The following is a 71,622-nucleotide window of genomic DNA, read 5'->3' on the forward strand; positions in this document are numbered from 1 at the left end:
GAAACCGTAGGCAGACAGGTGGTATACTGGAAACCAAAGGCATTCAGACGTCAGGAAACCACAGGCAGGCAAGTGGACAACAGGAAACCGCAGGCAGGCGCAAGACGTCAGGAAACCGCAGGCAGGCAGAGGACTTCAGGAAATTGCAGGTAGTCGCAGGACGTCAGGAAACCGCAGGCAGACTTTATTCCAAAGGGTGTTCAACCAAATATTAAGTTGAGGTTGCCAACAATTTTGTCTGGACCATTTTTGGGTTGTGTGTGAAATTATGTTCAATTTGCCTTTTTTTCTGTGTTTTTTTTGTGTTGTTCCAATACACACAAAAGGAAATAAACATGTGTATAACTACAATAATTTTCTGGGAGAAATGCTTTATTTTCTGGAAAAATTTCAAGGGTGCCAACACTTTCGGCCATGACTGTAGATCCATTAACGCTCACTCTGACTCTTGGAAGCTTATATACCAATTTGGTTAATTGAATAAAATAACTACCAAGATCAAATCTTTCCAGAACTTTACAAAGGAATCTCCACCTCCACCTCGTCAAATACCTTAGGGGCATCCAAATGAATGCAGCGGAGAACCCGTGAGCCAGACGGCAAACCAGCTCTTATTTGCTTGCTGAGAAAACATCTTTGGTGGTCCAGGGTAGATATGATGTTTCGATTGCTTCTTATTGCAATTTTTTTGGCAGAGTCGCAGTTGCGGGAAAATCATTCTGGCATTTAAGTTTTTTTCCTCATTTACCGATTTAGTTAATTTTATAGTTTGACATATCGGACTTTTACGGATGTAACGACACCACATCTGTGTATTTTTTTTTTTTTATTTCTTTATTTTTAATGGAGTAGAAAGAGGACGATTTGAACTTTTACATTTTTTATTTTAAACTTTTTTTTCCCTCTTTACTTTATTTGTTAGCCCTGCTTAAGGAACCTGAACCTGCGATCGTCTAGCATTCACAAGAGTACGAATATAACACGAAAGGTGGTCTTTAGCGGACCCCTGGCAGTCATAGCAATTCATCGACGCTCCAGATGGAATGATGCGCCGACCTGCAAGTGCTGCTGTAGAGATTGACAGCAGCATTTAACAGGTTAACAGCCACAGTCGTAGCTAAGCTCCACTCCGGGTGTTAGAGGCAGATCCTGCCTGTGTATCACAGCCATTATCTGCTGGGTACAGGCCTGGTTGAGTTTCAGCTCCACTCCACCCAAGGCCTGGTGTTAACTCATGCTGTAGGGCCGGGTCTGTACATCACAAGTGGAGGTCGTGATGCCGGCAGGTAGGAGGAGGTTTGCAGGGCTTCCTTTTGGTGACCACTGACTATTGGGACCTCCGCCGATCCAGAGATTAAAGAAACCACAGCTCTGCTTCTGCTTTGCACGTTTTCAGCTGTCCAGCTTTGCTTCAGGAGACTGGTTGGGGGCTCTGTTATCTCAGGATCAGTGGAGGATACTAGATTCCTACACTTTATAATTCAGAGACATTTACTTTGCCAGGTATTGGGGCTGACTTGGCCATGCTCTGTAATCGTGCAGGTGTCCCTTCCCACCTGATGGACAGTCATCTATTTTCAACCATATTAACTAAGTACATATATCCGCACAGGGAGGGAAGTATCCACAAATGTTTCCTATGCGCCCTATCTCCCTGTGCTGGATGCAGATATGATACAGTGATTTTCATGCCCGGTGATACATAGCCGCTAAGCACCTCTGAACCCTTCTAGCAAAATCTGGATAATCCTGAGGCTCGGGACCGTTGAGTCCTCAGGTTACAGTTGAATCCTCAGGTTACGACCTTGGCTGTAGAGTTCTGCCGCTGGGGAAATTCTTGTTTGGACTGAAAGTTATCCCAGTAATCCGGATCCTCTGGTGTAATTGGAAGTGCAGATGCCATGAGATCTTCATAGGTGAGAACTGTGAATAATGTTCCCTCCTGCAGATTAAACAGATGCATTCAAACAGCAGTCTGGAGGTGTTATCTGGAATGCAGAAAAAATATCTGCTGCGCTCCCAGGCAACATGTTTCAGACCTGAATGGTCAAGCCTGAAAAAGGACCATGCAGGTCTGACACATGTTGCCTGGGAGCACTGCAGATATTTCTTTTCTGCTGTTGTGTTCAAACCATTTTTGTGCATTTTATATTACTGGATCAATAAAACAATTCCTTTAAGAAGATGTGAGCGTCGGCTATCGTTTGGACCATTGGTAATAGATGAAAAATACTAAACATATACTCACCCTTTTCCTCCAGTTCCTAATGCTCCTCGCCTTCTAGTTGCATTAGCTGCAGACGTCACAGCCCATATACCGCACATGATGTCTGTAGCCAAACTCTGGTATCGCTGGTCCATGGCCCGAGACCGACTGCAGATAACACGTGGGGCATACGGTCTAAGACTTCTGCAGGCAAAGTAAAGTTCACTGATGAGCTTAGAAGCTGAGGAGCAAAACTAAAAGTCCATATTATGTCAGTATTTGCCACGTATCGCTGTCTGTCTTCAGCTTTGTGTTATCTGAAGTAACTTCTAACTATGAAAATTTAAAAAAAAAAAGAGGGGAGATAAGAGAAAAGTCCCTAAACAAGACATACCACATAGGTTCTCACTCTAATGGGTGTTTTGTTTTTTTGACTCTTGGGATATTGAAATATATGCACAGATGAAAGTTTCTAATATAATTCATGTTTAATCAACCACTATAAAAGGTGGTGGAGGGTGTTTTCTTGCCTCTTACATCAGTGATTCTGGGTCCGATCATGGGTCATGATTGCCATCTACATTATCTAATGTCTGTTTTTCAGTCTGACCTTTCCCCATTATTAAATATTTATTTCTATATATTTATGAATAAAAACTTTATCTATTCCATTGTTATACATTTGTTTACCCCAACTTTTCCCCCTTTTCCTTTATTGGATACATTACATATATTTTTGTCCCATTGGAGAATTCTTTTCGTTCTCTAGACGGCTTCATTTACCTACAATTTTGGAAAATCACCTCCTGATATTATGTGATATCTCAGGACAATACAATATATTATACTGTATGAGAGTGATGTTCTTACTGCACCTGTGATGGGGGGCCTTTATTTGTGTCTTTGCCTCCTAAAGCTACAGCCACGTGATGTTTTTCATCCAGGAGCGTTTCCTGCAAAACAAGAACAAAACGAACCCTAAATACAATTATATAGGACATCATATAAAAGGACAGGTACAAAATTGTCATTTAGAGGTCTGGACTTGTGGAAGCTCCAGGAATTTAACAGCGATGAACCCATTGCAGCTTTTGCCAAGTCCCAGTTCTGTTGAAGACAGAAGATTTTCTTATATAAGCCCTCGTCCCATCAAAATTGTTATGCTCTTAATATATTGCAATCATATTATATAGCACTGTGCACTTACAATTGGTCATTTTGCCTTTCTACCCAGCTAATTCTTCTCTTTTCCATTAGGTCTATGACATCATGTGATTAAAAACTGACTAGCTGAATCCTTCTAAGCTCTATGCAGAAACAGGAGGTCAATTTACCCTGTATGAGTCATGAGTCACTGAAAATTCCCTGGCAGGGGAAGGAGGGAGCAGCTGGGACAGGAGTTGAAGAGATGAATGATAATGTAGGAACAAGAGACTTCCTGTGCAGAGAAAAAAAGAAGAATTATCTGGGTAGAAAGGCAAAATGAGCAATTGTAAGGCTTGGTCACAATACCTCAAGATAACAAATATATTTCTTTGTGGTTTAAAATATATGACCACATACATATGAAGGCTCAGAGAGAGATAGATAGATATCTATCTATTTTTTTTTTTTTTTTAATCTAAGACTTCGACACATCTATTGAAAAGGCTGCAACCAAAAAACAAGTGGTCCCAAATCTTCAAAGATTTTAGCCAGATATTCATCTCTTTGTAGACTAGTTGCACGAAGTGAGAACTATCCTGCATCAGGAGCTGCCAATTCAGAGCTCACTTGATGGTTTCTCCTGTGGCTTCAGGAGCTGCCAGTTCAGAGCTCGCTTGATGGTTTCTCCTGTGGCTTCAGGAGCTGCCAGTTCAGAGCTCGCTTGATGGTTTCTCCTGTGGCTTCAGGAGCTGCCAGTTCAGAGCTCGCTTGATGGTTTCTCCTGTGGCTTCAGGAGCTGCCAGTTCAGAGATCGCTTGATGGTTTCTCCTGTGGCTTCAGGAGCTGCCAGTTCAGAGCTCCCTTGATGGTTTCTCCTGTGGCTTCAGGAGCTGCCAGTTCAGAGCTCACTTGATGGTTTCTCCTGTGGCTTCAGGAGCTGCCAGTTCAGAGCTCACTTGATGGTTTCTCCTGTGGCTTCAGGAGCTGCCAGTTCAGAGCTCACTTGATGGTTTCTCCTGTGGCTTCAGGAGCTGCCAGTTCAGAGCTCACTTGATGGTTTCTCCTGTGGCTTCAGGAGCTGCCAGTTCAGAGCTCACTAGGTGGTTTCTCCTGTGGCTTGATCTCTCCGCCCTCTGTCTTGTATCAATGACGTGGTCTGTGAAATTGTGATTATTTTTTTGGTGATAAAATAAAGTTTAGGTCTTCTTAGGAATTTGTAAATGGCTGCTTGTGAGTAATTACAAGCACTGGCCTCTCATGCAGTTAAATAACATGACCAGTCCAAGGCAGGTCCTCTGCAGCATCTCCCTGCTCCCCTTGACTGACAGGTCTCTCCCTATATGCACACATAGGACAAGACTTGTCAGTTTAGTGAGGAAGCCGCCAAAGCACTGGTCTTCGACTAGTCATCCGAGACATATGACTCTGGCCAGCTTCTCAGAGTATGCTTTTTTTCTGAAATGCTGCAGTGTTTGAGTGCTATATACATGAGTGCAATAACGAAGCCGGTGTCTGATTCATGCTGCCCGTGATCTGGATACCAGGAATCAAATGACCGGTTCCCTTTAACAATATTTTTTTAAGAAAATGGATATAAAAGGGGCAGATACTCTTTATTTGTAGATATGTTACAATCAGCTAATTATTTCACCAACTTTATTCACAAGCACACTCCTGACAAAAAACAATGCAATAAATCGGATTTTTTTTTATAACAGCAATTTGGACATCCATCATGGAGGTGTACTCTTACCTCAAAGGACCAATTTTTATCTTCATCATCATCAAGCCACATCTTGGTCTGTGTGTAAACCTTTCCCGGTTCCATGTGTATGGGCGACACCTCAAATTCAATTCTTTGCAGGTTAAAGCCCAGGCCGACCCCTATGGCTTTTATAAAGCTTTCCTTCAATGCCTGAAATCACAAACGCCCACAATGATCCAAGTCTGAATATAGAATAACTACAGAAAGCTATGTATTTTTTTTTTGTGTTTCTTAATTTTCTTTACTTTCGATAGGGGATCTAAAGCTCTGATTGGTTGATCCCCCTCTAACTCTACAGATTCCAGAGTTGTAATTTACCGAGGCATCTAAGGGGGTTAGACTTGTGTGACTAGATAACACAGTAATTGGAATTTAAAGGGAAAGTCCATGTATGTGACCTGTAACTTCAGTCTCATCAATCACATGTAAAAACACACCAAAAAAACCCTCTACGGTCTGCACAGTGAGCTTCTATCCTGTAGCCATGATTTACCCAGTGTCTGTAGAAGGTGTCGAGCTGCGCCCCATCACTCCCCGCACTCCTGATAGACAGCCACTCTCTGTCTGTGAATTGGCGGTGCATGATACGGAAGAACTCTTCTGTGGAGCCGCTGCCTGGAAAATGGCAAAAGTAAATGTCAATAGTCTGACAGATATAAATAATCGCTAACAGTGTTAGAGGGTTAAACCAACAAGTATAATAGTTTCAAGATGATGGTGGTAATAGTGGACTAGTAAACCTGCTGCCACGTAGTCCTACATATTCAGGAGCTGTGTAACCCCGTCCCCACCACTGATTGGCAACATTCTGTGCACTGTGCTGTGCATAGGCAAAAAATGCCAATCAGGGGTGTGGGCAGGGTTATACAGAGCGCAGCATTTTGAGATCTGCAGCAGAGAAAACAGTTTTTAATGCAAACTGCTGCAGGCAGCTCAGTAAGTGACACATCGCTGGAATCAGAGTCTCTGCCCTTACATCATGCTACATTAAAAATCTGGTGACAGGAAAGCACATACATGTCATCTGAGAGCAGGATTCTAAAGATTGATCAGAGACTCAAAATCAGACATATCTCCGTTATTTAGTACAAATCAAACAGTACAGAAAAAAAAAAAAAATTATATATATATATGACGTGTGACCAGCCCCACATAGTAAGTACGAGATCTATCAGTGAAAAACGCAAATAGAACTTCCATGCAAGAAACTTGTCTGAATGAGGCTTTAAACATAAAGAAAAGGCAATAACACATCCAGAGTTTGATTTAGGCGGCCCCATCCTCCCCTCGGGTAGCAGCATCCTCCCCTCGGGGTCCCTTTAATGTAGTTTTCTTCTGCACCACTTATAAACTTCCCCCAGAATAGTAAACTGCTGCCTCAAGGACTGATCACATTGCACAGCACAGAGCCGCCAACTGCTCATCACTATTTGTTAAAATCTCATTCGCAGCACAAAATAGATCAAACTGCTCCAGATCTGGAGCAACAGCGCCCCCCATTGCCCTTCTGAAGGGATCACATACATAAATCTCAACATCTTATAATTAAGAGGACACATCTCGCTCGCTGTGATGCAGAAGCCTCCCATTGGCACAATCCGTTATTCAGACCACAGAGTTCACCTGCAGCCTTTTATTCCGATAGAATCAGGACTATTTCACATCTGACAATGAGAACAGCAAATAATAATAATAATCCACATGCGAAAGAGCCGAGCTTACAGGTACAGCTAGAAAACAGCATCACTCCAGACTCGCGCGTTACAGTGCTCAGCCATACCTATAGAAAACGCAGGTCAGCTGCGGCCGCTCATGTCTGTATGGAGCTTATGCGCTGGGCACAGTCATGGGGAACAGAAGAGGGCGAACCCCAAACTGTTCCCACAAAGCTGGAAGCTACAATTGTCCACAATACCTTGTGCTGAAGATTAAGGTTTCCCTTCTCTGGAACTTAAGGGCCCAATGCCGACCCCTGATAACAGTCCATAGCATTATCCTCCTCTACCATCTGTATAGCGGGCACAATGCCGTCCTGGAATCACTAACACCCAGATAAAGAAGTGTGATCCGTCACTGCCCAGAACATGTCTCCTGCAGAGTCCAGTGGGGGAGAACGAGGGGTTGGATGTTATAAGCCGGAGGAGGCAAGAGGGGCCGGATGTTATGCAGCAGGTGGAGAAAAGAGGGGTCGGATGTTATACAGCAGGGGGAGAAAAGAGGCATCGGATGTTATACACCTGGGAGAGGGTGGGGGGGGTCATGCACAAGTCACTCAGCATCTCCTTCTGCCAATGTGTATTATGACTTCAGGCTCTCTATGTGGCTACTCGGGGATGCGCAGTAAGAGATGACGCCGATACTTGTGACTTCCTTCTAATACATGTCCGCCGTAGTTGTTGTGCATTAACTTCTCTGTGTCAAACACTTGACTGTCGTCAGTGTGGTGCGTCGCTTCTTTTTACTATGCCCTTGATTGAGCATGTGCATAACATCATGAAGGACACTAGCACCTCACTTCTGCCAGACACAGCTGGTAATTGATTATTATTTGTTACTATTTATACGTTTTGACACGCTATTGTGATTGCACATTTGTCCCTGAGGAAGCCACAAAGTGTGGCGATACGCCAAATTGGGGCATTTTTATCCCCATTAGGATGGAGGGCAGACCACAAGCTCAACTGCCGCTCCGTTCATTCCCTATGGCAGCTCCTGAGCGCTGCGCTCAGCTTCTTCCAGGCAGCTTCATAGACCAGGAACATGGCAGCGGTTGGACATGCTCAGCTCTCCACCCTAATGGGGATACAAGGGCCCCATTCTGGTAATCGGTGGGGCTCCCAAAGGTCAGAGCCCACAATCTGTACGTTACCACATAGCCAGAGGAAACCAAAGCCTTTACCAGCCAAATAGCAAAATCCCTACCTGGTCGATCAGTTTTCATGATGTCAACTCCCACCTGGAGCTCAGACTCAGCGGCCAGAACGGCATAATCGCCCTGATGGGAGACATTGAAGCTGAAGTTCGGGAAGTGCGGAGGAATCCCACTAACCAGGAATGGCTTCCCTTTAGCTGTCCTGTCCAATACTATCTTATCCCAGGGGATGTGAAGCTTCTCCGCAATCAACTTTCTGATCAGAAGTCGTCCGGCCTGAAGGATAAAAAGGAGAAGGTGATCTGTAACGAGGACGGGAGAACTTACAAAGCCGAATATAGACTGAGGCGCTAATAAATCCAGAGCTCGGCCCTGAGGATACAAAATAGAGGAAAACATCACTAATCCAGCCAGAACCTTCAGGTCTTGACAAGCCACAATACTACTATAGTGCCCACAGAGGGGACAAGGATGAGGGGACATATATAAGTCAGGATGGGGCCCAGGATGAGGGAGATATATACGCCAGGATGGGGGACATATATACGTCAGGATGGGGCCCAGGATGAGGGAGATATATAAGCCAGGATGGGGCCCAGGATGAGGGAGATATATACGCCAGGATGGGGCCCAGGATGAGGGAGATATATAAGCCAGGATGGGGCTCAGGATGAGGGAGATAGGATGGGGCCCAGGATGAGGGACATACACACGTGGTCAAAATTGTTGGTACCCCTCGTTTAATGAAAGAAAAACCCACAATGGTCACAGAAATAACTTGAATCTGACAAAAGTAATAATAAATTAAAAATCTATGAAAATTAAGACAAATGATGGCACCTCTGAAAATAATGTCACAAAAGGGACATGTTAAATCAAGTTGTGTCCACTAATTAGCATCACAGGTGTCTACAATCTTGTAATCAGTCAGTGGGCCTGTATATAGGGCTACAGATAGTCACTGTGCTGTTTAGTGACATGGTGCGTACCACACTCAACATGGACCAGAGGAAGCAAAGGAAAGAGTTGTCTCAGATTAGAAAGAAAATTATAGACAAGCATGTTAAAGGTAAAGGCTATAAGACCATCTCCAAGCAGCTTGATGTTCCTGTGACTACAGATGCACATATTATTCAGAAATGTAAGATCCATGGAACTGTAGCCAACCTCCCTGGACGTGGCCGCAGGAGGAAAATTGATGACAAATCAAAGAGACGGATAATACGAATGGTAACAAAAGAGCCCAGGAAAACTTCTAAAGAGACTAAAGGTGAACTTCAAGCTCAAGGAACATCAGTGTCAGATCGCACCATCTGTCGTTGTTTGATCCAAAGTGGACTTCATAGAAGACAACCAAAACTACATGTTGACAAGCCACAAAGCTTCTGGGAGAATGTCCTATGGACAGATGAGACAAAAATGGAAGATTTTGGCAAGGCACATCACCTCTATGTTCACAGACGGAAAAATGAAGTATATCAAGAAAAGAACACTGTCCCTACTGTGAAACATGGAGGAGGATCTGTTATGTTCTGGGGCAGCTTTGCTGCATCTGGCACAGGGTGTCTTGAATCTGTGCAGGGTACAATGAAATCTCAAGACTATCAAGGGATTCTAGAGAGAAATGTGCTGCCCAGTGTCAGAAAGCTTGGTCTCAGTCGCAGGTCATGGGTCTTGCAACAGGATAATGACCCAAAATACACAGCTAAAAACACCCAAGAATGGCTAAGAGGAAACCATTGGAATATTCTGAAGTGGCTTCTATGAGCCCTGACCTAAATCCTATTGAGCATCTTTGGAAAGAGATGAAACATGTCATCTGGAAAAGGCAACCTTCAAACACGAGACAACTGGAGCAGTTTGCTCATTAGGAGTGGCCAAAATACTCATTGACAGTTACAGGAATCGTCCGATTGCAGTGATTGCCTCAAAAGGTTCAACAAAATATTAAGTTAAGAAGAACCATCATTTCTGTCCAGGACTATTTCATCAATTCCGTGGAAGCAGAAAAGCAATGTCTGACTTTCATTTGTTCATTTTCATAGATTTTAAATTTATTAGTACTTTTGTCAGATTCAAGTTATTTCTGTGACCATTGTATTTCTTTCATTAACCCCTTAATAACATCTGACGTACTAATACGCGTCTGTGCCCTGGGACTTAAGAGCCAGACTCGTATTAGTACGTCATCGCGATCGCGAGCGCACACAGGCTGTGCGGGCGCGATCGCCGCCGGGTGTCAGCTGATTGTCACAGCTGACACCCGGTACTATGTGCAGGGAGCGGTCCTGCACCGCTCCCAGTACATTAACCCCTGCGATGCTGCGATCGAAGTCTATCGCAGCATTGCGGGGGCAAGGGGAGGTGATCGCAGATACTCACCTCCTCTTCCGGCTTCCAGCGCTGTCTGCAAAGGCTTCCCGGGTGTTGCCATGACGACCCGATGTCGTCATGACAACATCCGGGTCACCAGACAGCAGGAAGATTGTTTGGACATGCGCAGTGCATCTCCAAACAATCTTCTCACTGTGCAGCGCTGATAGCCTGTATGACACAGGGATGGTGCTGCATTCCTGTGCCATGCAGGCGATCAGAGAAAAAAAAGTGAAAGTCCCATAGTGGGACAAAGTAATAAAGTATAAAAACTGTCAGTAAGTGAAAAAAAAATTGCAAAAATATAAAAAATAAATAAATAAAATAGTCTACCAAAAATAAAAATATAATGTACCCATCAATAAATATTATTATAAAAAAAAACAATAAAAGTACACATATTTGGTATCGCCGCGTCCGGAACAACCTGACCTATAAAACTGTCCCACTAGTTAACCCCTTCAGTGAACACGGTAAAAAAGAAAAAAAAAACGAAGCAAAAAACAATGCTTTATCACCATACCGCCAAATAAAAAATGGAATAACACGCGATCAAAAAGACGAATATAAATAAAAATGTTACCGCTGAAAAAGTCATCTCGTCCCGCAAAAAACAAGCCACCATACAGCTCCATCAGCTGAAAAATAAAAAAGTTATAGCTCTTAGAATAAAGCTATGCTAAAAAATATTTTTTTCTATAAAATTGCTTTTATTATGTAAAAGTGCAAAACATAGAAAAACGATATAAATGTGGTAACGCTGTAAACGTACTGACCCGAATAATAAAGCTACCTTATCAATTTTACCACACGCGGAACAGAATAAAAAAAAAAAAAAAAAAAAAACAATTCCTGAATTGTTGGTTTTTGTTTATTCTGCCTCCCAAAAATCGGAATAGAAAGCGATCAAAAAACGTCACGTGCCTGAAAATGGCAACAATAACAACGTCAACTCATCCCGCAAAAAACGAGCTGTCACATGACTGTCTGCCGAAATCTGGAAAAATTATAGCTCTCAAAATATGGCGATGCAAAAACTAGATTTTACAAAAAATGCGTCTTTTTGTGTGTGACAGCGGTCAGTCATAAAAACCCGATATGATTCTGGCATTGCTGTAATCACACCGACCCGAAGAATAAAGTCGTCTAATCACTTATACCGCACGAGGAACGGCGTCAAAAATAAACTCTTGGGTTAGGATTGGGCTAGGGTTAGGGCTGGGTTTGGGGTTAGGGTTGTGCTACGGTTAGGGTTGTGCTACGGTTAGGGCTGTGCTACGGTTAGGGCTGTGCTACGGTTAGGGCTGTGGTTGGGGTTGTGCTAGGGTTAGAGTTGTGCTACGGTTAGGGTTGTGTTAGGGTTAGGGCTGGGGTTGGGGTTAGGGTTGTGATGGGGTTGGGATTTTTTTCAAAAGTAAGAAAAAAGATGACGATATGGTGACTAGTGTTGAGCGCAAGTGCTCGCTACTTCAGTTTGCATCGGGTGCTCTGGTATGCATTGAGTATCGTGGGTATTTGAGTAACATGCTCGAGTCTCTGCCCCATATGCTTCGCGGCCAAAAAAACTTTACGGGGATTGCCTGCCATGCACGAGCGATCCCCGCATGTTTTTTTTGGGTGTCTAATAACCGTGAAACATGCGGAGCAGGGACTCGAGCATGTCACTCGAGCACACGCTGTTCATGGTGCATACCTGAGTACCCGATGCAAACTCAAGTAGCGAGCACTTGCGCTCAAGACTAATGACAACTTATTCAATATGATGACCTAATGTAAACAAATTCTGTGTCGTACCTCTGGGTTCAAAATGTTCACTATACATCTTAATAAAATCCTTGAGGGGTATAGTTTCCAAAATGGGGTCACTTGTGGGGGAGCTCCAATGTTTGGGCACACAGGGGCTCTCCAAACGCAACATGATGTCCGCTAACAATTTGAGCCAATTTGTTAGTGGACATCATGTTGCGTTTGGAGAGTCCCTGTGTGCCCAAACATTGGAGCTCCCCCACAAGTGACCCCATTTTGGAAACTAGACCCCCCAAGGCACCTATCTAGATGCATAGTGAGCACCTGGAACCCCCAGGTGCTTCACAAATTGATTCGTAAAAATGAAAAGGTGAAAAAAAAAACACTTTTTCATATTTATGAATCAATTTGTGAAACACCTGGGGGTTCCAAGTGCTCACTATGCATCTAGATAGGTGCCTTTGGGGGTCTAGTTTCCAAAATGGGGTCACTTGTGGGGGATCTTCAAAGTTTGGGAACACAGGGGCTCTCCAAACGCAACTTGGTGTCCGCTAACAATTTGAGCCGATTTTCCATTCAATTTGTTAGCGGATACCATGTTGCATTTGGAGAGTCCCTGTGTGCCCAAACATTGGAGCTCTCCCACAAGTGACCCCATTTTGGAAACTAGACCCCCCAAGGCATCTATCTAGATGCATAGTGAGCACTTGGAACCCCCAGGTGCTTCACAAATTGATTCATAAAAATGAAAAAGTGTTTTTTTTTTCATTTTTACGAATCAATTTGTGAAGCACCTGGGGGTTCCAAGTGCTTACTATGCATCTAGATAGGTGCCTTGGGGGGTCTAGTTTCCAAAATGGGGTCACTTGTGGGGGAGCTCCAATGTTTGGGCACACAGGGGCTCTCCAAACACAACATGGCGTCCGCTAATTATTCAAGCAAATTTTACAATCAAAAAGTCAAATGGTGCTCCTTCCCTTCCGAGTCCTGCCGTGCGCCCAAACAGTGTTTTTTCCCCACATATTGGGTATCTGCGTGCCCAGGGGAAAATGCACAACAAATTTTGGGGTCCATTTTTTCTTGTTACCTCTGTGAAAATAAAAAAAATTGGGTCTAAAGTAACATTTTTGTGAAAAAAGTTAAATGTTCATTTTTTTCTTCCACATTCAAAAAATTCCTGTGAAGCACCTGAAGGGTTAATAAACTTCTTGAATGTGGTTTTGAGCACCTTGAGGGGTGAAGTTTTTAGAATGGTGTCACTTTTGGGTATTTTCTGTCATAAAGACCTCTCAAAGTGACTTCAAATGTGATGTGGTCCCTAAAAAAATGGTTTTGTAAATTTTGTTGGAAAAATGAGAAATCGCTGGTCAACTTTTAACCCTTATAGCTCCCTAACAAAAAAAAATTTGGGTTCCAAAATTGTGCTGATGTAAAGTAAACATGTGGGAAATGTTATTCATTAACTCTTTTGTGTGACATATCTCTCTAATTTAAGGGCATACAAATTAAAGTTTTGAAAATTGCAAAATTTTCAAAATTTTCGCCAAATTTCCATTTTTTTCACAAATAAACGCAAGTGATATCGAAGAAATTTTACCAAAATCATGAAGTACAATATGTCACGAAAAAACAGTCTCAGAATCAGGGGGATCCATTGAAGCGTTCCAGAGTAATTACCTCATAAAGTGACAGTGGTCAGAATTGTAAAAATTGGCCCGGTCATTAACGTGCAAACCACCTTCGGGGGTTAAGGGGTTAAACGAGGGGTACCAACAATTTTGACCAGGTGTGTAATTAGATTAGAAATTTTTACAAACATGAAAAAAAATATATATAAAAGTTACTTTCCCCTTCAAAAAAAAAAAAAATTAAAGACAAATAAACAAAATCACGTCTGGAATTGTCATGTCCAATCCCAAGATATAAAACTATTTAAACGTTACATTTAACGGCCCCCCCAAAAAAACAGCGCATACCCCAGAATCACTATTTTGCAGTCGCTGCACACAAAAAAAAACAATCAAAGTGTGGTGTCCTCACTCTAAGAAGGTGGGGAGGAAAAACGAAAATGTCCTGTGCAGGAAGGGGTTAATAGCGGCCGTTATCTGTTACACCCGTATTCACACTACACGGTATACCATGGCAGCTTTGGCATCGCGGCTGAACATGAACTGAGCGATGCGCTGCTTCTCCTCAGGCTGCACACAGCGGGCACACAGGGACCAGTCTGCCCGGCCCGGAGCCCAGCGAGCACAGGGGAAGGCCCACCTCACCGCCTCCATGATGAGGGGCCCCCGCATAGGTCCGGAGCCCAGAGCGCCGCCCTCCGGCCTGCCCGGTCACAGCAGCTCCGCGAATGCGAAAGCGAAAGAAACGTCTCTCCTGTAACCAGGACTACAGCCAAAGACCGCGGCTGACGTCATGCCCATGTGACCGTGTGAGGGAAGATGTCACATTAAGGGGCGGAGCCTCCTCCTCCATTGAGTGCAGACAGGAAACTGCGGACAGATGACAGAGAGAGGACTGAGGAGCTACACAATGGAGCGACCGACGGTTTCTCTATACACAGGACTCAGTGTGAGGGGTTTGGGGGGCACAGATAAGTGGATGTTCCTACATAGGGATTGTAATATATGTAGGGCTGCACAGGGAAAGGGTGATTTTGTATGTAGGGGGGTCTGCGTGGGGCAGGAGGGGGTGCTGTCAGTCGTGAGGGGCTGCGTGCAGAAGGAGGGGGTGCTGTCACTCGTGGGGCTGCGTGCAGAAGGAGTGGGTGCTGTCACTCATGAGGGGCTGCGTGCAGAAGGAGGAGGTGCTGTCACTAATGGGGCTGCGTGCAGAAGGAGGTGGTCCTGTCACTCGTGAGGGGGCTGCGTGAAGAAGGAGGGGGTGCTGTCACTGATGAGGGGCTGCGTGCAGAAGGAGGAGGTGCTGTCACTCATGAGGGGGCTGCGTGCAGAAGGAGGGGGTGCTGTCAGTCGTGAGGGGCTGCGTGCAGAAGGAGGAGGTGCTGTCAGTAATGGGGCTGCGTGCAGAAGGAGGTGGTCCTGTCACTCATGAGGGGCTGCCTGCAGAAGGAGGAGGTGCTGTCACTAATGGGGCTGCGTGCAGAAGGAGGTGGTCCTGTCACTCATGAGGGGCTGCCTGCAGAAGGAGGAGGTGCTGTCACTAATGGGGCTGCGTGCAGAAGGAGGTGGTCCTGTCACTCGTGAGGGGGCTGCGTGAAGAAGGAGGGGGTGCTGTCACTCATGAGGGGCTGCGTGCAGAAGGAGGAGGTGCTGTCACTCATGAGGGGGCTGCGTGCAGAAGGAGGGGGTGCTGTCAGTCGTGAGGGGCTGCGTGCAGAAGGAGGAGGTGCTGTCAGTAATGGGGCTGCGTGCAGAAGGAGGTGGTCCTGTCACTCATGAGGGGCTGCGTGCAGAAGGAGGGGGTGCTGTCACTCATGAGGGGCTGCGTGCAGAAGGAGGGGGTGCTGTCACTCATGAGGGGCTGCGTGCAGAAGGAGGGGGTGCTGTCACTTGTGAGGGGGTGCTGTCATTCGTGAGGGGCTGCGTGCAGAAGGAGGGGGTGCTGTCACTTGTGAGGATCTGCGTGCAGAAAAGGGGGTGCTGTCATTTGTGAGGGGCTGCGTGCGGAAGGAGGGGGTGCTGTCACTCGTGAGGGGCTGCGTGCAGAAGGAGGGGGTGCGGTCACTCGTGAGGGGCTGCGTGCAGAAGGAGGGGGTGCTGTTACTCGTTAGGGGCTGCGTGCGGAAGGAGGGGGTGCTGTCACTTGTGAGGGGGTGCTGTCATTCGTGAGGAGCTGCGTGCAGAAGGAGGGGGTGCTGTCACTTGTGAGGGGCTGCGTGCAGAAAAGGGGGTGCTGTCATTCATGAGGGGCTGCGTGCAGAAGGAGGGGGTGCTGTCACTCGTGAGGGGCTGCGTGCAGAAGGAGGGGGTGCTGTCACTCGTGAGGGGCTGCGTGCAGAAGGAGGGGGTGCGGTCACTCGTGAGGGGCTGCGTGCAGAAGGAGGGGGTGCTGTTACTCGTTAGGGGCTGCGTGCGGAAGGAGGGGGTGCTGTCACTTGTGAGGGGGTGCTGTCATTCGTGAGGGGCTGCGTGCAGAAGGAGGGGGTGCTGTCACTTGTGAGGGGCTGCGTGCAGAAAAGGGGGTGCTGTCATTCGTGAGGGGCTGCGTGCAGAAGGAGGGGGTGCTGTCACTCGTGAGGGGCTGCGTGCAGAAGGAGGGGGTGCTGTCTCTCGTGAGGGGCTGCGTGCAGAAGGAGGGGGTGCTGTCACTCGTGAGGGGCTGCGTGCAGAAGGAGGGGGTGCTGTCACTCGTGGGGCTGCGTGCAGAAGGAGGTGGTCCTGTCACTCGTGGGGCTGCGTGCAGAAGGAGGTGGTCCTGTCACTCGTGGGGCTGCGTGCAGAAGGAGGTGGTCCTGTCACTCATGTGGGGCTGCGTGCTGGGGGTTTGCATGTGGAAGATGGGGGTGCTGTCACTCGTGTGGGGCTGCATGCTGGGGGTCTGCATGGGGAAGGAGGGGGTGCTTTCATTGGTGTGGGGCTACATGTTAGGGGTCTGCGTGAGGAAAAATATGTTCCTAAACACTAACAGGCAGGTAGTTGCTACCTGCCTGTTGTGCCCGGCACAGTCACAAACCGCTCCTGCTGGCGATTCAGCCACTCCTGCTGACATCACATCGACAGAGTGGCGGCTTCTTTTCTGTTTCGCTCTGTTGATGAGACTTCGGATGTTATTCTGATTGGCAGCCGGATCATCGCTGCCGAATATATGATATATATATAAATTTCTCATTTTCCGATCAGTGCGGGTCATACACTGTGATCAGCAACCTACCTGTCCCATGGATAGGTGATAACTTGTTTTTACTACACAAACCCTTTAAAGGGACTCTGTCAGCGCAGGATGACTGTTCAAACTAAATGCCGCCACTCTGCTTCATGGTGGCCAATCATTTATATACACCTTCCCATCTGCTTGTTTTTCCTCAATCTCCACCCCGCTCTGCTTTGATTGACAGCTCTGGCTTTATAGAGGTGGAGATAAATGGAAGCCAAGCAGGTGGGAAGGTGTATATAAATGATTGGCCGCCGTGATGCTCCGAGTGCCTGTACTTGGTTTGAACAGTCATTCTGTGTTAACAGAGTCCCTTTAAGGCCCATAAACACCCAGTCCCTAAATACAGGAGTGCTTAGCCTAATGTTCTTGTGTTCTCTATTAGAGAGCAGGAGTCGGGCTCCTTTGATGGTGACTTATCTTCAGAGAGAACAAATGGATCAACTACTGGAATTCCAACACACCGGATCCTTCTGTCTCTTGGCATTATCGAAGGAGAGGCGTGAAGCCCCATTACACATCAGATTGTTGGCTGATCCTGTCGACTGTAGCTTAATGTGTATGGGAGCCTTAGTGAAATCTGTATAGGGGCTCATTCAGACGTCCATGCACATCGGTCTGATCTCAGAACGCAATGCATTGACTAGCCGAGGCTCTCCCAACCAGAGCATGACAGTCTCCTAGAAATTTATGAAGCCGTCATGCTTCAGTCGGGAGACCCGTATCCAGTCCATGATTTGTGGTTCAACATTGGACTGATATGCATGGACATCTGAATGAGCCCTAGTAGTCAGGACTGGCTGTGCAGAAATCATGAGCCTCCGTACAGCAACTCCCATCTAGTCATTTTTGTATTGAGACAGCTAGAATGGAGTTGCTGTACAGAGGACGTTCTAATAGACTGTACAGTGTGCACAGAAATCATGAACCGCCATACAGCAATTCTGATATAGTAATCTCTGTAGTGTGACAACAAGAATGGAGTTGCTGTATAGATGTCATCCTTATAGACAGTAGTGTGTACACAGAAATTATGATCCTCTTCAGCAACGCTGATCTAGTCATCTTTGCAGTGAGAATGCTAGAATTTAGTTGCTGCATGGAGGGCGTCCTTATAGACACTACTGTGTGCACAGAAATCATGAACCTCCATACAGCAACTCTGATCTAGTCATCACTGTACTGTGACAGAATGGAGTTGCTGTATTGAGGACATCCTTATAGACGGTACTGTACACAGAAATCGTGAACCTCCGTACAGCAACTCTGATCTAGTCATTTCTGTACTGAGAGAATGGAGTTGCTGTATGGAGAACATCTTTATAGACAGTACAGTGTGCACAGAAATCACAAACCTTAGTGCAGCAACTCTGATCTAGTCATCTCTGTACTGTAGTTGCTGCATGGAAGGCGTCCTTATAGATAGTACTGTGTGCACAGAGATTGTGAACCTCTGTACAGCAACTCTGATCTAGTCATCTCTGTACTGTGACAGAATGGAGTTGCTGTATGGAGGACGTCCTTATAGACAGTACTGTGCACAGAAATCGTGAACCTCCATACAGCAACTCTGATCTAGTCATTTCTGTACTGAGAATGGAGTTGCTGTATGGAGAACATCCTTATAGACAGTACAGTGTGCACAGAAATCATGAACCTTAGTGCAGCAACTCTGATCTAGTGATCTCTGTACTGTGACAGAATGGAGTTGCTGCATGGAGGGCATCCTTATAGACCGTACTGTGCACAGAAATCACGAACCTCCCTGCAGCAACTCTGATCTAGTATTTTTTGTAGTGAGACAGCTAGATTGGAGTTGCTGCACAGAAGACATCCTTATAGATCAGTGTTTCCCAAACTCCAGTCCTCACGGCCCCTAACAGGTTATGTTCTCAGGATTTCCTTAGTATTGTACAGGTGGCAGTTGTACATTTCTGTAATAATTTACGTTGCTTTTTTTTGTAAATTATGATGACTCTGTCGGCTGTGCACCGTTATGCCTCTCCCTGGAAATCTACGCCCACTCTTCAAAATATTGGTGCTACTGGCTGGGACTGGTGTACATAAGGGCAAAAGTTGAATTCTGGCAAAGCTGAACAATCAGGGCTATGTGTAATTATTTATATTACAAAAAAAGTGATAATAAAAAGTCAAGTTTTAATAATTGCAAAAAAACCACTAAATTTTACAAAAAGAAACTGAGGTAAAGGTGCTGGACTGGCCAAGCATGTCTCCAGACATAAACCCTATTGAGCATCTGTGGGGCTTCCTCAAACGGAAGGTGGAGGAGCACAAGGTCATCATGGAGGAGGAGTGGAAGAGGATTCCAGTGGCAACCTGTGAAGCTCTAGTGACCTCCATACCTAAGAGAGTTAAAGGAAACCTGTCATTAGGATTTTGCTACAACTACAGGCATTGTCAAGTTGGCGCTGTTACACTGATTAAAATGATACCTGGGTTGAAGAAATCCATCCTGTGGTTGTTTAATCTGTGTTTGCAGTTTGGAGCACATCGTGGAGCTATTGTGTGGCTTCACCCACGGCTGTTAACCTTTTAAATCCCATTTAAAATTTCAAAATGCCAGAAATACGTTTTTTGGGGGCGCCTCAACATTGCAATAAAAGGTGATTTAAACATCATATGTAAACCAAAATGGTATCAATAAAAATGTCAGCTCAGGGTTCTCGGAGATCACGATAATAAAGAAGCCGGCTTCGTCTTCGACAAGATAGTGTCCTACAGAACTAAAGGATTTTTTTCAACCAACTTTGCTAACCAACGTAATGAACACAAGGGATTTATATAGTGAAAATATGACCAGACTATCAGCTGGCATTGGTGTAAAAGAGATATTCATTCAGTTCAAGTTTTTGAATTAAAAATATGTCATTTAAAAGATTTCTTGTGCAAAGGCCTAAATAAAAAGTGATGTATATTGGGTATCAGTGTAATCATATTGACCCGTACTATAAAACTATATAATTACTTATTCCACATGGTGAATGACGTAAGAAAAAAAAATCGGAAAAACAATATCTAAATTGCTGTTTTCTGCTCAACAACTCTGACAAAAAATGGAACAAAAAGTGATGGAAAAATTCACATGTATTCCAAAATGACACCACTAAAAACTACCAAAAATAAGCCCCCACAAAACTTTGTCTAGATTTTTCTTTTTTGACTCGCATTTCATGAATCTGTCTAAAACATCTGGAAAACCACATTGACATAAAAATCAGAAAACGAACTAAACCAAAAAAGACACCTTGAGAAAAAAAGGCGCAAATCGTTTGATGAATTTGTCGCATATCAAAGTCACTAATTGATAATGATAATCACAATATCACAGCCCGGGAAGGTCACACAGAACTTACTAACTTCTGTATATCTCTAAGCACCCACTCTGTATACACACATATAAAGTCCTAAAGAGGATCTGTCACTTGCAAAAATAACTAGAGTTAAATACCATAATCTCTGAGCTTTCCTGATTCTGAAGTTCTTTTCCGTTTTGTGCTGTGTCGCTCCATTGCAGAGATATTCACATTTGTTGTTTTTGGAGCACAGTATGTGAAATCTCTGCTTGCAAACCAACTAGGCATTTCTTCTGTGTCTTCTCTGGGGGCGTGCGCTTTCATCACCCCCTCGCAGACGCTGCCAACCGCAGCTCAGTAGCATCTGGGACTGCGAGATCAGATGTTTCCAGAATTGCTGTTTCTTTTGTACACTCCACCCTGAGAAGGGTAATAAAAAGTTGTATGCGTGAGAAAATGGTTCTACTAAAAACTACATTACATTTTAAGCCCTCATACAGCTGGATTGACAGAAATTGTAAAACGTATCCCTCTCAGAGTATGAGAACACAAAAGCAAATGTGTTTTCTTCTAACAGTGTACAGGGGTTGGACAAAATAATGGAGACACCTAACGTTTTGGCATCATAGTCTTCGAACATGTTATAAACATGCAAACCGTGACATATGATAATGTTTTGTAGTTGATTATTTGTGTTATGTGATATGTGTATGTAAATTAACTGTTTGTTTTGCCGAATTGTAAGAACATTGATGAGAACCTGATACCAATGGCAGACCTCTCGGATTTTCAAAGAGGACAAATTGTTGGTGCTCGTATGGCAGGCGCTAGTGTAACAGAAAGTGCCCGAATGCTTGGCGTGTCAAGAGGTACTGTCTCCAAAGTAATAACTGCGCTTGAAAGAGAAGGAAAAACGTCCGCAGCAAAGCACAGGTCCGGCCGAAAGTCGAAGTTGACTGAGAGAGACCGTCGGACTCTAAAGCAAATTGTGAGAGAGGATCACAAGACCACGGCTCCGAAAATCACTGCTGAGCTCAATGAACACCTACAGAACCCAGTTTCCACGAAAACTGTTCGTCAGGAGCTGCACAAATCTGGATTCCATGGAAGAGCTGCAATTAGAAAACCGCTGCTCTCAATGACAAATGTTTCCAAGCGTTTAGAGTGGTGTAGAAACCTCCAGAATTGGTCCCTCAAGCAGTGGAAACATGTGATATTCTCCGACGACTCATCGTTTACCATTTTTTCGACCTCCGGCCGAGTGTACGCTTGGAGACAGCCGAAAGAAGCATTCCATCCAGACTGCCTTCTCCCAACTGTAAAACATGGCGGAGGTTCTGTGATGATCTGGGGTGCTATTTCGTGAAGATCCGCCAGGCCAATGATATCCCTTCATGGAAGAATTAACAGCCGAGATTATTTAGGCATTTTGGGCGACCAAGTGCATCCTATGGTTCAAGCACTGTTCCCAGAAGGGAACGCCATCTTTCAGGATGATAATGCACCAATTCATACAGCTAGAATCATTAAAGCATGGCACGAGGAACATTCTAATGAAGTTGAGCATCTCATCTGGCCCCCACAATCTCCAGACCTCAACATTATTGAGCATTTATGGTCGATTTTAGAGATTCAAGTTAGACGTCGATTTCCGCCGCCATCGTCACTCAAAGAACTGGAGGGTGTATTAACTGAAGAATGGGCTACAATTCCTTTGGAAACAATTCACACCTTGTATGAATCCATACCTCGGAGAATTGAGGCTGTAGTCGCCGCAAAAGGTTGACCTACACCATATTAAACTAACTTTTGTTGATGTTTCAAGGTGTTTCCATTATTTTGTCCAACCCCTGTATATATTTGTGCAAAAGTAGTAAAACATAGGTAAAAGTATATACATTTCATATCACACTTTATTTGTGCAGCATGTGTAAAATGTAAAAGGCAAAAAACAAAAGCAGAACTGCTGTTTTTGTTCTATTTTTTCCCCTTTAAAGAGTTAATAAAAGTTAGGGCCACTTCAAGTGTCAATTTTTCATGTATGAGTGCTATCCATTTTTTTCTTCACAGATACCATTCCTACCTATGACAGTCGAGTGACACTGAGTCACTTCTCACAGACAAGCCGTGAGCCAGAGTAGTCAAGGAGTCCGAGGTCAAGAGCCAGGAGGGTACGTCATAAACGGAGGGAAGACAGAAAGGCATAGTCTGGTAACAGTCCGGGGTCAGAATTCCAAGGTCTGAATGCAACAAGGCAAAAGGGGTAATACAAATGGGTAGTCAATAGGCAAATCCAAGGTCCAGCAACAGAAGATCAGAATGTCTGAATTCAGAGAACACACAACACTGAGCTGAAGGCTACGACTATCTGGGACTGACAGCTCAGCTAAGTAGCTGGGTAATCACTTGGAACAGGGAACACCTGAAGGAAGCTCAGCACCTCCCAGTCTCAGATTGGATGGCTGAGCTGTCAATCAAAATACCGACAGCTCATCACTCCCCTGTACTAGATTGGATGACTGAGCTGTCAGTCATTGTGTCCAAGACACACTGAGCAGTGAAATCGTGACACTATGGGGCTTTTCACATATCCATGATTTTTTGCGGACCGAGTGGTCAGTGCAAAATTGCGGGGACAAGTCAGATCAAACTCTGCAATGAAAGTGTGTGGGTCCGTGAAAAAAACTTGACAGCACTCAGATGCCATCCATTTTCAGTGACTGATAGATGAGAGTAGGTGGAGAATTTTTTTTTTCTTGTACATATAAAAAAAAAAAAAAAACAGTCTGAATGATGTCTCAGATGATAAGTTATTTAGCTCCGATATGGTGCTTCTGACAAATGCAACTGCAAATTGTGGTTTTCCAAGCTATTGATTCATAGGGTGTACTTCATTTTTCACACGCTGCTCCTGCATTTTGGTCTAGTTTTTGGTAAATAAATAATGACACGGAGTAATTCATAAATTCTTGATCATCTGAGGTTGTAATCACCTAATTTTAACCCCTTTCTGACAATGTACATAATAATACATACCTGTTCCCTGGTGCTTATGGACCGGGTACGTATTATTATGACATGGCGATCGGGCCCGCATACAGGCTGTGCGTGCGGGTAAGATCGCCACCAGGTGTCAGCTGATTCTGACACCTGGCAATCAGTGCCAAGAGCGGTGCCTGTCACTTTAACCCCCTAAATGCTGCAATTACAGCATTTAGCGAGTGAGCAGAGGGACAAAAGCCCCTCTGCTCTTGGATCGGAGATCGTTGCCATGGTGACCCAATGTCGTCATGACGACATCCGGATCACCAGGCACCAGCAAGTTAGTTTGATCATGCACAGTGCATGATCAAAGTAACTTGTGTCTGCAGGGCTGACAGTTTGCAAGGTATAGCAGTGATCCTGCACTGCTATACATCATAACTGCAATCAGACTGCAGAAAGTGAAAGTCCCATAGTGGGACTAAGTAAAAAAGTTAAAAAAAAGTTGTAAAAATATTATATATATATATATATATATTGTACCCATAAATATTATGAAAAAAAAACAAATCAATAAGGCTATGTTCACACAAGTTGGGTTTTTCAGCGTCACAAATCTGCATCTAAACCCAATCTCTGGCAGGAAATCAGCTGCGTCAAAAATGCAGGTTTTGCTGCGCTTTTTTAGCGTTTTTTTCTCTATCCTTCTGTTTCTGTTTATGCATGTACATAAAGTTCTGTGAAAGAAAGAACCCCATTCTATTTTGCCATCAAAAACGCTGATGCATCTTGTCCCCTAAAAAACAAGACATTACATGACTGTCAGCCGAAATATAGAAAAGTTATAGCTCTGAAAATATGGCGATGAAAAAACTAGTCTTTGCAGCAAAAAAAAAGTCTTTTAGTGTGTGACAGCTGTCAAACATAAATACCCACTATAAATCTGGTATCACTGTAATCACACCGACTCGAAGAATAAAGTCGTGTAATCACTTATACCGCTTGAAGAACAGTGTAAAAAATAAATAAAAGCAATTCTTCACCTGCTGCTGATTTGGTCATTCTGCCTCCCAAAAATCGCAGGATGGCTCAGCTCACATTTTTCTTGCGCTGGGCGCTTACACCGGGGTTTCCGTGTAAATCTCTGAAATACATGATTCAGACTGAACCCCCAGTGGAAGATTCCCTATAATGAGGCAGATGGAGGCACCGTGGACGCTGTCTGGCCTGTGATCCCACAGTGTCCGTCTTTTTATTAGGCGTGCATAAAAGTGCCGTCGGCCACAGTTTTGTGAACCTCTGAAAAAAAGGACACCGGTAAACAGAGGCCAGACGAAGTCCAGAGTAAGGTTGGTTTCACACGTCCTGATATTTCTGGTACCAAAGATGTCCATGTACACCTGTGTGGCAATCGTGTGCCGCATCAGAAGCACACGTACCGGTGCCTGGGAATCAGTGGTACAGTTAGCGCTGTTCCCAAGCGCCGGGTGCTGAACGCTGCCCTGTGATGACAATTTTAAGAGTAGTATTCTTCTCCTGCTGTGTCCTGGTGTAAAAATAAGAATAAAATAAAAAAAATCCTTATACTTACCTGTCCAAAGATGACCCGCGCTGTAACTCATCTGACTGCTCATGCCGGGGAGAATTACTCGCTCCAGCGAGCGGGCCCCAGAGCTGCGCTCAGCGAGCAGTGTTCTGTCACTCACTGAGCTCAGCACAGCTCCAGGGCTTGCTTGCTTGATTGAGTCATTCTCCTCAGCTCCTCTGGGTGAGCAGTCAGGTGGATTACAGTGGGGGACATCTTCTGACAGGTGAGTATAAGGATTTTTTTATACACACCTGTCTGGAGATGTCTCCCGCTGTAATTCATCTGACCACTGACGCCAGGGAGAATGAGCCGCTCCAGCAAGCGAGCTCCGGAGCTGCGCTAAAGCTCAGGAGCGGTGTCCTGTCACTCAGTGAGCTCCGCTGGAGCGGCTCATTCTCCCCGGCTCCTCAGTGATCAGAGGATTACAGCGGGGGACATCTCCGGACAGGGGAGTATAAGGATTTTTTTATTGTATTCTTATTTTTACAGCGGGTGCAGAATACTGATCGCAGCGCAAGCAGGGGACAATTATTATTATTTATTATTATAGCGCCATTTATTCCATGGCACTTTACATGTGAAAAAGGGGTATACATACAAGAACAATTACAATAATCTTGAACATAATGTGATGGCGACTGGTACAGGAGGAGCGAGGACCCTGCCCGTGAGGGCTCACAGTCTACAAGGGATGGGTGAGGATACAGTAGGTGAGGCTAGAGCTGGTCGTGCAGCGGTATTGGTGCAGTGGTGGTTACTGCAGGTTGTAGGCTTGTCGGAAGAGGTGGGTCTTCAGGCTCTTTTTGAAGGTTTCCAATGATGAGGGCAGCGTTCAGCACCCAGGCGCTTGGGAACAGCGCTAACTGAAAGAGGCCTAACTTTGCAGCCTCATTATAGTGAATGGATCCCTTGGGGGTTCATCTCAATTACGTAGGAGCTGTGTATATTGAGTCTACATACTATTCTAGGAAAATCTGCGCTCCAGGAGGCAAATACCTCCGTCCCTCCCGAGTCTCACCGTGTGGCTAAGCGGCACTGTACAGCCACATATGGGGTATTTCTACATTCAGCAAAAATTGTGACAAATTTTGGTGCCATTTTTACCCATTCCCAGTGTGAAAATTTTAAATCTGGGGCTAAAACAAAACTTTGGTGGTAAAAATGTAATTATTCTTTCTTCACCACTCAATTTTGTAAAATTATGCGAGGCACATGTGGTGTCAACATGCGTACTGCACCCCTAGATTAATTCATTGAGAGGTGTAGTTTGTAAAATGAGGTCTCTTATGGGGGATTCTGCTGTCCTGGCACCTTAGGGGCTCTGCCAATGTGACATGGTACAGTCAAACCAGCCCAGCAAAATATGAACTCCAATATGGCGCTTCTTCCCTTCTGAGCTTTGCACTGTGCCTCAAAAGTAGTTTTCGACCACATATGGGGTATCTGCTCAGGAGAAGTTGCACAACATTTGGGGTCCAATTTCTCCTGTTACCATTGTGAAAATAAAAAAATTGGGGCTAAAGATAATTTTTGTGGAAAAAAAGTTATTTTTTTATTTCCACAGCTCGACGTTATAAACTTTTCTGAAACACTTGGGGGTTCAAAGTGCTCACCACACATCTAGATAAGTTCCTTAAGGGGTATAGTTTCCAAAATGGGGTCACTTGTCGGAGGTTTCCACTGTTTAGGCACATCAGGGGCTCCTCAAACGCGACATGGCGTCCGCTAATTATTCAAGCAAATTTTACATTCAAAAAAGTCAAATGGCGCTCCTTCCCTTCCGAGTCCTGCCGTGCGCCCAAACAGTGGTTTTCCCCCACATATGGGGTATCGGCTTACTCAGGAGAAATTTCACAACAAATGGTATGGTGCAATTTCTCCTGTTACACTTATGAAAATGCAAAATTGGGGACTGAAAATGATTTTTGTGGGAAAAATGTGAAAATGTTATTTTTACGGATCAATGTTATAAACTTCTGTGAACCACCTGGGGGTTCAAGGTGCTCACCACACATCTAGATAATCATTCAAGCAAATTTTACATTCAAAAAGTCATGTCTCTTCTGAGCCATGCCGTGCACCCAAACAGTGGTTTTCCCCCACATATGGGTTATCGGCGGGCTCAGGAGAAATTGCACATCAAATTTTGGGGTCCATTTTTTCCTGTTACCCTTGCAAAAATATAAAAAAAATTGGGTCTAAAGTAACATTTTTGTGAAAAAAAGTTAAATGTTCATTGTTTTCTTCCACATTCCAAAATTCCTGTGAAGCACCTAAAGGGTTAATAAATTTCTTGAATGTGGTTTTGAGCACCTTGAGGGGTGCAGTTTTCAGAATGGTGTCACTTTTGGGTATTTTCTGTCATAAAGGCCCCTCAAAGTCACTTCAAATGTGATGTGGTCCCTAAAAAAATGGTTTTGTAAATTTTGTTGGAAAAATGAGAAATCGCTGGTCAACTTTTAACCTTCATAACTTCCTAACGAAAAAAAAAATTTGTTTTCAAAATTGTGCTGATGTAAAGTAGACATGTGGGAAATGTTATTTATTAACTATTTTGTGTGACATACAGTACAGACCAAAGGTTTGGACACACCTTCTCATTTAAAGATTTTTCTGTATTTTCATGACTATGAAAATTGTACATTCACACTGAAGGCATCAAAACTATGAATCAACACATGTGGAATTATATACTTAACAAAAGAGTGTGAAACAACTGAAAATATGTCTTATATTCTAGGTTCTTCAAAGTAGCCACCTTTTCCTTTGATGACTGCTTTGCACACTCTTGGCATTCTCTTGATGGGCTTGAAGAGGTAGTCACCGGAAATGGTTTTCACTTCACAGGTGTGCCCTGTCAGGTTTAATAAGTGGGATTTCTTGCCTTATAAATGGGGTTGGGACCATAAGTTGTGTTGTGCAGAAGTCTGGTGGATACACAGCTGATAGTCCTACAGAATAGACTGTTAGAATTTGTATTATGGCAAGAAAAAAGCAGCTAAGTAAAGAAAAACGAGTGGCCATCATTACTTTAAGAAATGAAGGTCAGTCAGTGCGAAAAATTGGGAAAACTTTGAAAGTGTCCCCAAGTGCAGTTGCAAAAACCATCAAGCGCTACAAAGAAACTGGCTCACATGAGGACCGCCCCAGGAAAGGAAGACCAAGAGTCACCTCTGCTTCTGAGGATAAGTTTATCCGAGTCACCAGCCTCAGAAATCGCAGGTTAACAGCAGCTCAGATTAGAGACCAGGTCAATGCCACACAGAGTTCTAGCAGCAGACACATCTCTTCAACAACTGTTAAGAGGAGACTTTGTGCAGCCGGCCTTCATGGTAAAATAGCTGCTAGGAAACCACTACTAAGGACAGGCAACAAGCAGAAGAGACTTGTTTGGGCTAAAGAACACAAGGAATGGACATTAGACCAGTGGAAATCTGTGCTTTGGTCTGATGAGTCCAAATTTGAGATCTTTGTTTCCAACCACCGTGTCTTTGTGCGACGCAGAAAAGGTGAACGGATGGACTCTACATGCCTGGTTCCCACCGTGAAGCATGGAGGAGGAGGCGTGATGGTGTGGGGGTGCTTTGCTGGTGACACTGTTGGGGAATTATTCAAAATTGAAGGGATACTGAACCAGCATGGCTACCACAGGATCTTGCAGCGGCAACCTAGAATATAAGACATAATTTCAGTTGTTTCACACTTTTTTGTTAACTATATAATTCCACATGTGTTAATTCATAGTTTTGATGCCTTCAGTGTGAATGTACAATTTTCATAGTCATGAAAATACAGAAAAATCTTAAAATGAGAAGGTGTGTCCAAACTTTTGGTCTGTACTGTATATTGAGTGTCCGGAGGGCTGCAGAAGTCCTCGTCCTTTCACCAGAGCCGTTTGTGACTTCCCCGACGGGAGTGTTGAAGTGAAGTCAGTGAAACAGCAGCTGTGATACCGGCCGTGCTGTGCACAAAAAAAAAGGATCTTTTGTCAGTTGGAAGGCAGTAGTGATTAATCAATGTTTCCGTGGAGCAGAAAGAAAGTGTCTATCATGGCATGGTCAGTCGAGAGGGGAAAAGATCATTTAAGAATGCACTGAAAGTGTTTAAGTTTAGAAAAGTTTAGGAAAGTTACACATGAGATTTGTGAGGAAGGAAATATGTAGAGAAAACCAAAAGAGTAATGTCATTGTGTGAGTTGTACCCGGGTGGGTGGGGGGGGGGTAGATTACAGTACGAGATGTTAAATGCAGCAAGAAAGATAATGGAATGTTGGAAAGTGAATGCATGTGGGAAAAAGTTGCCCTGAGTTTGTCGAAAGAAGGGAAAAAGTATGTGCAGAAACTTAAACAGTTAACTAAAATATGCGGGCTACCAGATAAGCGCCAGTTACAGCTGCTAGAATGGCTATAAATTATGAAAAAAGAAAAAGGGCAAGCTAAAAGATAAAGGATTGTTACAAATAGCTTTGGCTTGGTATAGAACAGCAGAGAATTTGTCAAAGAAGGGTGGAGGGAGGAAGAAAATACAGACGATAAGGGAAAGACGCCATGTTATGTGTATTACAAAGATACTGCTCTCCAGCCACCGCCCGATAATGGCGGACGGGGGGGATGGACCTGTACAAATTCCAGTCAGCAGATTATTGTGTTGCATATCACGTGCCCCGTCCAGGAGGCCCACCCCTTGCTACTACCCAAGCCACTCCTAGTGCCCCATCCTCATCTGTTATACCTATGTTCGCCCAAAGTTCCAACCCTTCCTGTAGCGGCCATATTGCTACACCCATTGCAGCACCTCCGGCCTCTGACCAGATGTCCCTTTTGTGGTGGCCATCTTGGCGCACCCTTCCTGTAGTGTGCTTCCTTCTGGTGGTGGCCATCTTAGCACACCCGGAATACAGGCAGCAATACACACAACACCCGGAATGTCTGTACTGCAGCAGCTCTGGCAGCAGAGGGACATCATCATCACTTTCGAGCTGCCTCTCCTGCTGCTTCCCCTGCCCCTGGTAGCACAGACCAAGGAGGCAGCATGTGTTTATATATTACTGATCACAGCTACGTTCTGGAATGTATGGATTTCTGTAACGGGTCCGGGAGGCGGAACCTCTGAGCTACTATACAAGGGGGCGGCCCTTGTAAGGGAGTGGGTGGCAGTCTCTGGGTGAAAGGACAGGGAGTTACGGCAAGTGATCAGGGCAGTCTCTGGGTAAGGAGTAGGTACGACCTGTGATGGCAGAGCCTCCGGGTAGGCTAGCAGGCAGATGGTAGATGTGTGCTCCCAGGTGAGCAAGCGAGAGTCTCTGGAATAGCAGGTGGTCACGGCACGTGACGGCGGAACCTCCGGGCTGGCAGGCAGGTAGGTAACGGAGAAGCGCTCCCAGGTGAGCGGGCAAGAGTCTCTGGAATAGCTGGTGGTCACCGCACGTGACAACGGGACCTCCGGGCTGGCAAGCAGGCAGGTAATGGAGATGCGCTCCCAGGTGAGCGGGCAAGAGTCTCTGAGATAGCTGGTGGTCACAGCACGTGACAACGGAGCCTCCGGGCTGGCAAGCAGGCAGATAACGGAGAAGCGCTCCCAGGTGAGCGGGCAAGCTGGTCCATAGACAGACTGACCGGAGTAGTAAGGCAGACCGTCGGACCTCAGGCAAGCAGGCAGGTAGCTGATATGCGCTCCCAGGTGAGCGGGCAGGCTGGTCCTTTAGACAGACTGACAGGAGTAGTAAGGCAGACCGTCGGACCTCAGACTGGCAGACAGGTAACAAGTATTCAGGCAGGAATCAGGCAGGTAACTGGCAGGTAACTAGCAGGAAACTGGCAGGAAACTGGCAGGTAACTGGCAGGTAACTGGCAACGGGACCTGAGGGCTGAAGCACAGGTGAGACACAGGTGCAAACAACATTGCTCGGGCACCTCCATTTTGGAGGAGGTGCCTTATATATGATGAAGTCCTCCGGCCATTGGCCGGGGACTCTTTAGGGCGGCGCGCGCGGCCCCTTTAAGAGGAGGGGAGCGCGCGCGCGCGCGCCCTAAGCACAGGGGCCGGGAAGGAGCGCGCGCTGAGAGCAGAGCAGGAGGAGGACGCCGGGACGGAGCGCGCGCTGACAGCAGAGCGGGGGGAAGATACCGGGCACGGAGCAGAGCGGTGAGGGGAGCAGCGTCCCTGCCTAGCAGAGGGCAGGGACGCCGGCACTACAGTACCCCCCCCTTTAGGCCCCCCCTTTTTTAGGCCAGACAGAAATTTAGCTAGGATGAGAGGGGCATGGATGTTCTCCCGGGGCTCCCACGTTCTCTCCTCAGGACCAAACCCCTTCCAATCTACCAGGAAAAAGGTCTTTCCTCTTACCCTTTTGGTGGCAAGAATGTTCTCTACCTCAAACTCGTCCTCAGCAGAAACCGGAGCAGGAGGCGTACCTGTAGACTTGGAAAAAGAGTTAAGCACCACAGGTTTGAGGAGAGACACATGGAAGGAGTTAGGGATCCGTAAGTTGGCCGGGAGTTTCAATTTATAGGCCACCGGGTTGATCTGACTGATGACCTCCAGTGGGCCGATGAACCGGGGCCCTAACTTATAGGAAGGGATCTTGAGCCGGACATATTTGGACGAGAGCCAGACTTTATCCCCAGGGCGGAATTGAGGAGGGTCCAGACGCTTTTTGTCAGCGTGTCTTTTCATACGCTCGGATGACAGAAGGAGTGCGGACCGGGTACTCTCCCATATGGAGGAAAATTTGTTAACAAGAGATTCCGCAGCCGGATTGTCCGCCAAGATGGAGACGGGAAACGGGATACGAGGATGCTGACCGTAGACTACAAAAAACGGGGATTTGGAGGAAGACTCGCTCTCGTGATTGTTGTACGAGAATTCGGCCCATGGCAGGAGATCCACCCAGTCAGAATGGTGGGCATTAACGAAGTGCCGAAGGTAACTGGTCAGGTTCTGATTGATCCGCTCCACTTGACCATTAGACTGTGGGTGGTAAGCGGAGGAGAAGTCCAGGGTGACGTCCAGCAATTTACAAGTGGCTCTCCAGAAACGGGAAGTGAACTGTACCCCACGATCCGACACGATGTGACGGGGCAGGCCATGAAGACGGAAGATGTGGCGGATAAAGTCTTTAGCCAGCTCGGGTGCAGACGGAAGACCTGGCAGTGGAATGAAGTGAGCCATCTTGGAGAAACGGTCAGCGACCACCCAAATGACCGTACAACCGGCAGAGACGGGCAGATCAGTAATGAAGTCCATCGCTATATGCTGCCAGGGGGCCGCAGGTACTGGCAGAGGTAGGAGGCGGCCGGCCGGCAGGTGTCTCGGAACTTTGTTGCGGGCGCAGGACACACAGGCAGAAACAAAGTCTATTACATCCTTGTGCAGGTTAGGCCACCAGTAGTGCCGGGTAATAAGCTGGAGGGTCTTTTTCTGACCGGCGTGGCCAGCTAGTTTAGACGAATGACCCCAGTGTAGGATCTTCTCCCGATCAGGTACTGGTACGAACGTCTTACCAGGAGGAAGACGATTTAGACTCACGGGAGCCACCTGCATTACTCTGGCGGGATCGATGATATGTTTCGGATCCTCCTCGAGATCAGACACCAGAAAGGACCGAGACAAGGCGTCCGCCTTGACGTTTTTGTCAGCCGGGCGAAAATGAAGGACAAAATCAAAACGAGCAAAAAACAAGGACCACCGGGCTTGGCGCGGGTTAAGTCTCTGGGCATGCTGGAGGTAAGCCAAGTTCTTGTGGTCAGTGTAAATTATTACCGGGTGAAGAGCCCCCTCGAGCAGGTAACGCCACTCCTCCAATGCCAGTTTGATGGCCAATAACTCTCGGTCTCCTATGGAATAGTTGCGCTCAGAGGAGGAGAAGAGTTTAGAGAAGAAGCCACAAGTTACCATCCTCCCGGAAGATGATTTTTGAGTAAGTACCGCTCCGGCTCCAGAGGAGGAGGCGTCAACTTCCAGGAAGAACTGCTTGTTGCCATCTGGGCGATGCAGCACCGGGGCGGAAGAGAAGGCCTGTTTAAGGGAAAGAAAGGCCTCCTCTGCTTCGGGTGGCCACTCTTTGGGATTAGTACCTTTACGGGTGAGCGCAGAAATTGGGGCCGTCCGGGAAGAGAAGTGTGGTATGAAGAGGCGGTAGTAGTTGGCGAAGCCCAGGAATCGCTGAATGGCCTTCAACCCCTCCGGTCGGGGCCATTTCTCCATGGCAGACAGTTTCTCAGGATCCATTTGTAGGCCGGTCTGAGAGATAATGTAGCCCAGAAACGGAAGCGAGGTTTGCTCAAAGAGGCACTTCTCAAATTTAGCGTAGAGATGGTTCTGCCTTAGCCTGAGCAGGACCTGACGAACGTCCCTCCGGTGAGTCTGGAGATCCGGAGAGAAGACCAAGATGTCGTCCAGGTACACCACTACGCAGGAGTAGAGAAGGTCCCGGAAGATGTCATTGACCAACTCTTGAAAGACGGCAGGAGCGTTACAGAGACCAAAGGGCATTACCAGGTATTCATAGTGGCCGTCCCGGGTGTTGAATGCCGTCTTCCATTCATCCCCCTGACGAATACGAACCAGGTTGTACGCCCCACGAAGGTCCAGTTTGGTGAAGATCCTAGCCCCCCTCAGACGATCAAATAATTCTGGAATGAGCGGAAGGGGGTACTTATTCTTCACCGTGATCAGGTTTAGGCCTCTATAGTCTATACAGGGACGGAGAGAGCCGTCCTTCTTTTTGACGAAAAAGAAGCCTGCTCCCGCCGGGGAGGTAGATTTCCGGATGAATCCTCTGGCCAGATTCTCCTCAATATATTCGGACATTGACCGGGTCTCAGCAGCGGATAAAGGATAGATACGCCCACGGGGAGGAGTGGTACCGGGTAGCAGATCGATGGGACAGTCGTATGGTCTATGTGGTGGTAATGTCTCTGCCTCCTTTTTATTAAAGACATCTGCATAAGACCAATAAGGAATCGGAAGTCCAGGTAGATTAGCTGGGGTAGGAGAGGGACGGACGGGATGGACGGGAACCAGGCAGGTTTTATGACAGTCTTGTCCCCAGCGAAGGACCTCTCCGGTTTGCCAGTCTAGCACGGGTGCATGTCTCTGGAGCCAGGGCAGACCTAGCAAGAGGGCGTGAGAGAGTCCAGGCAGAACATGAAAGGAGATACTTTCAGAATGCAGCATTCCCACCTGCAGGGTAATGGATTCGGTGATGAGTTGAATGGGGCGAGGTAAGAGGCCCCCATCCACGGCAGCGACAGACAAGGGTACAGCCAGAGGTTTGGTGGGGATGCGGTATTTCTCAACCAGGGACTGTGAAATAAGGTTCCCGGCTGCTCCAGAGTCAAGTTGGGCTAGTTCGAAATAACGGTTCTCCCCGTAGATGATCGAAACTGACAACAGCAGGGATGGAGAGGATTTATTCTTGTCTAGGTGGACCTCTCTGAGCGAACCTAGACACAGGCGTTTCCCGACCTCTCCGGGCAGGCACGGATCCGGTGCTCCTTACTGCCACAGTAGAAGCAGCTCCCCTCGGCACGGCGTGAGTCCTGACGGGTTTTGACCATCTTGGTCTGGTCGACCTGCATAGGCTCAGGAGAGTGTACCTGGGGAGAGATGGAGGGAATGACGGGTTTCTGGAAAGTAGGAGCTAAACGTGGAATCCTTCTCTCACGGGTGACCTCTTTGGCACGCTCCTGGAACCGTAGGTCAATCCGGGTGGCAAGGGTTATTAGATCATCGAGAGAGGTAGGAATGTCCCGACCAGCAAGTTCATCTTTAATACGACCGGACAGACCCTCCCAGAAGACGGATACCAGTGCGTCGTTATCCCAGGCCAGCTCCGAGGCAAGGGTGCGGAACCGTATGGCATATTGGCCCACGGTGAGACCCTCCTGACGGAGGCGTAGCAGAGAGGATGCGGATGAGGTCTTCCGTCCGGGTTCGTCGAAGACTTTCCGGAAAGCCGAGAGAAAAGCAGGCAAGTTGGACACCAGGGGGTCTCCTCTCTCCCATAGAGGATTTAGCCAGGCCAGGGCCTCCCCGGTGAGATGGGACATGATAAAGGCAATTTTGGCCCGGTCGGAATTAAACTGATGGGACAAAAGTTCAAAGTGCAGGGTGCACTGATTTATGAAGCCCCGAGCCTGGACGGAGTCGCCTCCGAAGCGAGGAGGTGCAGACAGCCGGGGACCGGGATAGGTTACCATGGTATTAGTGGGTAGCGGAGCTGCCGGGTTGCGAGTCATGGTACTGGCAGTGGCTGCAGGTGGTGCAGTCAGAGTGTCCAGGCGAGTATTGACATTCCGCAGGTGACCCAGGATGGACTCCTGTTGGGACCTTTGACGGGACAGTTCATGACACAGGTCCGTGAGCGAGGGAGCTTGGGTGCCACCGGGTTCCATGGCCCGAGCAAACTGTAACGGGTCCGGGAGGCGGAACCTCTGAGCTACTATACAAGGGGGCGGCCCTTGTAAGGGAGCGGGTGGCAGTCTCTGGGTGAAAGGACAGGGAGTTACGGCAAGTGATCAGGGCAGTCTCTGGGTAAGGAGTAGGTACGACCTGTGATGGCAGAGCCTCCGGGTAGGCTAGCAGGCAGATGGTAGATGTGTGCTCCCAGGTGAGCAAGCGAGAGTCTCTGGAATAGCAGGTGGTCACGGCACGTGACGGCGGAACCTCCGGGCTGGCAGGCAGGTAGGTAACGGAGAAGCGCTCCCAGGTGAGCGGGCAAGAGTCTCTGGAATAGCTGGTGGTCACCGCACGTGACAACGGGACCTCCGGGCTGGCAAGCAGGCAGGTAATGGAGATGCGCTCCCAGGTGAGCGGGCAAGAGTCTCTGAGATAGCTGGTGGTCACAGCACGTGACAACGGAGCCTCCGGGCTGGCAAGCAGGCAGATAACGGAGAAGCGCTCCCAGGTGAGCGGGCAAGCTGGTCCATAGACTGACTGACCGGAGTAGTAAGGCAGACCGTCGGACCTCAGGCAAGCAGGCAGGTAGCTGATATGCGCTCCCAGGTGAGCGGGCAGGCTGGTCCTTTAGACAGACTGACAGGAGTAGTAAGGCAGACCGTCGGACCTCAGACTGGCAGACAGGTAACAAGTATTCAGGCAGGAATCAGGCAGGTAACTGGCAGGTAACTAGCAGGAAACTGGCAGGAAACTGGCAGGTAACTGGCAGGTAACTGGCAACGGGACCTGAGGGCTGAAGCACAGGTGAGACACAGGTGCAAACAACATTGCTCGGGCACCTCCATTTTGGAGGAGGTGCCTTATATATGATGAAGTCCTCCGGCCATTGGCTGGGGACTCTTTAGGGCGGCGCGCGCGGCCCCTTTAAGAGGAGGGGAGCGCGCGCGCGCGCGCCCTAAGCACAGGGGCCGGGAAGGAGCGCGCGCTGAGAGCAGAGCAGGAGGAGGACGCCGGGACGGAGCGCGCGCTGACAGCAGAGCGGGGGGAAGATACCGGGCACGGAGCAGAGCGGTGAGGGGAGCAGCGTCCCTGCCTAGCAGAGGGCAGGGACGCCGGCACTACAATTTCCTATGCAAGCCTGTGCCCAAGCGCTAGTCCAAGCTATACCGGAGTATAGAAGATTAACTATGTTGGAGGAGATAAGACTAATCAGCAATGACGATCATAAATCTCAAATTCTCACCTAGCTGTGGAAAGTGCCACAGCTAGATCAGACTCACTCAGCCGCCAGATGACCTCACAAGATAACCTGAATGAACTATTTCCTAGACAAACAAGCCCACCTCCTGCTATAAGAAAGGAGCATTAATTCCCTGTGTTTCTCCTGCTAATACTCCATTGTTTCTAGTGAAGAAGAAAACTGCAAGAGGAGAATCGGATAAATTTAGGATGGTGCAAGATCTGAGAGTTATGAATGCAGTTACAATCCTGGAGACCCCAGTGGTGCTAAATCCACATACATTACTCAGTGAAATTTCCCCTGAGGCAACGCATTTTACAGTAATCGACTTGGCAAATGCCTTCTTCAGTGTGCCTCTGCATCCAGACTATCAGTATCTTTTTGCTTTTATGCACAGAGGAGTACAGTACACCTGGACCGTTATGCCTCAAGGAGCTCAGAACTCTCCTCATCACTTCACACTGGCCTATCTCAAAGCAGTGCTGGCAGCTACAGAACTCCACAGAACAGCAGATGTTGTATGCAACGTCGTGTCAGAATCCAATGTGAGCTCCTTTTACCACAAAATATAGCTCTTCAGCGATGTACTGTCTTGAACCCCTCTACTCTGCTTCCTCTGTCAAGGGGGGCTGCCCTGAAGACTTGGGGGGGGGGGTCCTCAGAAGACCATGAATACCCTGATTTGAGTGACCATGATTGCCTTGAGGTCATGAAGGCAGAAACTTCTCACCTACCTACTATCTCTGAGCAGCCACTGCCTGAAGCGGATCTGATACTGTATACTGACGGGTCCAGATACGCAGATGAATATGGAACGCACCATACCGGATATGCGGTGGTGTCCCCACCAACGGTTATTTCTGCTGGACTACTGCCATCTTATATGTCAGCTCAAGAGGCCGAACTGTATGCTCTGACCGAAGCCTGCAAGTGCGCAGAGAGTCGAGTGGCCAATATCTACATGGACTCGAGGTACGGATTCGGGATTGCCCACGACTTTGGCCTGATATGGGCCCTGTGGGGCTACAAGACAGCCAGTGGAGCTCCAATCCGGAATGCAGCGGCAGTGAGAAGTCTGCTAGAAGCTCTGAAGTTACCTAGGCAAGTGGCTGTGATCACAAGGCTCATGAGAAACTGAATTCGGAAGAAGCCAAGGGAAATCATCTGGCTGACATTGCAGCAAAAGCAGCAGCTATGGAACCAATATTTCCAGAGGAAGCAGAGGAGTCGGGGGGTACGGAGGTGTTTGTGCTCACCAGAAGTCAGAGACAACGAGGAGATGAGGAAGAAACGGGAATGAGAAATTTGGGGTTGGAAGATGAAGAGGAGCAAAGACTGGAAGAGAATCCGACACACAGGACTTAAGTGGACCGGTAGAATGCGGTAACGGAAGAAGGAAAACAAAGCAAAATTCTTAAAGCCAGTAAAGAATTGTCACTTTCATGGCCAGGAGGTGCTGCCTATTGCCCTATACTCAGTCCGAAATACCCCGAGACAATCCCACAGGGCTCACACCATATGAGATCTTGTTTGTTTGGCCACCTAGAATGGGTCGATATTACCCACAGCAGCTTAGTTCAGGGAATGATAAGCTTGTGAATTTTGTTGTCAGACTTGCTAAAGAGTTAAAACTAACACATGTCACAGTGTACTCTTCTATTCCAGACTCAGATCTAGAACCAGGTACTCACAGCATCCAACCTGGAGATTTTGTCTGGATAAAGAATCACGTGCGAGGCACACTGGATGCCAGATTTGAAGGGCCCTACTAAGTGTTCCTTGCTTGCTGATGTTCCTTTGTCTAATGACAGTAGCTGGGGGGAAGCCTTTGTTACGGTAACACATGCATTCCTAACAATTATTACTAAAGAGAATGATATTCCAGTTTTCTGGTACAACACTTCCTTGAATGTGGTGACATGAAGATTAGGATTAGATTGGAGGGCAAATAGACTGGGGAATGTGCCATAACTAAAGCAATAATGTCTGTTTACCTTATATCTGAGTCCCAGGAATCCAAAGAGGAAATAGAGGCTGCGTTTGCAGGTACATACAGGGCCAAGAGAGAAGTTAACCCCAAAGGCAGTTTTGACCCACATATATATATTGATGTTCTCGGAGTGCTTAGGGGGGGCCAGACGAATTCAAGGCCTGAGACCAAGTGAAGGCGGGATTTCAGTCCATAATACCCATAATAACCGTTAACAAGAACGTAGATTGGATACATTACATATATTATAACCAACAAAGATTTGTCAATTACACCAAAGATGCCTTACAAGGGATAGCTGACCAAATAGCACCCACATCTACCATGGCTTTCCAAAACAGAATAGCTCTGGATATGTTACTTGCAGAAAAGGAGGGGTATGCAAAATGATAGGTGAGCATTGTTGTACGTATATCCCAGACAATACCGGCCCCACAGGGAAAGTTACTAAGGCTCTCAAAATCTATGAACAAACAGTTCCCCTTAGAACAAAAGTGTTGTACCAGAGAGATTACCGGAAGTAAATGAGTTTGTAAAGTTAATATCCATATTTCTGTGCTAGGGGTGACCCGCGATTACCCAGTCACTAGATCTTTTAGGGTCTCCACCCCTTTCCTGTAGGTCTTCGTATGAGTTAGATTTAGGATCGTCGGTGGGTCTGTCTAAAAGGGACGGGGCGCCCGTCACATCGTGGGGTTGCAGAATAGCTTTAACATAGGGTCAATTCTTCTCCCCCTCTGATTTTTAGCATATGGATATTATAAGCAAATAATTGATTTTAGGGGGGTTTGTCAAGGTAAAATATATTTTTTATAGAAAATCAATTAATTTCTTTAATAGATTAAAGTGTGGATCAATATAGCGATGATGGAATAATCTATGTGTATGTATGTATGCAAATGTGTATATGCACATGGATTATGTTAATAGTTAATGAATATATAACTAACAGCTTCTGTTCTAATTTGTAGACATGAACAACTAAATGATTTCCTGGGAATGACGTATGCATGTGCACGGCTGATAACAGAGAGATTCATGTCGAGTTGGCAAAGATGGCGCTGAGAGGCAAACTCACCCCCACCATCGGAATTCCTAAGGCGTTACTCAAAGCAAGAGATACATAGATGGACAAATTACAGCGTGCCGAGTTATCAGAAAAGAGCAATAAATTTTACTAATTCCACCGAGAAGGAGAATGCTATTTAACCCCATGTCTACGTAATAAAGTATGCCATTGTGCCATTTTGCGTGGTTCAGTTTCTGAGTGAAGTTTTTCAACCAAACTAGCAGATTTGGTTAATTAGCTTCTCTGCATGCACTCAGACATCTTTAATTTGGAGGAGAGCAGTTACCTAGTGTATCTTAAATTGGTGTAACCTTCAAAATATCACAAATTACGTCATCCCTTGTCCATAGGATAGGGAATAATTGTGGGTCTGACTGTTTCAAACCCCAGTGATCCTAAGATCAGGGATCTGGAACCCTGAGTGTGGGCTCTGCATCTCGAAGAATGAAGCTGGAATGTACATGGTCAACCTCCACTCCATTCATTGTCTGTGGGACCGGCGGAGAAAGCCGAGCGCTCTACTCAGCTATTTCCAGCAGTCCCATTGGCAATGAATGGAGCAGAGGTCAAGTATACCCACCTCAGCTTCATTCATGATGGAGCTGCAGAGCCCACACTTAGAATTGCAAAACCTGGTCTTAGGAAAGCCTAGGTGTCCTACCAATGGCGTAAATAGAAGCTTGTGGTCCCCAATGCAAAATATCCAACAGGGCCCCAACTATCTTTAAAGAAGAATTCCCATCAAAGTTTTTATCATCTTAATATATTGCAGTCATCATATTATATAGCACTGTGTACTTACTATTGCTCATTTTGCCTTTCTACCCAGCTAATTATTTTCTTTTGTCTGCTCTATGTAGAAACAGGAAGTCTCTTGTCCTGCAGAAATCATTCACCTCCTGACCCGGCTGCTCCCTCCTCCCCCTGCCAGGAACTTTTGCAGTGACTTATGGGTTATGCAGGGAAAATTGACCTCTTGTTTCTACAGAACGCTTAGTAGTATTCAGTCAGTGTTTAATCACATGATGTCATAAACCTAATGGAAAAGAGAAGAATTAGCTGGGTAGAAAGGCAAAATGAGCAATTGTAAGTAGAGTGGCATGTAAAAGTTTGGGCACCTCTGTTCAAAATTACTGTTATTATCAACAGTTAAGTAAGTTGAAGATGAAATGATCTCTAAAAGGCCTAACGTTAAAGAAGACACATTTCCTTTATATTTTAGGTAAAAAAAAAAAATATAGTCATTTTTAACATTTTAAAAATTACAAAAAGGAAAATGGGCCTATGCAAAAGTTTGGGCACCCTTGAAGATTTGTGTGCTCAGATAACTTCGAACAAGATTTCAGACCTTAATTAGCCTGTTATGGTTATGGCTTCTTCACTATCATCATTAGGAAAGGCCAGTGGATGCAAATTTCCCAGCTTTATAAAAACCCAGCCTCCTCTAACTTTGTGCCAAAAAACAGCAGCCATGGGTTCTTCTAAGCAGCTGCCTAGCCCTCTGAAAATGGTGGAGGCCCACAAAGCAGGAGAAGGCTATAAGAAGATAGCAAAGTGTTTTCAAGTTGCCCTTTCCTCAGTTCAAAATGTAATTAAGAAATGGCAGTTACCAGGAAAGTGGAGGTCAAGATAACGTCTGGAAGTCAAGCAAAATTTCAGTGAGGATTGCTAGTGAGGTAAATCAGAACCCCCGCTTGACTGCAAAAGACCTTCAGAAAGATTTAGCAGATTCTGGAGTTGTGGTACATTGCTCTACTGTTCAGAGACACTTGCACAAATATGTCCTTCATGGAAGAATCATCAGAAAAAAACCTCTCCTGCATCCTCACCATAAAATTCAGCATCAGAAGTCTGCAAAGGAACATCTAAACAAGCCTGATGCATTTTGGAAGCAAGTCCTGTGGACAGATGAGGTTATAATAGAACTCTTTGGCCACAATGATCAAAGGTATGTGTGGAGGAAAAAGGGCACAGAATCTCAGGAAAAGAACATCTCACCAACCATTAAGCATGGGGGTGGATCAATCATGCTTTGGGGTTGTGTTGCAGCCAATGGCAAAGGGAACATTTCCCAATTAGAGGGAAGAATGGAATTAATTAAATTTAAACAAATTCTAGATGCAAACATAACACCAAAGAAGTTGAAGCTGAAAAGCGTCTACAAATGGTTAATGATCCTAAACACACATCAAAATCCACAATAGACAACCTCAAAAGGGACCAGCAGAAGGTTTTACAATGGCCCTCACAGTCCCCTGATCTGAACATCATTGAAAATCTGTGGCTAGACCTCAAAATAGCAGAGCATGCAAGACAATCCAGAAATCTCACAGAACTGGAAGAATTGTCCAAGGAAGAATGGATGAAAATCCCTCAAACAAGAATTGAAAGACTCTTGGCTGGCTACAAACAACATTTACAAGCTGTGATACTCGCAAAAGGGGGCGCTACTAGGTACTAACCATGCAGAGTGCCCAAACTTTTGCATCTGCCCATTTTCATTTTTGGTAATTGTTAAAATGTAAAAGATGGATATATATATATATATATATATATATATATATATATATATATATATATATATATACAGTACAGACCAAAAGTTTGGACACACCTTCTCTTTTAAAGATTTTTCTGTATTTTCATGACTATGAAAATTGTACATTCACACTGAAGGCATCAAAACTATGAATTAACACATGTGGAATTATATACTTTACAAAAAAGTGTGAAACAACTGAAAATATGTCTTATATTCTAGGTTCTTCAAAGTAGCCACCTTTTGCTTTGATGACTGTGACGCGCCCCTGGGCCTGTGTCGCGCTGCATTGCGCATGCGGGAGCTTACCCGGAGCCGGATCTCTTGAGGGTTGTAGTCTCGTGGCGGTGATCCGGTCCGTGCCCAGGGAGTCAGACTAAGTGGCGCTGTATTAGCGGTAGATGTTGTACGACTACGCCACCCGTTGAATGCAGCTATGGAGCTGCCGCTGCAGGGCAGACCGCTGAGGCCGGTGGAAGGATGGTGCAGCGTGGATGGTATAACCCCCAACGGGAGGGGTATGGCCTCAGGGCAGCCGACGTGGATGATGGGGGTAGCAGGAACCACTCAGAGACGATGCGGTGTAGTTCAGGGTCTTTACTGGTGACAATGATAGACCCTCCCGGAGTACTGGCTAGCGGTTGGGGCCTGGTCAGTCCTTGAGCAGATGGGATCTCCCCTGGCCAGGCGGAGTTGTAGGCCTCCCAAACTGACTGTACTCTTCTGGCTACCTTGCTAGAAGCGGATATAAGTAGCCCACGTCCCTGAGTGTACCGTGTGGTGCTCACCCGTATGGCCGGTGACTCGGGGCCTTCTAATGGCTTCCGCTCCACGATGGCGGCGCTGGTCCCACGCGTGTGACCGTGCCTTCGGGTTTCTGGGCCAGAGGACCTGAAATCCCCTGCCTGACGGATTCTGCTGCTGGGTAGGAGTTAGTCCCCACAGCCTCGGACTCCGGGTCCGGTAAGAAATCTTCTCAGTCAGGGCGAGCTCTGCAGCTGCCAGCCCCTGACTCTTTGTAACACTGCTCCCACAGAGCTCCTGTTGTTTCTTCCTATGCTGCTTCTCTTCTCTACTTCTGGCATGGCCCAGGAGCTGGGCCCAGCCGGAGCCACAGCTCCCTGTCAGCCCTCCTGGCTGAACTCTCCCTCTCAACTCTCTAACCCTGCCTCAGCCCCAGGTTTATACAGGGGAAGTTCTTCCCCTCCCAGGACTGGGCAGGAGGTGTGGCATGCATAGGATTCCTGACCAAGAGACCTCCCACCTGCTCTCAGACATAACATTGCCGTTACTGTGGAAACCAGACCCCTGGGGTGCCACATTCCCCCCTAGTGAAATTTAGTACTCCGGGACTAAACATATTTTTAGAAAAACATAACAAGGTATAAACAATAATAATACAATAAGAAAAACACATAAAGATGGTTACGGCGTGTCCGCAACCGGGTGCAGTCTTTGAAGAAAAGCAAGGTGTCCATTTCACCAAAACAGGGAGATGTAACCAGGTAGGGGTCTGTCCTGCCCCGAGTCCTTAACAGTCTTTAGTCCGTCCTGGGTTACGCTCCAACTATGTACAAAGGATTCCCGGCAAATCCACCAAAGACTCCCATAAATTACTAGAAACACATAATTATTTACAGGATATGGCCGCTCTCAGTCCTCGGCCAGTGGGGATAAGGAATGGCTGCTCACAGTCCTCAGCCTGGTTTAAGATAGGGGCACATGGGGAACAATTCACTAATCCCAACGGGGACCATATTTTAATTAGCAGCAGTCCTTGTACCCTTACGGGTAACTATTTACAGCTCTTTATTCACGCTACTTCCCTTCAGTAGCTATGTCCTCTTTGTGCTCCCTCCTGAGGGTAGTCCTCAGACCCGTCCGGGTCCTCTTGGCTTTCCTCGTATTGGTAGTACTGCAGCTCCTCCTCGGTTAGCTGGGTTAGTATCTCTGCGACAGTCCTCCTCCCAGGTGGCCAGGACTTTACCTCCCTTTGGGCTGCCCCGGTTAATTGGGCCACCAGGATGCTCACTTTTTGCTCCTCTGTGAGGGGTTACACCTGGAAGAGGCTATCCAGCTTTTCTCTAAAGTCATGCAGGGTATGTGACTCCCCTGAGTACTGGGGTAGCCAGGCTGCCCCCGGGATATAGGGCATGGTGAAAGGCATGACCGCAACAGCGGTGGCGCTGGCGGGGATTGAAGCGGTGAAGCTCTCCTCCGTATCCGGCATCCTTCTCCCCCCTAGTGGACCGTGGCCTACCTTGCGATGATCCTCTTCCGTAGGCCGCGGCTCCACAGTGGATCGTCAGGGTTGAGGACCTTCCGTCGCGCTCCTGTGACGTCGGCGTCTGCTGGGATCCTTCCAGGACCTTACGCAACGTCCGGACGTGAGGCGGGGCTTCAGTTCTCGCGCACTTTCGGAGTCCACGCCCCTCTTCTTCCCGCGCGGCGTCCTCAAGATGGCGTCCAATGGCGGGAAAACTCCACGTATGGCGGGAAGAAGGCTGAAGATGGCGCCGGATGGCGGGAAAACTCCACCGATGGCGGGAAGGAAGCGAAGATGGCGCCGGATGGCGGGAATCTTCACCACAGGTAAGTTTGAACAGTCTTTTTCAGGCACGCAGTACCCGGTGGTTGCGGGCACGAAATCCTGCCGACTACGCCAAAAGTTGACGCGCCCCTGGGCCTGTGTCGCGCTGCGTTGCGCATGCGGGAGCTTACCCGGAGCCGGATCTCTTGAGGGTTGTAGTCTCGTGGCGGTGATCCGGTCCATGCCCAGGGAGTCAGACTAAGTGGCGCTGTATTAGCGGTAGATGTTGTACGACTACGCCACCCGTTGAATGCAGCTATGGAGCTGCCGCTGCAGGGCAGACCGCTGAGGCCGGTGGAAGGATGGTGCAGCGTGGATGGTATAACCCCCAACGGGAGGGGTATGGCCTCAGGGCAGCCGACGTGGATGATGGGGGTAGCAGGAACCACTCAGAGACGATGCGGTGTAGTTCAGGGTCTTTACTGGTGACAAAGATAGACCCTCCCGGAGTACTGGCTAGCGGTTGGGGCCTGGTCAGTCCTTGAGCAGATGGGATCTCCCCTGGCCAGGCGGAGTTGTAGGCCTCCCAAACTGACTGTACTCTTCTGGCTACCTTGCTAGAAGCGGATATAAGTAGCCCACGTCCCTGAGTGTACCGTGTGGTGCTCACCCGTATGGCCGGTGACTCGGGGCCTTCTAATAGCTTCCGCTCCACGATGGCGGCGCTGGTCCCACGCGTGTGACCGTGCCTTCGGGTTTCTGGGCCAGAGGACCTGAAATCCCCTGCCTGACGGATTCTGCTGCTGGGTAGGAGTTAGTCCCCACAGCCTCGGACTCCGGGTCCGGTAAGAAATCTTCTCAGTCAGGGCGAGCTCTGCAGCTGCCAGCCCCTGACTCTTTGTAACACTGCTCCCACAGAGCTCCTGTTGTTTCTTCCTATGCTGCTTCTCTTCTCTACTTCTGGCATGGCCCAGGAGCTGGGCCCAGCCGGAGCCACAGCTCCCTGTCAGCCCTCCTGGCTGAACTCTCCCTCTCAACTCTCTAACCCTGCCTCAGCCCCAGGTTTATACAGGGGAAGTTCTTCCCCTCCCAGGACTGGGCAGGAGGTGTGGCATGCATAGGATTCCTGACCAAGAGACCTCCCACCTGCTCTCAGACATAACATTGCCGTTACTGTGGAAACCAGACCCCTGGGGTGCCACAACTGCTTTGCACACTCTTGGCATTCTCTTGATGAGCTTCAAGAGGTAGTCACCGGAAATGGTCTTCCAACAATCTTGAAGAAGTTCCCAGAGATGCTTAGCACTTGTTGGCCCTTTTGCCTTCACTCTGCGGTCCAGCTCACCCCAAACCATCTCGATTGGGTCAAGGTCTGGTGACTGTGGAGGCCAGGTCATCTGGCATAGCACCCCATCACTCTCCTTCTTGGTCAAATAGCCCTTACACAGCCTGTTGTCCTGTTGAAAAATAAATGATGGTCCAACTAAACGAGTGGCCATCATTACTTTAAGAAATGAAGGTCAGTCATTGCGAAAAATTGGGCAAACTTTGAAAGTGTCCCCAAGTGCAGTTGCAAAAACCATCAAGCGCTACAAAGAAACTGGCTCACATAAGGACCGCCCCAGGAAAGGAAGACCAAGAGTCACCTCTGCTTCTGAGGATAAGTTTATCCGAGTCACCAGCCTCAGAAATCGCAGGTTAACAGCAGCTCAGATTAGAGACCAGGTCAATGCCACACAGAGTTCTAGCAGCAGACACATCTCTTCAACAACTGTTAAGAGGAGACTTTGTGCAGCAGGCCTTCATGGTAAAATAGCTGCTAGGAAACCACTGCTAAGGACAGGCAACAAGCAGAAGAGACTTGTTTGTGCTAAAGAATACAAAGGAATGGACATTAGACCAGTGGAAATCTGTGCTTTGGTCTGATGAGTCCAAATTTGAGATCTTTGGTTCCAACCACCGTGTCTTTGTGCGACGCAGAAAAGGTGAACGGATGGACTCTACATGCCTGGTTCCCACCGTGAAGCACGGAGGAGGAGGTGTGATGGTGTGGGGGTGCTTTGCTGGTGACACTGTTGGGGATTTATTCAAAATTGAAGGCATACTGAACCAGCATGGCTACCACAGCATCTCGCAGCGGCATGCTATTCCATCCGGTTTGCGTTTCGTTGGACCATCATTTATTTTTCAACAGGACAATGACCCCAAACACACCTCCAGGCTGTGTAAGGGCTATTTGACCAAGGAGGAGAGTGATGGGGTGCTACGCCAGATGACCTGGCCTCCACAGTCACCAGACCTGAACCCAATCAAGATGGTTTGCGGTGAGCTGGACCGCAGAGTGAAGGCAAAAGGGCCAACAAGTGCTAAGCATCTCTGGGAACTCCTTCAAGATTGTTGAAAGATCATTTCCGGTGACTACCTCTAGAAGCTCATCAAGAGAATGCCAAGAGTGGGCAAAGCAGTCATCAAAGCAAAAGGTGGCTACTTTGAAGAACCTAGAATATAAGACATATTTCCAGTTGTTTCACACTTTTTTGTTAAGTATATAATTCCACATGTGTTAATTCATAGTTTTGATGCCTTCAGTGTGAATGTACAATTTTCATAGTCAAGAAAATACAGAAAAATCTTTAAATGAGAAGGTGTGTCCAAACTTTTGGTCTGTACTGTATATATTTAGAGATCATTTCATCGCCAAACTTTTACATGCCACTGTAGACAGTGCTATATAACATGATAATTGCACTATATTAGAGGATAAAAACTTTAATGGGAGGAGGAGGGCTTCTCTATTAGTAATGTTTTTTCCATATGGGCCAAAGGGATTTTTTAGGCCCCCTAAGCTCTAAGACTCGGGTGTGATTGCAAAGCTTGCACCTACTATCGTTACTCTTGTGGATCCTAGCCATAGGCGGATTATAATGAGGGCAATCCGGGCTACCGCCCGGGGCCTCGGGTCTCCAGGGGGCCCGGGGTTCCGGGGGTATTATGGCCGGATTGCCCTCATTATATGTGTGGCCCCGCGGCACATACCGGCAGACAGTGGCGGGGGGGGCCCCGGACCACTCCCCCAGCAGCGGTGCACGGCCACTGCTTCTTCTTCGGCCGGGCCAGCACTGCAGCAGTTAACTTCCCTGTGTGCTGGCCCGGCCGCGTCAATGCTAGGAGACACGGCCCTGTGCGCGGCCGTGTCTCCTAGCTGTGACGTCACGCAGTGCGCGCCCGGCCTGCACTGCTACTTACCACCGGAGAGGAGCAGGAGGACTGGAGCCGAGCCGGGGGATGGTGAGTGTGTGTGTGTGTGTGTGTGAGAGAGAGTGTGTATGTGTGAGAGTGAGTGTGTGTGTGTGTATGTGTATGTATATATGTGTGTGCAGGCAGATATCATTGTGTGATGTCTGTATATATGTATTTTTGTGTTTCAAATGTGTTTATGCGTGTATGTATATGTCTGTATATGTTTGTGTGCGTGACTGCGTGCGGCCTCCTGCTGAGTATAGATGGCGCCGTGCGGCCTCCTGCTGTCTCTGGAGGGGGGGCCGTGCGGCCTCCCGCTGTGTATAGATGGCACCGTGCGGCCCCCTGCTGTGTATAGATGGCACAGTGCGGCCTCCCGCTGTGTCTAGATGGCTCCGTGCGGCCTCCCGCTGTGTATAGATGGCTCCGTGCGGCCTCCCGCTGTGTATAGATGACTCCGTGCGGCCTCCCGCTGTGTATAGATGGCTACGTGCGGCCTCCCGCTGTGTATAGATGGCACCGTGCGGCTCCCTGCTGTGTATAGATGGCTACATGCGGCCTCCCGCTGTCTCTGGGGGGGGCGCCGTGCAGCCTCCCGCTGTGTATAGATGGCACCATGCAGCTCCCTGCTGTGTATAGATGGCACCATGCGGCCTCCCGCTGTATATAGATGGCACCATGCAGCTCCCTGCTGTGTATAGATGGCACCGTGCGGCCTCCCGCTGTGTATAGATGGCACCGTGCGGCCTCCCGCTGTGTATAGATGGCTCTGAAGGCCTCCCGCTGTGTATAGATGGCTCCGTGCGGCTCCCTGCTGTGTATAGATGGCTCCGTGCGGCTCCCTGCTGTATATAGATGGCTCCGTGCGGCCTCCCGCTGTGTATAGATGGCTCCGTGTGGCCTCCCGCTGTGTATAGATGGCTCCGTGCGGCCTCCCGCTGTGTATAGATGGCTCCGTGCGGCCTCCCGCTGTGTATAGATTGCTCCCTGCGGCCTCCCGCTGTGTATAGATGGCTCCGTGCGGCCTCCCGCTGTGTATAGATGGCTCCGTGCGGCCTCCCGCTGTGTATAGATGGCTCCATGCGGCCTCCCGCTGTGTATAGATGGCTCCGTGCGGCCTCCCGCTGTGTATAGATGGCTCCGTGCGGCCTCCCGCTGTGTATAGATGGCACCGTGCGGCTCCCTGCTGTGTATAGATGGCTATGTGCGGCCTCCCGCTGTCTCTGGGGGGGGCGCCGTGCGGCCTCCTGCTGTGTATAGATGGCTACGTGTGCTCAATGTTGAGTCATACAATTAATGTAAGGCTATGTGCCCACGATGCAGAAATGCTCCGGAATTTTTTTGAGCGTTTCTGCATCTCCCTGGCAGAAAAAACGCATGCGGATTGTACATGCGGATTGTACATGCGTTTTTCCTGCCAGGGACATGCGGATGTGAAGCGCTCTTCACATGCATTTCCGCATGCGGGTTGTCAAGCGCTTTGAAAGCGATTTTAGCATCACTTGGAAAGTGCTTGACAACTTGGTCACACTATATAAATCCATGCAACCGGCATATATAGTGTGACCGTAAAAGAATGGTAAAAAATAAATATATACTTACCTTCTGATGGCCTGCCGACGTCAGCGGTCGCTTGACCCGTCACATGACTAAATGACATCACGGCAGGTCCTTTTCAGACCATCGCGAGCTGCCGGCAAACCAGGACGCATCGGATAAAGACACCGGGGGCCATCAGAAGGTAAGTATAATATTTATTTTTTATTTTATTCTTTTTTGTACAGGTTCTATGGTACCCGGGTCCGGAGGAGAGTCTCCTGTCCTCCACACCTGGGTACCATCCGCACATTGAAACGCATGGATTCTGCATGTACAGATGCAGGGATGCGGATTACATGCGTTCCAATGCAAGCTTCCGCAAAATAATTGTTAGTGCTGCGGATTTTTCCGCAATGATAATCCGCAGCGGAAATTTCCGCAGCATGTGCACAGCACATGCGGATTATTATTGGGGAACATGGCAGACCTTCTACCAAGCGTTTTTTAAGCGTTTCTGCAGCGGAATTGCTTAAAAAACGCATAGTGGGCACACAGCCTAAAAAAATTATTATAATTAATATTGTGTCAAATTAATTTCCTGTGAACTATCACATGATCTATCACAGGGGATCATGTGACATGTCACGTGATAAATCAGGTGTGTGTGTGTGTGTGTGTGTGTGTGTCTGTGGTCAGACCCTCAGTGATCAGCTAGCTATCCTCTGTCCAACAATTGAGAAAAGGTTGTGCCTCCCTGATTTATAGATCTGCTGTGTGTCAGAGCCTTGACGATAACCCAGTAGATTTACTCTGCTATACTGGCAACTCAAGCTCACTACTCCATTGTACGGTGCGTGCAGCAATTTGGGGAAATTATTTAACTATTACTGAGATGTGAATATTTAATGTCATATTCCCCGGCTGTGACCGTAACATTTCTCCTCCAGCACAATACCAGGCAATGCTCCATTATTCATCATCCCCTCTATAATAACAGCCGCCTATTGTCCCTGTCCTCTGCTCACACACTAACACCGGGCGGCAGGGCTGGAGGCTATGTATGCTGCTCCCTCCTTCCAATACTTTCCAATACGTCATCCTCCAATAGGAAAAGGAGGATAGACGCCAATGAGGGGCAGGATAACAATTGGATACATGTAACAGGCCCCCTGGTGGGCTGCGGCACCAATGATGCTGCTGCTGATACAATGTAACACTGTCAACTGTCTGTGTGGCCATTTAAATGTAACAGATGCAGCTCTGTGCTGAGGCTCTGCCTGCCCTGACACTGCCTGCTCACCATCCACACAGGTACAGTCAGTATTACCCCCTCTGTAATGCACATGTAATGTAGGGATGTGTATATGTCAGTATATATGTGATTACAAAAATGGCTTCATGTTTATACACTGTATATGTTTATACTGTATGTGTGTATGTATATGTCTCCATGTGCACTATGATGTGTACATATATAAATAAACTGTGTACTGTAAATATATATGCATGTGAGTGTGTTGACAGTATGTGTATACAGTGTTTTTACAGTTTGTGTGCATGTGTATTTACAGTATCTATAATATAACGAGAGATGCGTGTCTCTGAAGCCTTTATAGACTGCGCAAGCGTGACATGCCTGCACAGTCTGGCTCCAGACAGAAGACCGTATCGAGCCATTGCAGGTAAGAGGAGTGTATGGCACCAGAGAGCGTGGTATGCGTAGGTACTGAACGCATACCACGATCTCCGGCGCCATAAAGACATACTTACCTGACCCGGAGGAGTGTTGCTGCGGCGCCTCTGTTTTGGCGGCTGGGGGCGGACTGCGGCGTCGGAATCGGCGCATGCGCATAGCGTGCTATTTGGCACAATTTTACTGAAGACACATTTCAGTGTGTCTTCAACAAAATGGCGCCAAACAGTGCAATATGGGCATGCACGTACTCCGGTGTCACACTCCTCCCCCGGCCTCCGGCAGAACAGGACACAGCACTGGAGCACAGGGAAGAAAGGTGAGTATAAGTGTTTGTTTTTTAGTGTGTGTGCAGCGTGATGGGGATGAGGGGCCATGTATACCAGGATTGGGGGATGAGGAATACCTTGCTTACCAGGATACGGATGAGGGGCGCCATAGATACCAGGATTGGGGATGAGGGGGCCATGCTTATCAGGATAGGGATGAGGGGACCATGCATACCAGGATATGGATGAGGGGCCATGCATACCAGGATAGGGATGAGGGGGGAAATACATACCAGGATACGGATGAGGGGCCATGCATACCAGGGATTGGGGATGAGGGTGCCATGCATACCAGGGATTGGGGATGAGGGGTGCCATGCATACCAGGATAGGGATGAGGGGTGCCATACATACCAGGATAAGGATGAGGGGGGCCATGCATACCAGGATAGGGATAAGGGGGTACCATGCATACCAGGATAGTTCAAGTTCAAACAAGTGCCAGTACTGCAGGTAATGAGTGGAGGACAGAGGAGCCTCTTAAAGAAGAAGTTACAGATCTGTGAAAGCCAGAAATATTGCTTGTTTGTAATTGACCAAATACGTACACTAGAACTTGCACAATTGGTGGCTGACTAAATACTTTTTTTCCCCACTGTATTTACAGTATGTGTATCTATGTGCGCATGTGTATTTACAGCATATGTATATATGTGTGTATGTGTATTTACAGTATTGTATATTTGTGTGCATGTGTATTTACTGTATATGTATATTTGTGTGCATGTGTATTTACAGTATATGTATATATGTGTGCGTGTGTATTTACAATGTGTGCATGTGTATTTACAGTATAAGTATATTTGTGTGCATGTGTATTTACAGTATGTGTATGTATGTGTGCATGTGCAAGTACAGTATGTGTATATATGTGCGCATGTGTATTTGCAGTATGTGTATATATGTGCGCATGTATATTTACAGGATGTGTATATATGTGTATGTGTATAAGTACAGTATGTATGTGTGCATGTCTATTTACAGTATGTGTATGTGTGCATGTGTATTTCTATTTGTGTATATATGTGTGTATGTGTATTTACAGTATGTGTATATACAGTTATATGAAAAAGTTTGGCCACCCCTATTAATCTTAAGCTTAATGTTTTATAAAAATTGGTGTTTTTGCAACAGCTATTTCAGTTTGATATTTGTAATAACTGTTGGACACAGTAATGTTTCTGCCTTGAAATGAGGTTTATTGTACTAACAGAAAATGTGCAATCTGCATTCAAACAAAATTTGACAGCTGCATAAGTATGGGCACCTCACCAGAAAAGTGACATTAATATTTAGTAGATCCTCCTTTTGCAAAAATAACAGCCTCTAGTCGCTTCCTGTAGCTTTTAATGAGTTCCTGGATCCTGGATGAAGGTATTTTTGACCATTCCTCTTTACAAAACAATTCCAGTTCAGTTAAGTTTGATGGTCGCCGAGCATGGACAGCACTCTTTAAATCAGAGGTCCCCAACCCTTTTTGCACCAGGGACCGGCTTTAAGCAAGACCAGTTTTCCATGGCCCGGTGGGGGTGGGGACGGGGCTTTGGTCATATGGGGGTGGGGTTATGGAGGGGTGGAGCTGTATGGGGAGGATGCTGGCGGGACCTCGGTGTACAGCGCTGCTAAGTAGCAGCATTGTACATTGAGCGTCAGTGTATACAGCGCTGCTGCTTAGCAGCGCTACACACTGAACACCGGTACCGGGAGCCGCGTCACTGAAGCCAGTCTGCTGCCCCAGCACGCCCCACATAACATGTTCTGCCGGGGGCGTGTCAGTGAGGAGAGCCTGCCGCCCCACCCCGTAAGGAACACACCATGCTGTGCAGGAGGGCCGCGTCACTAAGACCCGCCCCGTGACGTACAACAGGTACCATGCTGTGCTGTGGAGGGCTGCGTCACTAAGACCCGCCCGACGCCCCACCCCGTCCTGCATAATGTTCTCTGCCGGCAGCTACGAGCTGTCACGGCTATGGCAGAAAACATTATAAATCCACACAGAGCGAGTTCTGACCAGGCGCAGGGCCGCGGAGCTAGCTGTCAGCGGCAGGGCCGGCTCCAGGTTTTTCTGGGCCCCGGGCGAAAGAGTCTCAGTGGGCCCCTTTAACACATACCACGATTCATGATGCAGAGATACGGCGGAGAAATATATATATATATAGTACAATGCAAAGATTTCACTTCATGAGTGATATCTATTGTAAATTCTACAATAGCTCAGAAACCGGTGAATCGCTCCACACAGAATAGTGGCCCCCATATAAGGCTCCATACGGAATACTGGTCCCCATATAACGCCCATACGGAATACTGGCCCCCATATAACGCTTCATACGGAATACTGGCCCCCATATAAGGCCCCATACGGAATACTTGCTCCCATATAAGGCCCCATACGGAATACTTGCCCCCATATAAGGCCCCATACGGAATACTTGCCCCCATATAAGGCCCCATACGGAATACTTGCCCCCATATAAGGCCCCATACGGAATACTGGCCCCCATATAAGACCCCATACGGAATACTGGCCCCCATATAAGGCTCCATACAGAATACTGGCCCCCATATAACGCTCCATACAGGATACTGGCCCCCATATAACGCTCCATACAGGATACCGGTCCCCATATAATGCTGCATGCAGGCTGTTACCCCCCACATAATGCCCCATACAGGCTGTCCCCCCCTTATAATGCTCCATGCAGGCTGTTACCCCCCACATAATGCCCCATACAGGCCCCTCCCTTTTAATGCTCCATGCAGGCTGTTACCCCCACATAATGCCCCATACAGGCTGCCCCCCCCCTTATAATGCTCCATGCAGGCTGTTCCCCCCCACATAATGCCCCATACAGGCCCCCCCCTTTTAATGCTCCATGCAGGCTGTTACCCCCCACATAATGCCCCATACAGGCTGCCCCCCCTCTTTATAATGCCCCATGCAGGCTGTCACCCCTCCTCTTTATACTGCCCCATGCAGGCTGTCACCTCTCCTCTTTATACTGCCCCATGCAGGCTGTCACCCCCCCTCTTTATAATGCCCCATGCAGGCTGTCACCCCTCCTCTTTATAATGCTCCATGCAGGCTGTCACCCCTCCTCTTTATACTGCCCCATGCAGGCTGTCACCCCTCCTCTTTATACTGCCCCATGCAGGCTGTCACCCCTCCTCTTTATAATGCCCCATGCAGGATGTCCCCCCCTCTCTTTATAATGCCCCGTGCAGGTTGTTCCCCACCTTATAATGCCCCATGCAGGCTGGTCCCCACCTTATAATGCCCCATGCAGGCTGTCACCCCTCCTCATTATAATGCCCCAAGCAGGAATCCCCCCCTCTTTATAATGCCCCATGCAGGCTGGTCCCCACCTTATAATGCCCCATGCAGGCTGTCACCCCTCCTCATTATAATGCCCCAAGCAGGAATCCCCCCCTCTTTATAATGCCCCATGCAGGCTGTTCCCCACCTTATAATGCCCCATGCAGGCTGTCACCCCTCCTCTTTATAATGCCCCAAGCAGGATGCCCCCCCTCCCCTCTTTATACTGCCCCATGCCTCCATACATTAAAAAAAAAAAAAAAATCAAATACTCACCTCCCTTCTCCTCACCTGCTGCCCGCCGCTCGCTGCTTGGCTCCGAACTCCAGCGTTGTCGTTTCTTCCCGCTCAGCGCTCCCTGTGACGGCTCAGGGGAGGGCGCGGTGTAAAGACGTCACCGCGCCCTCTGACCTGAGACGTCACAGGGAGCGCAGAGCAGGAAGACAGCTGATCTGCGGAGGCACGGGGAGAGGTAAGTATCGGGCTGCCGGGGCCCTGAGCAAGCGGCGGAGAAGGGCAGGCGCTGACACCGCTCTCCTCCGCCCATAGCCCAGCGGGGTGCGCGACCGCCAGTGGGCCCCTCTGCCTGCTCAGAGCCCCGGCATTTGCCCGGGTGCGCCGGGTGCTGACGCCGGCCCTGGTCAGCGGCGCCGCGGACCGGCTGAAAAACCCCAACGGCCCGGTCCTGGTCCGCGGACCGGCGGTTGGGGACCTCTGCTTTAAATGATCCCACAGATGTTCAATGATATTCAGGTCTGGGGACTGGGATGGCCATACCAGAACATTGTAATTGTTCGTCTGCATGAATGCCTGAGTAGATTTGGAGCGGTGTTTTGGATCATTGTCTTGCTGAAAGATCCATCCCCTGCGAAACTTCAACTTTGTCACTGATTCTTGAACATTATTGTCAAGAATCTGCTAATACTGAGTGGAATCCATGCGTCCCTCAACTTTAACAAGATTCCCAGTGCCGGTATTGGCCACACAGCCCCAAAGCATGATGGAACCTCCACCAAATTTTACTGTGGGTAGCAAGTGTTTTTCTTGGAATGCTGTGTTTTTTTGCCGCCATGCATAACGTCTTTTTGTATGACCAAACAACTCAATCTTGATTTCATCAGTCCACAGGACCTTCTTCCAAAAAGAAATTGGCTTCTCCAAATGTGCTTTTGCATACCTCAGCCGACTCTGTTTGTGGCGTGCTTGCAGAAACGGCTTCTTTCGCATCACTCTCCCATACAGCTTCTCCTTGTGCAAAGTGCGTTGTATAGTTGACCGATGCACAGTGACACCATCTGCAGCAAGTTGATGCTGCAGCTCTCTGGAGGTGGTCTGAGGATTGTCCTTGACTGATCTCACCATTCTTCTTCTCTGCCTTTCTGATGTTTTTCTTGGCATGCCACTTCTGGCCTTAACAAGAATTGTCCCTGTGTTCTTCCATTTCCTTACTATGTTCCTCACAGTGGAAACTGACAGGTTAAATCTCTGAGACAGCTTTTTGTATCCTTCCCCTGAACAACTATGCTGAATAATCTTTGTTTTCAGATCATTTGACAGTTGTTTTGAGGAGCCCATGATGCCACTCTTCAGAGGAGATTCAAACAGGAGAACAACTTGCAAGTGGCCACTTTAAGTAGCTTTTCTCATGATTGCATACACCTGGCTATGAAGTTCAAAGCTCAATGAGGTTACAAAACCAAAAAAAGTGCTTTAGTAAGTCAGTGAAAAGTAGGTAGGAGTATTTAAAACAAGAAAATGATAAGGGTGCCCATACTTATGCACCTGTCAAATTTTGTTTGAATGCAGATTGCATATTTTCTGTTAGTACAATAAACTTCATTTCAAGGCAGAAACATTACTGTGTCCAACAGTTATTACATATATCAAACTGAAATAGCTGTTGCAAAAACACCAATTTTTATAAAACATTAAGCTTAAGATTAATAGGGGTGGCCAAACTTTTTCATATAACTGTATGTGTGCATGTGTATTTACAGTATATGTGTATATGTGTGTGTTTGTGTATATATATATATGTGTGCATGTGTATTTATAGTATGTGTATATATGTGTGTATGTGTATTTACAGTGTATGCATGTATAAGTACAGTATGTGTATATATGTTGTGGTAGGACGCCTCACTCAGCCGCTTCTGGAAGTAGACTCAGGTACCGTGTTTCCTCTGCAGGCTTTATTATGTGGCGTAAAGCCCTGCAACTCCAGCAGACATAAACACAGCCTTACTGGCAAAACAACAAAACAAAAAGATAAACGATAACACAGTCCATAGCAGTGTGGGATTAGCCACACAGGTTGTAGTCCCAGCTTTCAGCTCCTCTCTGAGCTGTGGCCTTCCAGTCTGGAGTCCTTGCCACTCCAAACTCACAACAGAAAAAAAAACTTGTATTTTGGTCCCATCTGACCTTCTCCCATGCCTCCTCTGGATCATCCAGATGGTCATTGGTGAACTTCAAACGGTCCTGGACATGTGCTGGTGTGAGCAGGGGGGCCTTGCATGTCCTGGAGGGTTTTAATCCATCACGGCGTAGCGTGTTACTAATAGTAATGTTTGAGACTGTGGTCCCAGCTCTCTTCAGGTTTTTGACCTGGTATTCTCATGCGGTTCTGGGCTGATTTCTCAGAATCATCCTTACCCTACAAGGCGAGATTTTGCATCGAGCCTCAGACCAAGGAAGATTGACAGTCATCTTGTGTTTCTTCCATTTTCTAATAATTGTGCCAACACTTGTTGCCTTATCGCCAAACTGCTTGCCTATTGTCCTGTAGTCCATCCCAGCCTTGTGCTGGTCTGCAATCTTGACCCCGGTGTCCTTAGACAGCTCTTTGGTCTTGGCCATGGTGGAGAGGTTGGAGTGTGATTGATTGTGTGGACAGGTGTCTTTTATAAAAGTAACGAGTTCAAACAGAGTGCAATTAATACAGGTAATGAGTGCAGAATAGGAGGGCTTAGAAAAACTAACAGGTCTGTAAGAGCCAGAATTCTTGCTGGTTGGTAGGTGATCAAATACTTATTTCATGCAATCAAATGCAATTTAATTATGTAAAAATCATACAATGTGATTTTCTGGTTTTTATTTTCAGATTCTGTCTCTCACAGGTGAAGTGTACCTGGTAGTGTATCAAATTCTTATTTTCCCCTCTGTGTACATATATACAGTATATATATATATATATATATATATATATATATATATATATATATATATATATATATATATATATGTACTTATAGTATATGTGTTTACAGTTTGTGTGTATGAGTATGTACACTATCTGTATATATGGGAGTTTATGGTTGTGGCCAAAAGTTTTGAGACTGACACAAATTTTGGATTTCACAGTTCGCTGCTTCAGTGTTTTTTTAGATGTTATTGTTGGATGTTTCTCTGGTTACTGGAGTACAATTATCAGCATTTCATACGTTCTTAATCTTTTATTGACGAATACATAAAGTTTATACAAAGACTCAATATTTAGAAGGTTGACCCTTATTTTACAAGACTTCTGTCCTTTGTCCTGGCGGCTGCATATCCACTTCTGGGCCAAATCCTGATTGATGACCGCCAGTTCTTGTCTAATCAGTGCTCGGAGTTTATCACAATTTCTGTATTTTGTTTGTCCACCTGTTTTTTTCTGGATTGACCACAGGTTCTCAATGGGACTGAGATCTGGGAGTTTCCTGGCCATGGACCTAAAATGTCATTGTTTTGTTCACCGAGCCACTTAGTCTCTGCTTTTTCCCTGTGACATGGTCTCCATCATGCTGGAAAAAAAGCGTTGTTCATCATCAGATTTCTCCTGGATCGTTGGGAGACATTGGAGGATTTTTAGATCCCATTCTTTATTCGTGGCAGAGTTCTTAGGCAAAATTGCCTGATTGCTTCTACTGTACTCGTATACACCAATATGTCATTATTGTTTTATATAGCACAAATTAAAGTCTCTTTTGAAGTCCATGTTTGGACTGGCTGGAGGCTCTCCCCACCTGAGCGTGTCAGCTTCATGTATTTCTATGCAGCTCTCACTCTTGGGTTGGGAGATCCGCCGGCCAGTCTGAGGATTATGGTCCGATCTCTATCGGATTTATACAGTCGTCTGATTATGTCCTAACAGCCATCATGTGCCTCTAACAGCCGTGAGTGGCATGGAGCTTTCTCCCACCAACTATTAACCTGTTAAAAGCCATAAAATGGAGTCAATAAAAACATCATCTCATCCTAGAAAAAAGCATCCACAGCTCACACAGCCCCTTTGACAGAAAAATGAAAACATAATGGGTCTCAGAAAATGGAGACAAAATAAAACTTTTTTTTCCCCAAAATTCATAATGTCAAGTCCAGGGGCATGACCCTGCACTTTTAGCTCTCCGACCTCTTTCCACGCCCACCTCCGCCCTCCTGTCACTGAATGACAGGTCACTCTTGTCTGAGTGACCAGCTTCCTCCGCCAGAGATCTTGAACAGACGCCATCATTCCTTGGGGCAGTTAATGCACAATTAAGTTTTGATGAGATGACATTTTAAGAGCAGTACTACAGATCTGCGCATGCGCCAGGGCAGCACTATTGTTCTGCGCATGCGCCAGGGCTGCACTACGTATCTGCGCATGCGCCAAGGCAGCACTACAGATCTGCACATGCGCCAGGGTGGCACTACGGATCTGTGCATGCGCCAGGGCGGCACTACGAATCTGCGCATGCGCCAACGCGGCACTACGGATCTGCGCATGCGCCAGGGTGGCACTATGGATCTGCGCATGCGCCAGAGCAGCACTGCGGATCTGCGCATGCGCCAGGGTGGCACTACGGATCTGCGCATGCGCCAATGCTCATCGATTGGTCTCAGCAGTTGAATCCCCACAGTCAATAATTTATCATCTATCCTCTGAATAAGGGATACGTTTTTTTCACCGGACAACTCATTTAAAGGCGCTACAAAATAAATAATAGTAATGAAAATTCTTCTACATCCAAATTTGTTGTTACAGATCCTCTACCACGTGACATAACCATTCGATTAATTTTTTTCCCCAAAGCTTTACACCAATATTTGAGTTATGTTTCGCTTCCTACTTTCCCATTTTTCCAGGTTCAATATGGACCCATTTGGGAAAGCAGTGTGCAACGGATCGTTAACTGCTGAAAAGATATCGGTCTCCTTGGTGGCAGAAGGTCATGGGCAGCAAATATTAACCGTGCTGCAGAACTTTAGAGAACAAAACATATTCTTTGACTTCAACATAACGATGAAAGAAGAATCTATTCCGTGCCACCGTTGTGTCCTGGCAGCCAGCAGTGACTTCTTCAGGTTGGTAAATTTATTTATTTTACATTGCTTATATAGCGTCATCATATTAAGCAGCGCTTTCTAGACATTATCTTCACTGTCCCCATTGAGGCTCACAATCTAAATTCCCTATTAGTATGTCTTTTGTGTTGGAGGAAACCAGAGAACCCGGAGGAAACCCATGGAAACACGGGAAGAACATACAATCAGTGTTTAATCAGCAGGAGATTATCAATACAGGACAACTGTCCTCGTGCTTCCTAGTCCAACCACACCCCCAGCACTGATGAGCTGCTTTCTGTCACGCTACATTGCACACAGAAAGATCAAAACATAAGTGTATACAAATAGTTCCTAAAGTAGCAAGTAAGAATATATGTATATTGTATAGTATAGTCCCAAAATAGTTAATGTGTACTACCCTCTTAAATTCTAAGTGTATCGTCAAAATGGCTAGATGTACTATTAAACTAGAAAGCCTACAAAAATTAGTACAAAGCCTGAAATATAGTATAAATAATCCTTTATTGGTAGAAAATTACAAAAGGAGGTTTTAAAATGGGGGAACACATGTAGGGCGATATACCCAGCAGCAAGGAGTACAAGTAAAAACTGTACTAACAAATTAGATGGTGATTATGGGGGATAACCCAATATAGGTAAGTATAACAACAAATCATCATGGGTGAATTGCAGACATCTGGAATAAATTAATATATATAAGCCAGGTGTCTAGATAGTAATAAATAGATAGAAGTAGCAATAGTGCTTACCTATGTATACTCCTCCTACGCATTTTGTCGCAAGTCTTCATTAAAGAAGAAGCTGCTTACACTGCTGTCCACCCTGTCTATATGATTTAATATTGGAGATAGCAGGGGTGTTGAGGTAAGAAGAGGCTGCCCACACTGCTGTCCACCCTGTCTAAATGATCTAATATTGGAGATACCAAGGAGTGCTGAGGTAAGAAGAGGCTGCCCACTCTGCTGTCCAAAATATCTGATATAATATTGGAGATACCAGGAGTGCTGAGGTAAGAAGAGGCTGCCCACACTACTGTCCAACCTATCTGATATAATATTGAAGATACCAGGGGTGATGAGGTAAGAAGAGGCTGCCCACACTGCTGTCCACACTGTCTATATGATCTAATATTGGAGATACCAGGGGTGTTGAGGTAAGAAGAGGCTGCTCACACTGCTGTCCACCCTGTCTATCTGATCTAATAGAAGAGACTGATCACACTGCTGTCCACCCTGTCTATATGATCTAATATTGGAGATACCAGGAGTGCTGAGGTAAGAAGAGGCTGCCCACTCTGCTGTCCAAAATATCTGATATAATATTGGAGATACCAAGAGTGCTGAGGTAAGAAGAGGCTGCTCACACTACTGTCCAACCTATCTGATATAATATTGAAGATACCAGGGGTGATGAGGTAAGAAGAGGCTGCCCACACTGCTGTCCACACTGTCTATATGATCTAATATTGGGGATACCAGGGGTGTTGAGGTAAGAAGAGGCTGCTCACACTGCTGTCCACCCTGTCTATCTGATCTAATAGAAGAGACTGATCACACTGCTGTCCACCCTGTCTATATGATCTAATATTGGAGATACCAGGAGTGCTGAGGTAAGAAGAGGCTGCCCACTCTGCTGTCCAAAATATCTGATATAATATTGGAGATACCAAGAGTGCTGAGGTAAGAAGAGGCTGCCCACACTACTGTCCAACCTATCTGATATAATATTGAAGATACCAGGGGTGATGAGGTAAGAAGAGGCTGCTCACACTGCTGTCCACCCTGTCTATCTGATCTATATACTGGAGATAACAGGTGTGTGGAGGAAAGAAGAGGCTTCTTACACTGCTGCCCACCCTATCTATCTGATGTAATTCCGACGGATAAGCGATAACATTTAGACTTGAGAACACCTCTTTAATGGTACAATCATGACTACAGTGGTCTTAAAGTTCCTGGAGTGAATGGATCAGTAGTGAGCATGTGCAACCACAACTTAATTTACAGTCAATAGGATTGGTGGTTACACACATGCTCATTTCACTTCACTCACACAGGAAATTTTGGAAACCCTGTTATCGGAATTAGCGGAGGTCTCCCTCACTGACCATAAATTATCTATCTTGAAGATGGTTGATAAATTTGCTCCTTCAAGGAGCAAATTGGGATGTGGACAAGTTAGGGTTTCCTTGGTAATCTATGCACCTTTTTGGGGTTCTGGAAAACAACTTTTTTGCCCGATGCAATAATTTACATGACTAATTTAGTTCTATTGCCTTTCAGGGCTATGTTTGAAGTAAATATGAAAGAAAGAGATGGAGGAAGCGTCATCATCAGCAATCTGTCTCCAAAAGCTATAAAAGCATTTCTGGATTACGCCTACACAGGCAAAGCCGAGATCACAGAAGGAAATGTGGATATGCTATTTCAGATGTCCTCCTTTCTCCAGGTTCCTCTACTATCGAAGGCGTGCAGTGATTTTTTAATTAAGACCATTGACATAAGTAACTGCCTGACTCTGCTGTCGTTGTCAGATAGCTACGGTTCCACCCGTCTGTTCGAATGTGCCTTACACTTTGCTCTACGGCATTTCCCATTGCTAGCACAATCTACGGACTTCTTGGAATTGAATGTTGGAGTGCTAGAAAAATGCCTCGAGGATGATGACCTGAATGTTCCAGATGAAGAGTTTGTGCTCATGGCCGTTCTAGCTTGGACGAAACATAGTTTGGAAAAGAGAGAGCGATTTTTCCCTCAATTGATAAGTAAAGTTAGACTACATCAGCTATCACTATCTTTTCTTCAAAATCTACTGGATTCTGAGGAGCAATTATTAGCAACCATGGACTGTTCATCTAAGGTCAGTAATGCCATACGATGCATTGAACATTTTGGGGGTTTATACCCAGATGCCCGAATTTCAACTACGGAAAAATATATCTTTGTCCATAAAACAGCAGAAGATGGAGAAACTCAGTACACATTTTGCTATAATATCAAAACCGATAAATGGTTGGAGCTTCCTCAGATCCATATCGTCGACCTCCCTGGTTCTAGCTTGTCTAGTTTTGGAGAAAAGCTCTTTATCACAGGAGGATGTACCGGAAGCTGCTGTCGAGCCGTGCGGCTTCATATCGCCGAACCGCACCATGAAGCTACTGACCGAACCTGGTGCTATTGTCCTTCAAGCAATAACTCATTTTTAGTGCCAGCCATGAAAAAGCCAAGAACCATGCATACGTCTGTCATGGCCCTCAACCAGTTGTTTGTGATTGGTGGGAAAACCAAAGGAGCACAAGACATACGTAGTCTACTAGATGTCGAAGCTTATAATCCTTTAACTAAGGAATGGAAGTCAGTTGGTCCATTGCCAAGAGGGATATACTATCCTGAAGCAAGCGCATGCAAGTCCTTCATTTACGTACTGGGATCTGAAGTTGAGATCACAGATGCTTTTAACCCTTCACTTGACTGTTTTTTCAAGTATAACGCAGACACGGATCAATGGTGTGAACTTGTGGCAGAGTTTGGACAATTTTTTCACGCCACTTTAATCAAAGCCGTTCCAGTCAACAGCACCTTGTACATCTGTGACCTTTCAACATATAAAGTTTACAGTTTCTGCCCCGAGACTTGTGTGTGGAAGGGTGAAGGGTCCTTTGAGTGTGCTGGTTTTAATGCAGGGGCAGTGGGTATCGAAGATAAAATTTATATCCTGGGTGGCGATTATGCTCCTGATGAAATCACTGATGAGGTTCAAGTCTACCACAGCAACCGATCGGAGTGGGAGGAAGTGTCCCCGATGCCCAGGGCTTTAACAGAATTTTACTGTGAAGTCATTCAGTTTAATAAGTGTAGGGATCCTTGGGGCGTTAGCCATTTGTAAGACGTTTCATTCATGGACATTACAGGGACTGTGTAATCAGGAAATGACCTATTGTTTATAGAGAACCTGTCTAGTAAATTCATGCTCTCCGAATTACAGACAGCATGGATCAGAGACTGGCTACATTGTTACAAATATTTCAGAAATCTTGCATTTTTTACACTGGTCAGTAAGCCTAACATCTGATACCAGGCTCATTTTTGTTGTTCTGTAAAGGTCATTTTTCAGCAGACACATGAACATAGGCATTAGCTCCTAGTCTCCTTTATGTTGAAAAAGATGTCCACTCCCATGCGCCACGCCGTGGTCCGTGCAGTCTTGGTGCAACTCTCACAGTGTTGCCAGATCATCAAAAATAAAGAAGGTTCAAGGTACCAGATGTTCTCCACAAAGGGATCCCTTTATTGGTTACCGCATACAAAAGGTAATAAATACAAGCAACGTTTTGGCCACATAGGGCCTTTTTAAGCCAAATATATAAATATATATACAGTGTGGAAAATAAGTATTTGATACACTGCTGATTTTGTAAGTTTTCCCACCTACAAAGAATGGAGAGGTCTGTCATTTTTATCGTAGGTACACTTCATCTGTGAGAGACAGAATCTAAATATACAAAAAACAGGAAATCACATTGTATGATTTTTACATAATTAAATTGTATTTTATGGCATGAAATATGTATTTGATCAACGACCAACCAGCAAGAATTCTGGCTCTCACAGACCTGTTAGTTTTTCTTTAAGAAGCCCTCCTACTCTGCACTTATTACCTGTATTAATTGCACCTGTTTGAACTTGTTACCTGTATAAAAGACACCTGTCTACACACTCCATTACACTCCAAACTCTCCACTATTGCCAAGACTAAAGAGCTGTCTACGGACACCAGAGACAAAATGGTAGCCCTGCACAAGGCTGGGATGGGCTACAGGGCAAGCAGCTTGGTGAGAAGACAACTGTTGGCACAATTATTAGAAAATGGAAGATGACTGTCATCTTTTCTCGGTCTGGGGCTCCATGCAAGATCTCCCCTCATGGGATAAGGATGATTCTGAGAAAGGTCAGGAATCAGCACAGAACTACACGTGAGGATCTGGTCAATGACCTGAAGAGAGCTGGGACCACAGTCTCAAACATTACCGTTAGTAACACACTACGCCGTCATGGATTAAAATCCTACAGGGCACGCAAGGTCCCCCTACTCACAACAGCACATGTCCAGACCCATTTGTAGTTTGCCAATGACCATCTGGATGATCCAGAGAAGGCATGGGAGAAAGTCATATGGTCAGATGAGACCAAAATATAACATTTTGGTATCAGCTCCACTCGCTGTGTTTGGCAGAAGAAGAAGGATGAGTATAAACCCAAGAACACTTTCCTACTTGGGGAAGCATGGTGGGGGAAACATCATACTATGGGGGTGCTTTTCTGCAAAGGGGACAGGACGTCTGCACCATATTGAAGGGAGGATGGATGGGGTCATGAATCGCAAGATTTTGGCCAACAACCTCCATCGCTCAGTAAGAGAATTGAAGATGGGTCGTGGATGAGTCTTCCAGCATGACAATGACCAGAAACACACAGCCAGGGCAACTAAGGAGTCACTCCGTAAGAAGCATTTCAAGATCCTGGAGTGGAATAGCCAGTCTCCAGACCTGAACCAAATAGAAAATCTTTGAGGGAGCTGAAACTCAATGTTGCCCAGCGACAGCCCCAAAACCTGAAAGATCTGGAGAAGATCTGTATGGAGGAGGGGGGCAAAATCCATGTACCCAAACTTAGTCAAGAACTACAGGAAACATCTGACCTCTGTAATTGCAAACAAAGGTTTCTGTACCAAATATTAAGTTCTGTTTTTCTATTTTCTATCAAATACTTATTTCATGCAATAAAAAGCTAATTAATTATGTAAAAATAATACAATGTGATTTTCTGTTTGTTTTTTTTGTTTTTTTAAGATTCTGTTTCTCATAGTTGAAGTGCAGACCAAAAGTTTGGAAACACCTTCTCATTTAAAGATTTTTCTGTATTTTCATGACTATGAAAATTGTACATTCACACTGAAGGCATCAAAACTATGAATTAACACATGTGGAATTATATACTTAACAAAAAAGTGTGAGACAACTGAAAATATGTCTTATATTCTAGGTTCTTCAAAGTAGCCACCTTTTGCTTTGATGACTGCTTTGCACACTCTTGGCATTCTCTTGATGAGCTTCAAGAGGTAGTCACCAGAAATGATCTTCCAACAATCTTGAAGGAGTTCCCAGAGATGCTTAGCACTTGTTGGCCCTTTTGCCTTCACTCTGCGGTCCAGGTCACCCCAAACCATCTCGATTGGGTTCAGGTCTGGTGACTGTGGAGGCCAGGTCATCTGGCGTAGCACCCCATCACTCTCCTTCTTGGTCAAATAGCCCTTACACAGCCTGGAGGTGTGTTTGGGGTCATTGTCCTGTTGAAAAATAAATGATGGTCCAACTAAACACAAACCGGATGGAATAGCATGCTGCTGCAAGATGCTGTGGTAGCCATGCTGGTTCAGTATGCCTTCAATTTTGAATAAATCCCCAACAGTGTCACCAGCAAAGCACCCCCACACCATCACACCTCCTCCTCCATGCTTCACGGTGGGAACCAGGCATGTAGAGTCCATCCGTTCACCTTTTCTGCTTCGCACAAAGACATGGTGGTTGGAACCAAAGAACTCAAATTTGGACTCATCAGACCAAAGCACAGATTTCCACTGGTCTAATGTCAATTCCCTGTGTTCTTTAGCCCAAACAAGTCTCTTCTGCTTGTTGCCTGTCCTTAGCAGTGGTTTCCTAGCAGCTATTTTACCATGAAGACCTGCTGCACAAAGTCTCCTCTTAACAGTTGTTGAAGAGATGTGTCTGCAGCTAGAACGCTGTGTGGCATTGACCTGGTCTCTAATCTGAGCTGCTGTTAACCTGCGATTTCTGAGGCTGGTGACTCGGATAAACTTATCCTCAGAAGCAGAGGTGACTCTTTGTCTTCCATTCCTGGGGCGGTCCTCATGTGAGCCAGTTTCTTTGTAGCGCTTGATGGTTTTTGCAGCTGCACTTGGGGACACTTTCAAAGTTTGCACAACTTTTCGGACTGACTGACCTTCATTTCTTAAAGTAATGATGGCCACTTGTTTTTCTTTACTTAGCTGCCTTTTTCTTGCCATAATACAAATTCTAACAGTCTATTCAGTAGGACTATCAGCTGTGTATCCACCAGACTTCTGCACAACACAACTGATGGTCCCAACCCCATTTATAAGGCAAGAAATCCCACTTATTAAACCTGACAGGGAACACCTGTGAAGTGAAAACCATTTCCGGTGACCAGGGGTGAATTAAGAGTAGCAAGGGCCCCGGGCAGTTTAGAAGGCGCGGGGCCCCCCCACACACACACCTGATTTATCACGTGACATGTCACATGATCCCCTGTGATAGATCATGTGATAGTTCACGTGAAATTAATTTGGCACAATATTAATTATAATATTTTTTTTTAGGCTGTGTGCCCACTATGCCTTTTTTAAGCGTTTCCGCAGCGGCAATTCCGCTGCAGAAACGCTTAAAAAACGCTTGGTAGAAGGTCTGCCATGTTCTCCAATGATAATCCGCATGTGCTGTGTACATGCTGCGGAAATTTCCGCTGCCAATTATCATTGGGGAAAAATCCTCAGCACTACCAATTATTTTGCGGAAGCGCGGTGTTTTCGCCGCCATTGACTTGCATTAGAACGCATGGAATCCGCATCCCTGCATCTGTAGATGCGGAATCCATGCGTTTCAATGTGCGGATGGTACCCGGGTGTGGAGGACAGGAGACTCTCCTCCGGACCCGGGTACCATAGAACCTGTAAAAAAAGAATAAAATAAAAAATAAATATTATACTTACCTTCTGATGGCCCCCGGTGTCTTTATCCGATGCGTCCTGGTTTGCCGGCAGCTCGCGATGGTCTGAAAAGGACCTGCCGTGACGTCATTTAGCCATGTGACGGGTCACGCGACCGCTGACGTCGGCAGGCCATCAGAAGGTAAGTATATATTTTTTATTTTTTACCATTCTTTTACGGTCACACTATATAAATCCATGCTGGTTGCATGGATTTATATAGTGTAACTGTGGCACCCCAGGGGTCTGGTTTCCACAGTAATAGTGACGCGCCCCCTGGGCCATGTTCAAGGGACACCCGGAGCCGGATCTGGATAGGGGTAGTAGTCCTTGTGGCGGTGACCCGGTCCGTGCCCAGGGTGGTCAAACTAAGTGTGTGGCAGTCTTTTGTAGATGTTGTTTAAGTGTCGACTACGCCACCCGTTGATTGCGACTAGGAGGCCGCCGCTGCAGAGCAGACCGCTGAGTCCGGTGGTAGGATTGTGCAGCAAGGATGGTATAACCCCCAACGGGAGGGGTATGGCCTCAGGGCAGCAGATGTGGAAGATGGTGGTTGTGATGGTGCAGCAAGGAAGCTCAGAGACATGCGATGCAGTTTCAGGGTTTTTACTCACAGGTGTTGTTCCGGTCACTCCGGCCTTGAGTGACCACCCGAGCCGTGCTGCGTCCACCAGGTGTGGGACTCGGCCAACTCCCAGGCAGTCCAGAGCGTGGTCCTGAGCTCCCCTCTCTTCCTTCCTACTGGCCGTTCCCACCAGGGATCCACCTTTGTCCGGCTCCCTCGGGCCTCTTGGTGGTAAAACCTTCTCTGGCTTTCCTGACCCTATTCGTGGTGTGCCTTCCTGGTGGATGTGGTGAGGGTCGCGCCAAAACTTGACCACGACCTCCGGTTCCTGGCTGAGGATCATTAGCCTCCACCAGTTTGGGTTCCGGTACCCTTTTCTGCCAACCCTTCACCCTTTTGGTTTACTTCTGGGATCTCAGGGTTCCCTCTTGTCCTGCGTCTCTGGGCTTCTCTTCCTCCTCCTCTCCACTGCAGGCCTGGCCCTGGAGCTGGGCCCAGCCGGAGCCACAGCTCCCTGTCAGCCCTCCTGGCTGAACTCTCCCTCTGACTCTCTCAGCTCTCAGCTCTCCCTGTCTCTAGATGGTGCCCACCATATATACTCCCTCTATGTGTGAGCCCAGGTGACTAGCACCCAATGGGCTCCTACCTCTATGCCCAGAGTCCCTCCCCTATCTGCCCCTACACTACTGGGATGTTCCTCCCCCCCTCCCACTCCAGCCAGGGACAGACGCTGTCGTACCTGCACATCTATCTGGTGGGAGTACCGTTGTTCTGTCCCCCGGAAATGGGATGAGTGTAGTGCATGCAGCTAGCTGAGCTCAGTCCCACACTCCATCCTTACCCGGGAGTGGAATACCACACCTCTGGATCGAGGTGCAATACCCCTGTAGCAGCCGAGTCCTCGGGGTGCTACATTCCCCCCTGGTAAATCACAGCACGTCCTCGGGCTGTAAAAGAATAAAACATACCAAAACATACAAACTTTTTTAAAACATACTAACATATAAAACATTATAAAACATTATCAGAATATAATATGACAGGTAACTTATATATTATTCTAGCAATATAAACTTTTTCATATAAAACGTCCTTGTTCCTCCGGTCACGGTGCAACTTATGACCGGGTAAAGTGCAACAGTCACTAGAAGAAAATCAGTTCGTCCTATAAAACCGGTAGGGGGCGCTTTAGGAAGCGCAACTATTTACAGGGTATGGCCGCTCTCAGTCCTCGGCCAGTGGGGAAGAGGGACGGCTGCTCACAGTCCTTAGCCTGTGGGGAAGAGGGATGGCTGCTCACAGTCCTCATCCTGTTCAGGGATAGGGACACACAGCAAACAGTTCACACTAGTCCCAACGGGGACCACACTCTGATTTGCATCAACTTAGGTACCCCTACGGGTAACTATATACAGTTCTCTTTATGCTACTTCCCTTCAGCAGCGGTGTCCTCTCCTTATCTCCTCTTGAGGGTAATCTTCAAACCCGTCCGGGTCCTTTTGTTCCTCCTCATACCGCAGTTCTTCCTCCGTCAGCCGGTGCACATGAAGGGCGTATGGTCCTTTTGCACACTGATGCCGGGTGAAGGTGACCTCGTCACCCAGGTAAAGGTCACGTCCGCTGTGTCCCTCCGGCAGGTGAGATTCGACATCCCTGCGGGTGACAAAGACGTCACCGGGGGTTTTGTGATCCCTGATAAAGCCCCAGCCGTGCTCCAGTTGGAACTTGATTACAGTCCCGGTGGCGCGGGGACCGTGGGCTGCACGGGGGTTTCTCCGGGTCCGGCTTTTCTGCTCCGCGCTCTGGACCTGCAGCCGCTCCTCGCGGATCCGCCTCTCTCGCCGTTCTTTGTTGAAGACCTCCAGTTGTTGTCGGCAGCACTCCGCACGCTGGGCTGCGGCTGCCCGGGTCTCTTGGGTGAACCCCATGAGGTTTTCACCGGTGGGGTCCCATGCGAACTGCGCCTCCTCCAACGGGAGTGGGGTGATCTTGGCGGGTGCCGGAGCCGGGATCAGGGGCTCACACAGGGGCCATTCCTTCCGGAATCGGGGATTGAGGTATTCCGGTGGCCACTCAAAGGGCTGCCCATCCGGGCAAGTATGTTGCACAAGTAGGTCTTCGCCTAGGGGCAGCACTGTGGAGGTCGAGGGCGCGGTGGTGGTAGCGGCGCCTGGATTCACCAGGCCTTGCGACCAGGCCGGTGGCATTTCCTGCTTGGCCGCGCTCAGGGTTAAGGCGCGTGACGTCTCAGGGGGCGTGGCCGCGGCTCCTGCCGCTTGAGGCCTAGTTCGGAGCGGTGGCGGTGCAGCAACGGGCACGGTCGGTGGGATTTCGGGCTCTGCGACGGGGAGCTGGGGCAGGCTTACGGCTTCTAGGCTTGGGGTAGTAACGTCCCCTTTACCTGCTTCCATCTCTTCAGCTCCTTCCACGGCGTCGTCTCCGGCCTTCGTCCCTCCTGCACCATCCTCAGAGGCAGACAGACTCCTCGTCCCGGGTGGTGTCCTTTGCTGGCGGGTTCCAGCCTGCAGGGCCATTTCTCTGCTCCACTCTGTCAACACTTCTTGCTGCACTCGGGCCATCTTCTGAGCCAAGTCCTCCAGCGCGGTCTGTGCATGCTCCCGATCTTTGGGGAGCTGTGCCAGGATCTCCACCAGGCATTCTGGGGTGGCGGCCTGCAACAGGCTCCTGACCAGAGGGTCGGTGCTGCCTGACTCTCCCTCCATCTCCGGGTGCGATCTTTCCAGACTCCTCCAGGCTGCACCCATCCTCTCTCTTTTGTTCTTGATCCGCCCCTCCTGAGGGTGGTCCCGGGGCCACTTGGTGATTGTCAGTTTCAGGGGCAGACCCCTCGCTCTGATGGACATCTCTATCATTGCAGTCTCTGCTGGTGGGGGCGGTTTCCGCTTTTGGCGCCATTCCTGGACCTGGCCCACGATGGGAGGTGGCCTCTTGCCACCCTCTGGCACGCCCATAATGGCGTCCGCTCTGCCAGGGCGGGAAATCGTCTCAGATGGCGGGAATCGTCTCCCAATGGCGGGAAACTCCGTGGATGGCGGGAAAAGGCTGCAGATGGCGGGCAAACGGCGGGAAACGATCCGAGACGGCGTCCGATGGCGGGGACCCTCTGGAATTGGCGGGAGACTTCTTCTTACGGTAAATATGAACTTTTCTTCAGGCACGCAGTACCCGGTGGTTGCGGGCACGTA

General features: G+C 47.2%; 2 protein-coding genes across 4 annotated transcripts; one reads left to right on the forward strand and one right to left on the reverse strand.

Moving 5' to 3' along the window:
• Window positions 1-354: 354 nt before the first annotated feature.
• On the reverse strand, window positions 355-14,543 carry AASDHPPT (aminoadipate-semialdehyde dehydrogenase-phosphopantetheinyl transferase). Of its 3 annotated transcripts, none has more exons than XM_073662077.1 (6): window positions 14,382-14,543; window positions 8,040-8,265; window positions 5,611-5,732; window positions 5,106-5,267; window positions 3,082-3,159; window positions 355-1,942 (listed from the first exon to the last, which is right to left on the reverse strand). In XM_073662077.1, exons 1-6 carry the CDS (start codon window positions 14,406-14,408, stop codon window positions 1,793-1,795), a joined length of 765 nt encoding a protein of 254 aa, XP_073518178.1. In that variant the 5' UTR covers window positions 14,409-14,543; the 3' UTR covers window positions 355-1,792. The 3 variants fall into 3 exon arrangements, with proteins under 3 accessions (XP_073518178.1, XP_073518177.1, XP_073518179.1); XM_073662076.1 differs by having other exon boundaries at window positions 14,247-14,543; XM_073662078.1 differs by lacking the exon at window positions 355-1,942 and adding an exon at window positions 3,541-3,644 and having other exon boundaries at window positions 14,247-14,543.
• Window positions 14,544-50,569: 36,026 nt separating this feature from the next.
• On the forward strand, window positions 50,570-66,009 carry KBTBD3 (kelch repeat and BTB domain containing 3). The gene is made up of 3 exons (XM_073662079.1): window positions 50,570-50,690; window positions 59,827-60,045; window positions 62,331-66,009. The coding sequence occupies exons 1-3, from the start codon at window positions 50,632-50,634 to the stop codon at window positions 63,931-63,933; spliced, it is 1,881 nt and encodes a 626-aa protein (XP_073518180.1). The 5' UTR covers window positions 50,570-50,631; the 3' UTR covers window positions 63,934-66,009.
• The last annotated feature ends 5,613 nt before the right edge of the window (window positions 66,010-71,622 follow it).

The sequence above is a fragment of the Phyllobates terribilis genome, unplaced genomic scaffold, assembly GCF_046119375.1.
Source record: "Phyllobates terribilis strain yellow unplaced genomic scaffold, ASM4611937v1 Scaffold_2__4_contigs__length_985480577, whole genome shotgun sequence".
Lineage (NCBI taxonomy): Eukaryota > Metazoa > Chordata > Amphibia > Anura > Dendrobatidae > Phyllobates > Phyllobates terribilis.

Bases quoted from the DNA above. Each gene is read 5' to 3' on its own strand.
- AASDHPPT (XM_073662076.1), bottom strand. From the start codon at position 14,408: ATGCGGGGGCCCCTCATCATGGAGGCGGTGAGGTGGGCCTTCCCCTGT. The intron at 8,266-14,246 runs GTATACCGTGTA...TTTATCCTTCAG, and splicing joins GCGATGCCAAAGCTGCCATG to GCCGGACGACTTCTGATCAG. The intron at 5,733-8,039 runs GTAGGGATTTTG...GCCATTTTCCAG, and splicing joins CATGAAAACTGATCGACCAG to GCAGCGGCTCCACAGAAGAG.
- KBTBD3 (XM_073662079.1), top strand. From the start codon at position 50,632: ATGCAGCTCTGTGCTGAGGCTCTGCCTGCCCTGACACTGCCTGCTCAC. The intron at 50,691-59,826 runs GTACAGTCAGTA...CCATTTTTCCAG, and splicing joins CCTGCTCACCATCCACACAG to GTTCAATATGGACCCATTTG. The intron at 60,046-62,330 runs GTTGGTAAATTT...ATTGCCTTTCAG, and splicing joins GCCAGCAGTGACTTCTTCAG to GGCTATGTTTGAAGTAAATA.